The following is a 72,089-nucleotide window of genomic DNA, read 5'->3' on the forward strand; positions in this document are numbered from 1 at the left end:
GGAAGATGCGTTTCAGAAAAAACAACAGAAATGATTTAAAGAGCACAGAATACAAAGTCAATTTATATGTATCCGTTGGATATTTCGACAAAAGTGGAAAGAATCGAAGAGAAAGAGAGAGAGAAAGAAAACAAAAAAACGGAGACGATTAAGCAAAGTTCAACTTGAAAAGAGAACGACGGATAGCAAGAGCAGGCCGGCCAGAAAAGTAAGTTTAAAGAAGCCTCATATTTGCCTATATCACCGGTTTACAGAGACACTTTATTCGCTTTCGATATCACCAATGTTCGAGAAGAAGTTAATATTTTTAACATTTTGTTTCGTGGCCGTGTTTTTTCATTGGCACCCATGGCACGGCCGGCCGCTCTCATGTGTTTGTAAACACAAGTTTAAAAGCTCTGAAATAATTCTACCAAACACTAAAAGACTAATTTCCTTTATTCTTCTTTTCTTAACGTTTATTTAGAGACTAGAATTATTACTATAGGAGCCGAATTGACACAGTTTTGATTTCCAATAAACATATAAACATTTTCCCCCGGGCCGCTAACTTGCTCTCGCAAAAAATATTTAATGTCATGTTTAGTATTGTTTACCTGTAATTCGACGGCCCTTTACAAATCATTTGTAAACGAAAATGCTTTCTCCCAGGCAACCGTGACAATCGATAATTTTTTTTATGTTATGTGTTTCAAGTTTTACACAGATAGTTTAATTGTTTCGATATTTGTAGAGAAATTATTTTAGTTTGAACGTTTTGTTTTGGAGCCGTGTACATGCAATGCGTTTGCGCCATGCGTTTGATATTTTGGGTCAAAAACCAAGGTTTAAGATTAAGGTTTCTGTAAAAGCCATAATTATTTTAGTAGGAGCAATATTGACTGAGTTATGATTTTTCAGACATTTTTATCCAAGCGCCAAATATGTCAGGGAACCCTGTTGAGCAACGACGACGGCAGCGACAACGCTGCAAATGAACAATGAACAAAAGCAATCTCTCTGCACGTGTATTTTAAATATTTGACATTTCTTTCCCGTCCTCCGCAAAACAACAACGTGAAATGACCTAATTCAAGGTTTTGTGGAGAACATGAGCAAACGACAGAGAATTTTTCTTTCTCTCTCTCTCTCTCTCTCTGTTAACTTGAACGCAACTCTTACCAATTTAGGCAACTCGCTAGCCATTTACAAGTCTAATGCGTTTCCCAGCAACAATCAATAATGTTTCCTTAACTTACTTAACTTACGTGTTTTAAGCTTTACAAATATACTTCAATAGTTTCGATAGGACAATTATTCGTGGATAAACCAATTTTTAAAAATTTTGTTTCGGGGTAGTTTTGTTCGCACCGCCCGGCTCTCGCACAAATGTAAACACACACAACTCTTATTTAAGCTCTTAAAGATTTCTATCTAGCAACAAAGAGTGATTTCCTTGTGTTTTCCTTTACTTAACGTTTATTTAGATTTCAGTAGGAGCAACATTGATTATAAATCTTAAATAATCTTTGGGGGGCACGAAATTGCTCTTGAACTATGCTCACGAAATTCATCACAAGGATGAAGTGATGATGGGAAGACGACCATCGATACCGTGAGAGCAAAATGCCGTCTGTCTCGATCAATTAGCATCCTGCAATTTTGCCCTCAGTGTTATAAACATTTTAATTGTTATTGTTGGTAAGCAGTTTGCTGTCTATGCACAGAAAAAGAAATATAACTCCAGAAAAGATGAGGAATTTTGTAAGGTTGTTACGTTCATATGATAAGCGGACTTATATAAATTCCATTAAAAAAGTAATGGTGGAGCTATGCTTTTAGACTTGCCTAAATTTATATATTACGTCTTTGCAGGAAGCGCTTCTTGTACAGTTCTGTTTCTTAGCCTTCGGTACTAATCGCAATGAAAACAGCGCACCCTGACTAAAGGCATCTAAATTTGTATTTGAAACCCCAAAGTCACGGTGCTGTCCCATAACCAATTTCTTGTTCAAGAAGAATTGCTCCTTTCATATGTGTGTACTTGACATGACAAATAAAAAGAACATTCAACTAAAAAAAATAGAACGTTTTGTGGCATTATTTAAGTATGCCAAAGATAACAACAGAGACCGGTTCCTTCTTTCTTTCGTTTTAAAGTTTACCTAATATTGAAAGGCAAAAACTCGGTAGGCTTAAGGCTGTCTGGTTAACGATGATCCAAAACTCCGAGATCATTTATTCACGCATTCATACAGCATAATTTGTTTACTCGTCTATTCAGTTGTTCAGTTGTGTTTTTGGTTTGTCTTCAGTTCAGTTTAAAAGCCGATCCTGGATTTGATAATAAATAAGAAGGCTTCCACACAAATTTGATTTTAATGTTTAGAAATTATCTAAGACATGTTTCGTACATTTCACGAACGCTTACATTGAATTTAGTACTTGCTCAAAACACCGGTCCCAATTATCGCAGTCACGTGTTCGCAAAACGACAGAGATCAATTGAACGGATGTTGGACAAATGTTTAACGGAGTGTTAAAACGGCTTCAACACCATTCATCATTTTCGAGAACAAAGAAAATTTTGTATTGATGTTGAATGAAAGTTTAAACCTATTTAAAATTTAAAATTTGATTCAACACGCTTGCAACATTGTTTACGCTTTCAACAATGTTGAACGACCTGTTCCAACGTCCCCAACATTTGGTTCAACAAAGTGTTTACCGCATGTTGAACCAAACGTTGAAACCGTTTAAACGAACCTTTAAGTCAATAAGGTGATGCAAACCATTTTCTTCAATGTGCTACCTCTCGATATCGCCAACAGTAAACGAAAGGGTTTAGCGATGAGTTGAGGAGAACAAAGAAAAGGGTGACATGAAAAGGTGCCTGAAAAGAGTCATTACTTTCTGATAACACTGCAGAGCATAAATGTAGAAGATAACGGGATATAAAGACAGCATAAACAAGCAAAGCGTTGAAATCGGACTTCTTTTCCCGAAGTAACTCCACAATTTAGCTTTGTATTTGATTGTGATGATGTCTTGCTACTTTGTGAATGGGATAATAGGCCTTCGTTGTGAAAAGAAGTCCAACTATTTCCATAATGACAATCACAATTCTTCTTCGGTTGGAAAGTAAAATATAAAGTGAAACAGCCACAATACTAATTAGCCATAAAGACACCATGGCTGTAATAACAGGTTTTAAAGTGACAAGTTCTCGATATCGCAGATACAAACAAATAGCCAAGAGTCTATCAACAGCAATGGCCATTATATTCAGGAACGATGCACAGGCGAGGAGAAATAAAGAGAAATAACATAAAGTTAAAACCGTTGGACAAAAGAAGTGAAAGTTATAGCTGCCATTAGAGGCCTTCCTTAACATTACCGCAATGTTAACACCAAATATTAACTGCGCAAAGATTCCCACACCAAGATCAGAGAAAGCGAGACTGAGATACAACTTCTTCAAATTTGCTGGTATTGATGAAGCTTTCCACAGGGAGCGAATGGCAAGAAGATTTCTGACGGTTGCCAGGAGGGAAAAGAACAAGTTTAAAACACAAAACGCTAGTATGACAGTTTCGTGAAAATACAGAAGCTTCCGGTATTCCTCCGACTTCTTAATACAGAAGTGCGCACCCATGGAGTATGTTTAACAGTTGAAATGAAAGACAACATAAGATCACCCGCGTTTTTCTTGCCAAGAAAATAAAAATCCGCATATAGTTGTTAAGTTATATTTCTTTTCTATGCAGATCACTGCTGCTTATTTAATTGAAATATTTTAATGGGTGTGTTTTTAATTACCATCCAACCTACACTGTGAACGGTGATTAGGCAGTCCCTAAAAGGTACTCATAATTCCCTGTTTATGCTGCAAGGAATTATGATATTGGCCATGGCATTGACTTGACTTCAATTCACAAAGTTGATTCACATGACAGTAATTTTCAAAGTAAGGTTATTAAAATGCGGATCTTGTTCAGTTAAACGCACACAGATTGTGTAAGCGGATGGTATTAACCTGTATTATTATATGGCTACAATAGTACGCGCGCTCTGATTGGCTGCTGAGCGGGCAGGATATATATGTTATTGAACTAGCAAGAGGTCCGTATTGGGAAAATATTGGTCGAGTTCCTTTTTTTGCAAGTTCGGCTCGGTCCATAAACTTGCAAAAAAAGGACGAGACCAATATTTTCCCAATACATACCGATGAAATTGAAGCTTTTGTAGTCAAAATTGCATTTCAATCGTCTCCGTAGTCACTTAAAGTGGCTCGGCGCGGATAATAAGGAGATTTCCAAGAGTTGCCACAGGCGAGAACGTCAAATTAAAAACACAAATCTTCAACACCAAACTTCCGTGCAGGTGAATAAGTTGTGTAAGTTCCCCTATTTTGAGACCGCAAAACTGAGCGGCCATGGCGAGCTGTAATATTCAGGTCTATTAGCTGATATTGAAAGGCCCTCTCTGGCCACCCGTTTAAAGTTTAATAATTAATGGCAAACACAAATGATTTTCAAAACATGTTATCGTACGATGCTCCTTATATCTATGCTCCAAGCCGCATCAAGGTCTTTGCTGTTTGTTAAATGTTCTAAAAAAGTGCTAACCGTCTATAAAAGTAATTAAGTTGGTGGCCTTTTTTCGTTGCGAATGTTTCATTTTCATTTCCTGTTTTCTTGATATTTGACTCTTGAATTGTAAAAGTGCCTTGAATTTGAATTTGAATTTGAATAAAAATTTTAATTCGAATAACAGCTTTCTCAAATACACAACGACGAATATTTTCAGCGGTATAAACGCAACGTTTTACGGTTAATTTTATAAAGAGATTCAACAAAACCTATAAAGAAAAAAACGAAAATTCAAAAGAAGCCTCTTTTTTTACTTAGTTTGCCTGCTTTCAACCTAGAATCACATTAAACTTTAAGAATGTTATTTTCCAATTTCGGCCTCCTGTCGCTTTATATTCATACAGTAAAGTGTTTTCCTCAAGGCTAATAAATAAGTTCATTAACTCCTCCTTTGATTTCACCTGCTTCTCTCATATCTTTTGCAAGATAGTATCCGCCCTAGCTTGGCGCAGAAAATTATTCCTGTAAAACGGTTTAATCAAAAGTCAGAGAAGTAATTTTGAAAGTGCCTTATGCCCCGTTCACACCAAATATAGTTAACTACAATGAGTCATTTCCCTAAAAGAAGCTGCTCACTGGTGTTTTTCGACTTCAGTTCTAGTGCAATGAAGCGTAATTGAGAGATTACTTAAACACTATGTAAAATTTAGTCTTTCAGTTTTCTGTCTTACTTTCATTTTGTCAAACCTGGTTTAACTAGACATGTTAAGTTTGTGTGAATGAGGCATAAGACTCGGCGCTCAAACTATAACTATCATAGGTAAGGATATATGCTACTGCTACTTGCCCTATAGCATATCACGCATATCCTCATATAGGTGGCTAACAACGTGGTAACTATTATAATCATTTTCAATTCAATTTGGGTTACATATAAATCCCAAAAGGTTATGTCCACCAGTAAAGTTAAATGCAAATATCAACCAAATTCAAATAAACATGTGTTATGCCAAAAAGAACGGGTTCATGTAGCAAGTATGAAGATAATGTAAAAGTGATACTGCTGAAATATTTGTTCACCACTGATCATGTCTAACAGGAAATTGCGTAGAGATTTCACCTCAAGAAATATATTTGTGGCTTTTTTTTTTTTTTTTTTTTTGCGTTTATCAGTTGGGAAGCACGGACATTTGGGAACTTAAGCAGCAAAGACGGCAACGCCAACGGAAACATCACTCGAAAATATAAGTATAAGTTAGCGTTACTTGTACTTCGCGATTATTCTAATTCGTCCAACTTGCACAATGTGCGCAATGAATCCAAGAATTAAATTAATAGGAACGGCGTTCAAGTAAGGAAGGAGAATGAAAAGTTCACCGTCGTTTACTCACGTTTGCCACAAAACCTTGAATTTGGTCATCTCACGTTGTTTTGTGACGATGGCAAAGAAATGAACCAAACATATAATGAACCTGCAGAGAGATTGATTTTGCTCATCAGACCTATTGTTTCAGTAGCATTCTAGTTGCCATCACCGCCGTCGTTGCTTAAGTTCCCTCATGAAAAGAGAAGAATCCTCCATGGAGAATTAATTTTTAGATATCATTTTTAAATAATGAAAACTATTCATGCAGAGTTTTCAGTGTGAATAATTTCTTTACTGTTCCCCGAATCTCACGATACCGCCAAAAGTAAACAAGGGGATTTAATTAAGAATTAAGAACCAAAAAGCCTGAAATGTGATTAGCAACCAAGAACGAAATTCTGAAACTATCACCAGTTAATAATATTATACAACATAAATTTGGGAGAAAACAAGCCAGAAAAACAACATAGATAATTAATGCACTAAGGGTTGACTTTTTCTCTCGAGCTGCTTTCTTCCTTTGATCGTTTTGTGGATGAAATTCACTTTGTGTTTGTTTCCGGTGACGTCTTACAGTCTTGTAAATACGAACATATGCCACAGCTGTTAAGAAAAGTCCAATTATTTCAACGATTGCAACAAGCATGCTATTGCGGCTTGGAAGTAGAAAGAATATTAAAGTGGCCACACAACTTGTAAACCATAGAGACGCCAACGCCACATAAACACGTCCGGAGGTAACAATTTGCTGATATCGGAGGTGGAGAGAAATTGCCAGAACTCTATCAAGAGCGATGGCCGTTATTGTCAAGAACGATACACAAGTTAACAAATATATAGCAGCATAGCAAACAGTTAATACTGTAGGGCAGAGAAATTCAAAGTTGTAGTTTGCATTCGCTGCCATATTTAACATCAGTGAAACGATAACTCCAAACATTAGCAGCGCAATCAATCCCACACCAAGATCAGAGAAAGCGAGACTGAGATACAACTTCTTCAAATTTGCTGGTATTGATGAAGCTTTCCACAGGGAGCGAATGGCAAGAAGATTTCTGACGGTTGCCAGGAGGGAAAAGAACAAGTTTAAAACACAAAACGCCAGTATGTCAGTTTCGTGAAAATACAGAAACTTCCGGTATTCCTCCGACTTCTTAATACAGAAGTGCGCACCCATGGAGTATGTTTAACAGTTGAAATGAAAGACAACATAAGATTACCCGCGTTTTTCTTGCCAAGAAAATAAAAATCCGCATATAGTTGTTAAGTTATATTTCTTTTCTATGCAGATCACTGCTGCTTATTTAATTGAAATATTTTAATGGGTGTGTTTTTAATTACCATCCAACCTGCTCTGTGAATGGCGATTAGAAAGTCCCTAAAAGGTACTCATAGTTCCCTGTCTATGCTGCAAGGAATTATGATATTGGCCATGGCATTGACTTGACTTCAATACTAGGTTGATTCACATGACATTAATTTTCAAAGTTAGGTTATTAAAATGCGGATCTTGTTCAGTTAAACGCACACAGACTGTGTAAGCGGATGGTATTAACCTGTATTATTATATGGCTACAATAGTACGCGCGCTCTGATTGGCTGCTGAGCGGGCAAGATTTTCTTTTAATGACCGGGCATTATGGAAATTTCTCTCGGCTCGACGGCTCTTTTGAGTTGTGAGTAAGAGCTACGAGCGCGTGGGCGAAAACAACAAAAAAACTGATGGACAATGTACAACTATATTTTCTATAACTGAAAGAAAAACTAGCATACAGATACTTCTTTAATATGAGCGACGAAGAGAGCCATAGCGAGAGCTAGTTTTATTATCAAAGGACGAAGAACAGGCCAAAAGTGAGCAAAAGAACATGAGCAAAGTTATCACTCACGCAGACGAAAATTTCGGTAACAGTCAAGAGGAATTACAAAAGTTTGTTCAAAAACAGAAAAGTGAAAACACTGTGAAAAAAACCTTAAGTGATATGAAGTGTTTTTACCGTTTTCTTGGCGAGATAAACAAGACAAATGTTCAGATTTTTGGACTTACCAGCGAAAGAACTTGACCACATCCTGGGAAAATTCTTTAAAGACGTAAAAAAAAACCAATGGCGAGGAATACGAGCCAAGTTCTTTCACGGGACTGCAGAGAAGTATCCAGAGATTTCTGTCTGATTCTGTTATGTTATTGAGGGCGACGACGAAGATCAATATTCATCGCGAGTGTCACTAAAATCACTGCAACGTCTCCCCAGGTGTTCAAAATTCAATCACAAACTAGGCCCATCTTTTCTATAGCTTCTAAAATTTTTAAGGGTCAAACACTTGTAAACACAGGTCAGTGTGTTTTTTTTAAATTTACGTGGTTAAATTTGCCCTAGACCTTGACGTAATAAAAACAAAAATTGCCTCATTGTCAACGAAACTGTGTCTTGTGGTTTCGATCGCATCCCCAGGTTCCTTTCGGCTCAGTGAACACGACCTCGAATGACCTCTTGCGCGCGCAAGCGGATGAGGAAAATTACTTCCGGTGTTTTTATTGTATTCTTTTTTAAGAAAAGCGCTAAAAAGGCCATATAATAAATAACTTATTAACCTCGTACGTTCGGTCATTACAGGGAAATCTCAGACCTTGGCCTTGATGTATTGACCTCGCTATCGCTCGGTCAATACATCAAGGCCTCGGTCTGAGATTTCCCTGTAATGACCTCTCTCTCGGTTAATAAGTGGTATTTGATTCCTAGGGCCTTGACTGATTTATTTCATGAGTTTTGGTCTTTTTAGACCTATTAATTTTTTTTTTTTTCGTTTTACATTTACTATACACGTATTTAAGTTTTCTTTCACTTCCGCTTTATACACACGTTAATATATGTGTAGGTGCACAGATGAATTTTGCGATGTTTAATACACAGATAAGAAACGCGTACAAACTAAAAGGAAAATAAACCTATAAACACGGTGTAACTACATAACGACAATAAACTGATGACCAAGACAACTTACTTGTGTTTGTCCGGTAATAAGAAACGTCAAAACGGTAGATACGCCATAAGAACAAACCTAGCTCATGAACACACACGTTTTCGTTTGATCTTTGAGCACATGCTCACTGCACCTGGCCGTAAGGCCTTATGGGAAAAAAGGAACGCGCGCGCTACTCGCGCGACGGAACTGCGCTAACATCCCCGGCCCTTTAAGGAACGATACCGACGTTGCTTAACATAACATAATATAGATTAAGGTCCTTCAAATGTTCAATTAACTTGAAATTGTAACAGTTCGTTATAACAATGTTCTCTCTATGGTTCAGCACTCAGCTCAGCACTTCTTCTCAGCATTCGTCCTCGGTACTCGTTTGATCTTCGTTTGACAGCAGGAGGACAAGCTTGTTAACGGGACGGCGTAGTTCTGAAGTTTGGGTCTTCAACAGGACACTTCGCACCAGTCCCTCTTTGTCTGGTTCCGTCTTGATAACACGGCCCATGGCCCACGCGTTTCTTGGTGAATGTTCGTCTTTGATGAGAACAGCATCGCCAACGGTCAGATTTTGCACTGGTCGGTCCCATTTTCGCCGTTCTTGCAAGGTCACAATATATTCTCGTTTCCAGCGCGACCAAAACAGGTTGGCGAGATATTGGACTCTGCGCCAGCGTTTTCTCATATACACATCGTTTCGTTGGAACTTTCCAGGCGGGGGAAGTATGATGCTCGTCTTCATCGTCAGAAGTTGACTTGGTGATAAAGGGTTGAGATCATCTGGATCGCTGGAAGCAAGTATTAAAGGTCTGGAATTTACAATGGCTTCGACCTCGCAGAGCAGTGTTCTAAACGATTCATCATCCAAACGGATGCCATGCTCATGTAGTAGGACGGTGAGTACTTTCTTGGTGGTCCGGATCTGACGTTCCCAGACGCCGCCCATGTGGCTTGCCGATGGGGGATTGAAGATCCAATCGGTGCCTTCTTGGCGTAACTTATTCCTGACTTGATCGTTGTCTACTTCCTCGATTGCTTCTCGTAATTCCGCGTTGGCGCCGACAAAATTTGTTCCATTGTCACTTCGGATCTCCCGAACTGGTCCACGGCGGGCAATGAAACGTGTTAGGGCTTGAATGAAAGAGTCCGTTTCGAGTGAATTTGCTGTCTCGATGTGTATCGCTCTGCTTACTAAACAGGTAAACAGACAACCATAGCGTTTCAGTTCCTTGCGTCCTTCTTTGATCAGATATGGGCCGAAGAAGTCGACGCGCGTGAACGTGAACGGTGGGGCTGGTGTTAGGCGATCCTTAGGCAATTCGGCCATCTTTTGCTCGGTTACGGGAGCACGGTTCCGACGACAGGTAACACATTTCGTAATTTGATGGCGGACAGCAGCATTGGCGCCAAGTACCCAGTACTTTTCTCTCAATTTAGCTAGCGTGTGACCACGCCCAGCATGTCCCAGGTGCTCATGGATTTGTCGAATGATGAGTGTGGTGACATGATTCTTACGATGTAATATGACAGGGTGTTTCGCTTCCTCTGAGAGATCTGCTTGGCTAAGGCGACCGCCGACACAAAGAACGCCTTCCCTGACGAACGGATCTAAATGGTACAGGGAACCAATCTTCTTAAACTCCACTTTCTTTTGTTTCTCCTGGCCCCGTGAATCTGGCTCGCCGTCACTATTTGCCCGGTGAAGGATGTCTAGCTCTTTGCTGAATACTTGGGACTGTACAAACTGGATGATGGCAATTTCGGCTTCGTTTAACTCTTGCACTGAGAGAGGCACGTTGCAATGATCTACGTGTTTCGTTTCGGCTTTCCGTTGCTTCACACTCTCTGGACGTTGCATTGCAACTAGGTCAGCCTGGGTAACTTCTGTCTTCCTCCGATCTTGCCTTCTTCTCAGTAACGTTGCTTTAATGCGTAGAAATACAGCCACTGACAGTTTCAGGCGATACCAGTCTGAATGGTATTCAATTAGCTTGTTTACGCTAGTGGTCGAGTCTTCGGTTACCACTGTTCCGGCAACGACCACCTTCTTAATCTCTGGATCATCCTCAGGGATCTCGCCGATGAGAAAAGGCTGTTGCGGCCATTCCGATACTGGTTTCCATAGGAACTCTGGTCCTTACATCCAGCGCGAATGCTGTAGGTGCGGTGTTTCTTTCATTCCTCTGGAGGCATCATCAGCAGGATTGTTAAGAGTGTCCACATATCTCCACTGATGAGGACTGGTAAAGTCTCTGATCAACTGGACACGGTTGGAGACAAAGACTTGAAATCTCTTCTGTTCGTTTCCGATGTATCGGAGCACTGTAGTCGAATCCGTATGATAGAAGGTGACATCAGGCTTGGTCTCCAATTCTTCTATCAACATTTGTCCTACGCGGACAGAGACGGTAGCTGCGGTGAGCTCTAATCGGGGAACTGTTACTGTCTTGATTGGTGCGAGGCGGGCCTTGCCCATCAAGAAGGCACAATGGATACGGTTTGCATCATCTTGAAGGCGAAGGTAGCCGGAGCATCCATAGCCTACGGTACTAGCATCGGAGAACAGGTGAAGCTGCCCTGAGACAATCGGTCCAAACTCCCGTGGTTTCAGACAAAGATCAACATGAAACAATTCGAGCGTTGGGAGTTCGTTCTGCCACTTGATCCATTGGTTCCGATATTCTTCTGGAATATCATCGTCCCATCCAAGACTTTTGCTGCGACATAACTCTTGTAAGATCTGTTTAGCTACCAGTGTAAATGGGGCGATAAAGCCTAGAGGATCATAGATCGATGACACGGTTGACAGAATTCCCCGTCTTGTTATCGGTTTGTTGTTAAGGATTATTCGAAATCCAAAACTGTCCGACTGTACACACCATTGTACCCCGAGGGCACGTTCGATAGGGAGATTGTCACGATGGAGGTCCAGAGCCTTAGTTTCCTTTGACCTCTCTTCTTCTGGAATCTGCTCCAAAACACCACGGCGATTGCATGTAAACTTCGTAAGGTGGAATCCACCCTTCTGACACGCTCTGCTGAGATCCTTGATCAACTTTCCAGCAGTGTTCTCGGTGTCCACGGACCGTAAACAGTCATCGACATAGAAATTCTTTCTCAAAGTGTTAGCAACAATGGTGCCATATTCTTCCTCGTTATCACTAGCAGTCTTCTTCAATGCAAAATTGGCAATGCTCGGTGAGGATACTGCGCCGAAGAAGTGCACCACCATCCTATATTCCTCCAATGGAGCGTCTAGGTCACCATTCGGCCACCATAAGAAACGGAGGAAATCGCACTTTTCAGGCGGTACTCTAACCTGATGGAACATAGCCTCCACATCTCCTAAGAAGGCGACGGGGTCTTCACGAAACCTGATTAATACTCCTACCAAGGAATTCGTGAGGTCAGGACCTTGGAGTAACTGGTCATTAAGGGACACTCCATTGAAACTCGCACTGCAATCAAATACTACGCGTATTCTGTCCGGTTTTTTCGGATGATAAATCCCATGGTGGGGAAGATACCATACTTTGCCGGGCCTTGCTGCGCCTGACTCGTTTGGGACCTTTTGGGCGTAGCCTTTGGCGATAACATCGTTGACAAATTTAGTGTAGTCAGTATGGTACTTTGCATCTCGAAGCATCTTCTTCTTCTGCCAGTTAGCTCTTTTGATTGCTTGTTCTTTGTTGTTGGGCATGGTGATGTCCTGTGCTCGGAAGGGGAGCGGGATCTCATAATGTCCGTTAACGTTGCGGACGCCTTTTTCTGCCATGTCCAAAAACTTCCTGTCTTCTTGTGAGTATCCACGCTCGTCTGGGACTTTGCTTACAGTGTGATCGTTAAAGTCCATTTCAAACATACTCAGCAACGACTTGGGCGCGATGATCTCCTTGTTAAATTCGACTTCCCGCACAGTGATGCGATTCACGGTAATCGTACTGCAACTTTGATCAGTTTCAACTTGCAAGAGGCCACTGACGGTCCAGCCGTGATGGAGGCGGAGGGCAAAAGGGCCGTCACCATGACTGGGTATCACTTCTAATGGTTCCAGGGCAACTGGACAATTGCTGCCGATCAATAAACCTATTTCAAGGTCGGGCCGATGTGCAGGGATTTTCTGAGCAACCTCTGAAAGATGTTCCCAGCGACTTAGGAGTTCAGGTGTTGGAATTTGATGATGGCCTGCTGGAATCTCATCACTCGTGAAGGTACGGGGCAACTCAATGGGATTATTGTCATCTAAGTCTGTGACAACAAGGTCAGCTAGAACGGTGGTTTCAACTCGGCTATGACCGTGCATTGTTCCAAGTTGAAGAACTGTCTCAACGCCTTCTTCACCTATCAGTCTCCTAATGTTTTCGGTTACAAAACAGCCACTGCTACCACCGTCATAGAATGCATAGGTGGTGACTGACTCAGCGTTGCCTTTCTTCCTTATTTTGATGGGGAGAATAGCATGTAAGACAACAGTTTCCTTGTTGATAGTCGCATTGCACACAGTCTCAGATATATCAACACATCCGTTCTCCACCACGGCGGTGGGCTTGACGTTGGAATTGTCGGTCTCACTGTTTCCATCTTTCTTATTTGGTTTGAAATCATCCATGTGGAGTGCCGTGGGGTGTCGTTTTCCACATTTCTGACAGGTTCGTTTTTTCAAACAGTTCCTTGACACGTGATTGGTACCATAACAAGCATAACAGAGCTTCCTGTCTCCGAGGAATGACCTTTTCTCTTCTATTGTCCGCTTTCGGAAGTCATCACAGTCGTCCAAGTCATGAGGCTTGTTGCATAATAGACAGCTTCCTGTGTTAGAGTCACAACATTTAGTGTTCCTCAATGATACTGATGCAGGAGGTGTGTTAACATTTGTTGCGAAACTGCTGCTCCTCTGATTACGTAGTTGTGTTCTCTTGGTACTATCTCTGATACTACTAGCTTTGTGCTTCTGTTCACTCTTGTTCAGGGCTTGGCTGCCATAAATGGGATCGTTAGCTGATTCAGCGGCTGATTCAACAAATTCTGCGATGTCCTTGAAATCAGCTATCCTTCCTTTCTCCTTTAATTTGACAACTCGGTCACGCCACCTTGACTGTAGGTGAGGCGGAAGCTTTCGGGCAATTGTCTGCATGTTAGTGGGGTGATTCAGCTCCGTCATATGAGACACATTCATCATGGCGTTCTTGCATTTCGTCAGAAAGAATGAGAACCGTTTTAAAGTTAGAGCATCGTCTCTTTGAATCGGTGACCAGCGGAGGGCTTTGCTCACATAAGCCATCGATACCTTAAATGGATCGCCATACTCTTTCGCAAGCAATCTTCTTGCCTCCTTGTATCCTTCACTAGGGTTCATGTGCAACGTTCCGCTGATAAGTTCCTTTGGTTCACCGTCCAAATGCTGTATTAGGTAATACAGCCTATCCGCTGCGCTTACTGTTTTTGACTCAATTCGGGTAGTAAATGCCATGATGAACGTTTGATATTCGATCGGGTCTCCCTTGAACTTTGACACTTCAGGCTGTGGCAATGTCATTGCTGCGGCTAATTGTTGATGTGTAGCTATCAAGACTTCCTGGAAAGAACGGTCCTGAATCTCCGATGTAGAAGGTGCATTGAGATCTGAGGTGGTACTGTTATCTGGAGGCCGGTACTTCGCAATTGAGTCACTTGGGTGAAACTCAGGAGTGAGCGGATCCAGTTTAGGTACAACTGCTTTCGGTGTGATCGGATCTGGTTTGGGTACAACTGCTTTCGGTGTGATTGGATCCGGTTTGGGTACAACTGCCTTCGGTGTGATTGAATCCGGTTTGGGTACAGCTGCTTTTGGTGTGATTGGATCCAGTTTAGAAACAGGTGCATTCGGTGTGCTAGTCTTAGGCTGAATTCGTTCAGACAATGTGTTCGTTGCTTCTTTACTTTCTACATTGTCTGGGTTCTCTTCTAGTTCTAAATCAGCATACACCCTTTCTCTTGCTTTTGCCTTAACTATTTCAGTTTCGAGCCTTAGTGCTTCATCCGCTGCACGGAGGGCTTGTTTCCTTTCTAACATTGTTTTCTCAGCCAGCAGTTCAGCTACTCTTACTTTCTCTTTTTCTCGTGCAGATGTTCTCGATGACTTTGATTGACTAGTGCCCTTCGATGATTTGGATGATACAGATACCTTGTCTGAAAGATGGTCAAGCTGATCTGTCAAGCGTTGTTCAACAAGGCTAATCCAATCAATGACTTGTCTCCTGAATTCCAAGACAGAATTCTCCTTAGCTTCGTGCCGAGAGCTTTCGGTAAACTGTTCATCTTCTGAACTTAACTCTTGATAATGGCGCTCGTATGCCTCTTGGTATTGATTAAACAACGTGTTAAGTAGGATGAGTTCAGATTTCACAAGATGCAAATTATTCTCATCTCCCATTAGATCTGTTAATATGCTCCTTTTCTTGGAAACAGCTGAAATTGCAGATGTTTGATTCTTCTTGAGAAGCCTGAGATACTCTTCCTGTCCCTTTTCGGTTCGCTTTCGTTCTCGCTTGTCCGGAAGTTCATCCGAATTTTCCGCAGAGCCTACGTTCGCGGTGGACTGGGCCCGACTCAACTCATCGGCCATACTCGATTTGTTTACGAATCCACAAAGCAAGATGTACAGCCACAAATTCGCGTACATTCACGGTCTGTTCCTCCAATATCAGCCAGATAAATCCATAGTACGGTGAAACGTAGAATTTTTGAAACGAATGTAGGTGCACAGATGAATTTTGCGATGTTTAATACACAGATAAGAAACGCGTACAAACTTTCGTTGCGTTGAATGGACGGTATACGGTATACGGTAAACACGGTTTCAAAAACTACAAAATAAAAGGAAAATAAACCTATAAACACGGTGTAACTACATAACGACAATAAACTGATGACCAAGACAACTTACTTGTGTTTGTCCGGTAATAAGAAACGTCAAAACGGTAGATACGCCATAAGAACAAACCTAGCTCATGAACACACACGTTTTCGTTTGATCTTTGAGCACATGCTCACTGCACCTGGCCGTAAGGCCTTATGGGAAAAAAGGAACGCGCGCGCTACTCGCGCGACGGAACTGCGCTAACAATATGTATTTAGCTAAGTTAAAACCGGAATTCCTTAGTTTCGTTTTAATAGCATTTATCTAAGTCTCGGCTTATTGTATAAGCGTAATAACCTTACAAATTCCTCAATCCATCTATTCTGGAGTTATATGTACTTTAGTGCATAAGAAGCAAACTGCTTACAAACTGTTTACATGTCAGCGGAATATGTTTGAAACACTGAGCTGTTCTTCTCGAGAACACGGTGCTGAATTTCGATGACGTTAGAGACTCTTAAATAGCCGTGGATGAAAATTCAGTAAGCTCTCCACGAATATTTGCCTAATGGGAACGATTAATGTATTCGTGTAAAGCTTTAAATGCATAGAATAAGGAAAAATTATCGATTGAAAAATTATCGAAAGAAAGCATTTAATTTGTAAGCGGCTTTCGAGTTGCCTACCGCTGATGTTTTTCAGGCGGTGCAATTTGGCCGCCCGGATAAAATATTTGAAAATTCATTACTCTGTAAATATTCCTCCTGCAGAAATATTTATAGTGTTTAAATAAACGTTGGCAAAAAGAAGAATACAGACAAAATAATGTTTGCTTTTGGTCCGAAATATTTGAGCGTTTAAATTACATTTAATTGCTTCCGCAGGAAGACATTCTTTGAGTCCCGGCGTAATAGTACGTACTTACAAAAAAAACTTTTAAACGTTCTCTGGTTAAAAATTGAAAAGATATGAGCTTTCGACAATCGTCTAGTTGTCTTCAACAGATAAAATATAAAAAGAATATGAAATAAGGACTAATAAATACAAAAATTTACAATGCAGGTGATAAGTGAGAAAAATATTATTTTGTTTTACTAACTGGGGTTAGTAAAACAAATCGAATCTCTGTTTTGACTCATCCGTCCAAAAACCTAAAGAAATGCTTATTATGAGGACTTTTACCGTTGTCACTAGAATTAAGCATCAAGCAACTATAAACCGTTACGGTGTTATAATAATAGCGTATCGCTTTAAAGTTGCTTGATTGAATTTTCTACAAAACAAGGCTCAACGCCGGGATTCTGTTCTTACAATCACCTCTCCAAGAGAAGCCGCAAGGACTGAACGGCCGTGTTAGTTAGATACACAGATAGATATTATAAAGACGAACAAATTATACAGCGACCTGGAATAGTGTACAGACCAGTCCCCAATTGTTCAAACTAGCGGATAACTTTATCCACTGGATAGGTCGCTATCCGGCAGATGAAATGTGTGCAAGATTTTCCCGATAGCCCTATAATTTGTGGATAGAGTAGAAGCATTTGTCACATTTAAGTGTGGGATTGTGTGGAAAACTTGCCAAAAGCGTTGGTTGGAGTACATTTGCTCCGCTGGATAGTGACTTATCCAGTGGATAAAGTTATCCACTCTTTGAACAACTGGCGCCAGGACCCGGTTGTTCAAAGAGCGGATAGATAGCGAGTTATCCGCTGCATAAAGTTATCCGATCTTTGAACAACTGGGGCCACGATTACTGAGCGCCACAACAATATCCTGTACAGTTTTTTACGTGCAACAGTTATCAGGCATTGCAACCTGATAAAGATGTTTTGCGAGATTCCTGCACTGTCTTTCGGAGTTGAACGTTTTAGTGATGGAGAAAAACTTAAACTGATGAATACACGCATGATTTACACGTTGGGCTGTCTGACTAAGCGGTTCCACATTTGAAACAGATGCCTTTAAAGTGGAATCACTGTCTCGAAAGGGTTATTATTTGAATGGCGGTTCCTGCAATGAAGCCTGAAGCAAACGTCAGGTTCCTTGTCCTGACTGAATAAACTTGTAGAAAATTAAATTGTACGCCAAGATTGTCATCATTAGCATCACTACTACTCTTGTGTGTCACATGAAGTCATTGTGCGACAGCGAATGGATGGCAACAGTAACAAAATTAATGACACCACTCATCATGATTTCATTTTTTAAGCAAGTGATACAACAAGGTGCTTTAATTTATATTAATTTATACAAATCATATTGAATCGTTTAACATCAGTAACACTAGTCGACTTGCGTGGAGTGTTAAGTCAAGTAATTTCTGCATGCTGGAGTTACTGTTATTTGAAGGAGTTATAATTTTAAAAGGAGTCTGCTTTTGTTTTGGAGTTATACTACCTCCCTTTTTAAGTACGAATAGTTTTATTAACGCATTTCCCACGACTGAGGTTAATTCAAATTGATCCCAAAAAGGGAGTTAATTATAAACTTCCTCAAAAAATTACAGCTTTTGTACTTTTTTTTTGTACTTTCCTGTAAGCATTACTGCAAACGTACGTACGTGTTTTCCAATATATTATCTTATTTTCAGATCTTCGTATATTGCATTAAATGTAAACATCAGTCCCCGTCCGCAGCCTTAAGGCTTAATAGAAAATTCTAATTGACCCAGAAAAAGGGGCTTACGAAAAACTTACAATGACAATGGCAGTTTTTCTACTTTAAGTAATCCTGTAAGTATTACTATGAGCGCACGCACGCGCTTCCTTATAAATTGTGATCGTATTTTCAGATCTTCGTGTATTGCAATGAATGTAAACAATACGTGGCCTCGCATGCCCCCGTTCATGCTGAAAAGGTAAAACGTGCTTGAAAGCTTTTTTAGTTAAAGACGGTTTAAAATCATTCCTTAAAAGAAGTTGCTCACTGGTGTTTTTCGACTGCAGTTTTTTTTTTTACTTTTTTAACACTACGTAAAATTTAGTCTTTTAGTTTTCTGTCACTTATTTTCATTTTGTCAAACCTGCAGTTTAACTAGACATGTTTAGTTGGTGTGAATGAGGCATTCGACTCAGCGCTCTAACTATAACGATCATAGGTGAGGATATATGCTACTGCTACTTGCCTTAGGTGGCTGGCCACGTGGTAACTTTTATTATCAATATCGATTTTAATTTGGATTACACATAGATCCAAAAAGGCTATGTCCATAACATCAGTAAAGTTAAGTACAAATATCAACCAAATTAAAACAAACAAGTGTTTATGCCAAAAAGAACGTGTTCATGTAGCAAGCATCAGGATAATAAGCGCATGACGACAATAAAAATGATATCGCTACAACATTTTTTTACCACTGATGATGTCTATGAGGAAATTGCGTAGAGATTCCACCTCGAACCATTGGCTTTTCTCTCAAGTTTACCAGTTGGGAAGTACGGGCATTGGGAAACTAAAACAATGACGACGGCAACGCGTACTACTTTGCGATTATTCCAATTCGTGCAACTTGTACAATGTGCGCCAGTATATTAGGGAACTAAATTGATAGGAACGGTGTTCAAGTAAGGAAGGAAAATGAAAAATTCACCGTCATGGTCTCACCTTCTCCACAAAACCCTGAATTTGGTCATTTCACGTTGCTCTTTTGTGATAATGGCACAGAAATGTACCCAAACATATAACGAACGTGCAAAGCGATTGTTTTTGCTCATCAAACCTATTGTTACAGTGTGGCGTTCTCTTTGCCGTCGCCGTCGTTGTTGCTTAAGTTCCCTAATTAGAGACCTTTAGATTCTAATACGAGTACGACTACGAGTTTCTCCAATAAACAAAGAGTGCGCGCGCGTGAAGCAGTGTCATTTTGGCGGGAAAACGAGATAGCTGTCGTCATTTTGCTACGAGTTTTTGTAAGAATCTCGTAGTGGCGAAAACGAGTCCTCAAAACGTAGGTGATCTCGTCTTTTTGGAAACACGAAAGGGCTTAACTATCATCATTCAAGCCAACTGCGTCAAGTTCGTCGTTCGTAAAGAGTGAAATGAAACTTTCTGTGATATACCTGTTCTTAGTACTTCGCTAAAACTCGAAGTCAAATCTCGTAGTCGTACTTGTACTGGTTCTAGAATCTAAAGGTCTCTAATAACAGAGAGGAATCCTCCATGGAGAACTACTTTTTAAGTATGATTCAATTATTCATGCAGAATTTTCAGTGATGAATAATTTTTTTACCGTTGTTTTCACGATTTCCCGAATCTCACGATAACGCCAAAAGTAAACAAGGGGATTTAATGAAGAATTCAGAAACACCAAAAAACCTGAAATGTGATTAGCTACCAAGAAAGAAACTCTAAAACTATCACCAGTTACTAACATTATACAACATAAATTTGGGAGAAAACAAGCCAGAAAAACAACATAGATAATTAATGCACTAAGTGTTGACTTTTTCTCTCTAGCTGCTTTCTTCCTTTGATCGTTTTTTGGACGAAATTCACTTTGGATTTGTTTCTGATGACGTCTTACAGTCTTGTAAATACGAACATATGCCACAGCTGCTAAGAAAAGTCCAATTATTTCAACGATTGCAACGAGCATGCTATTACGGTTTGGAAGTAGAAAGAATATAAACGCAGCCACACAACTTGTAAACCATAGAGACGCCAACGCCACATAAACACGTCTTGAGGTAACAATTTGCTGATATCGGAGGTGGAGAGAAATCGCCAGAACTCTATCAAAAGCGATGGCCGTTATTGTCAAGAACGACGCACAAGTTAACAGATATATAGCAGCATAGCAAACCGTTAATACTGTAGGGCAGAGAAATTCAAAGTTGTAGTTTCCATCCGCTGCCATATCTAACATCAATGAAACGATAACACCAAACATTAGCTGCGCGAATAATCCCACACCAAGATCAGAGAAAGCGAGACTCAGATACAACTTCTTCAAATTTGCTGGTATTGATGAAGCTTTCAACATGGCGCGAATAACAAGAAGATTTCCGACGGTTGCCAGGAGGCAAAAAAACAAGTTTAAAACACAAAACGCCAGTATGACAGTTTCGTGAAAATACAGAAGCTTCCGGTATTCCTCCGACTTCTTATTACAGAAGTTCACACCCATGGAATATGTGGCCTTTACGTCCTCTTCAAAATTTTCCATTAACAGTTGGAATGAAAGACAACAACAGTTTGGTTTTAAGTGAAAAACAGTCGTAAGATCCCCCGCTTTCTTTTTGTCAAGAAAATAAAATTCTGCATGTAATGTTTGTTAATATTTCGTTTTTTATGCAGATCCCTGCTGTTTATTTAATTTTAAAATTTAATTGTGTGAGTTTTTAATTAACATCCAACCAACACTTTAAACTGCAAGTTATCTTATTCCCAAACGCGTGTTCGTAATAAAATATTGTAATTTTCAACGTGATTCCTATCACTTCCATCACTTTTTTAATCGGCATTTTTCTTAAGAAACTTAACAAATTGCGTCCTGTGCTGTGGGGGAATATGATTTTGGCCATGGCATTGACCCGGGGGCATTGACTTGACTTCAATTCTCAACGTTAATCAGTTCACATGACAGTGATTTCCATAGTTAGGTTATTAAAATGCGGATTTTCTTCATCGGATTTTCTGTATTTTGATTGGTTAAACGCAAACAGATTGTGTAAGAGTTGGTATTAACCTGAATGGATCCCGCGGGTCTTGGCTGATCTATTCATGATATTATTCATGAGCTACTTTCATACAGTTACGTTTACAAGAGGAGAAAAACTGTATATTTGTTTTGTTTTGCTTTTTTCCTCAGATCTTTGGAATCCAACCATAAACGATGGAGTTGATTTTTACGAAGACCTTTCCACTGCTGTTGCGAATGATCGTGACTTAAGAAACTCATTTAGATAACACATTTTCTTTCTACGTAGTGGTTGCTACGCAGAGGCTGAAAAGTGATAGTTGTATTTTGAGCTGAAAGGTGTGATGTTGGAACGGTTTAGCTGTTGACTGTTCAGCACAGTGCCTTGATCTTGTTCATGTTCCAGGAAAAAACTGAGGCCAGACGATTTTGAAAAGAGAAAAAGAAACAAGTCATTGAACTGCGGAACCGAACTCCAGATAAGTTATTACGAAGCGCATAGGGCGGAGGCGAGCGGAATACGAGGCACGTTGTCTATTCCAAACAAACTTCGGGCTGTACAGGAATCATTAGGGCATACAGAAGAAATTGCAGTACGCAGCGATATATTTAACGTTGGCAAATTCAACGGAAGAAACGTCTTTCATCGGATTTTATCTTTATTTTTTGTTTTCCGAATGAATCAGGAACCCAGATAAGCAAAGGAATTGGTGCTGATGTTATTGCCTTTGTTAAAGTTTCAAATCAATACTGTTCCATTTTTGTATAAAAAGGGAATATTTCACTCAATGCAACAACATGAAACTCATAAAAATTCTCCCTGGCGTTATATTGGAAAGAACTCTCGTTTATAACTATTTGACGTGCTGTTCCCCATAGCGTAATTAACGTCTACTTAGCGGCGCATCCCAATCTTCATATCATTCAGTTCGGAATGCGATGACTCAATACCAGACCTGAGACTTCTAAAGAGAGTTTATGCGGTTTTCTACGCTACCAGAGATACAATGTGGCACAGGAGTTATTCATGACGCGTGAGCCGAGCAAAAATATGCTCGTGATACGGGAAAACCCGCTTACCCCGGGAGGGGAAGGCGAATGGGTTGGGTATAGTCCCTTTGTACAATCTTTAAAGGTATGAGTGGCCCAAAGGGTATGAACTTTAGCTGCCCCATCTGAAAACAGGTATGTTAATTACTCTCTTAAACTAATGTTGAATAGTTGCAGAATATTTCTTGAGGGGATAGACATTGTTTAAAAAAAAACGTTCATTAAATTGATGTCAAAGTTTTTGTGCTCTTTTCATAAAGAATTAGTGATTTGTCCTACAGTGAATTGATACTAGCATGAGTAAAGTATAAATAGCAAAAAATTTGGAAGTCATGCTCTGAAGCTTTCATTCAACTGACTAAACTTCAGGATTTCATCCAGAAACTCAGACAACCTTGTTTTACAGCATAGTAAACACGACCACAGGAAAGCGGTCCTGCTCATCAGCCGCCTCAACATAGGATTTCATCCACGGACCCAAAAGTCCGGACCACGTTGTATATCAACATAAAAAGCTCACACGAAAGTACTGCTGAGTACCCTTACTTTTAAATTGTCGCACTCTAGAAATTAATATTTGCTACGTCTGTTTTCGTGTGTTATTTTGTTTTTGTATTTTTTCAGGCCTGTAATTGGCGAGTCTCTCATTTCCGGGAATTAGTGAAGATATTGAAATGATACGAAAATAAATAAACGGATAACATTCTATACGAATATTAAAAAGATATGCATGCCTTTGCACCCCTTCTCTATTAAGCTCTCCAATATAATAAGCCTCCCGTTTGAAGGTGAGGATTTTTAACTAGCCTCCTGCCTCTTCTCCATTAAGCCCCCCTCCTATTTCTATGCTAGAAAAACATAAAAGACATACTTCAAAACCTCAGGTGTACCAATGGTCAAATATCAGTCAATTTTTCTGTATAGAGGACAGTTGGTCTTCACTTCTGAGGAGTGTTCTTGCGCCAAGCTAAAAATGACTTTGTGATTCACGAACCATTTTTGCTGTTTCAGTCAGTTGTGAGGTTTACGATTATGGAAAAGCTAGTTCAAGTTTTGTTCAAAACCATGTTTGAAGTAAGCCTCCGCTATCAAGCAGCCCATCTCTCACAGTTTAGGATGTCATCCATAGACTCAAATCCTAGCAGTATGCAGGATGTTTGTCCCATGAACCTAGTTTCATGGCCTTAATTAGCTCCCACGAGTCTCCTGTAGCTCAGTGGTAGAGCATCCGAACTAGTAATCGGAAGGTGTTAGGTTCGACTCCTGAGGAGCACTCGGATGTCTTTTTTCCGAGTATGCCTGTGTCACTTTCTAGAATAATACATCATTCTCAAGAACTACCTTGTGCAGCATAATTAACAGCACCACAGGAAAGTACTGCTCAGTTGCTTTCATTTAAATGCATGGTTATATTTTAGGATTTCAGACACAGACTTTAAAGTTAGAATCACGTTGTACAGCATAACTAGAAATACGTGACTCGCAAAACCTCGAGAAGCCAGCGCTGGGTGGAAAGCACTCTTTACTTGTATTGAAGCATCAAATGAGGAGATTAAAAGGTTTCTTAACAAAGCAACTATTTTGATGAGCATGGTCTTTTCGTAGTTTCACAGGCCCGTTTGCGGTTGAAATCTTATGACACGACAAAATGTATAACGGGCGTGCAGCGCTGTCGTGTTCGATGAACTTATTTCCCACGGAAAATTATTTTACCGCGGCCACAAAACGTGTAATTTCTTCAATGCAATCTTTCACAAAAAAGATTTCTGGAAGAAAGGGAAAGGATTCTGCAGGGATATTTTCATCCAGTGAATATTCAGGAACATTGCAGTTAAAACCAATGCCACGTTTTTCTCTTTAGGTACATTCAGGTGCCGAAAAGGATTGGGTCAATTTGGAACTCCACAAGTACTGCTGAACAGTAACAGACAAATTCAGAATCGAATGATTTGAAAGGTGAGCTCATAAGCTTCTCTGGCATACGATAATTGTATATAGCCTCTCTATCGATTACCAGTAAATCTAAAACTAACTAATAATGTGTATAGGTTTCTCTCATTTGAGCTTCAGTAATATACTAGCAGTCACGTACAAATTGGTCTTAAACTGAACATGGAGCGAAACTTCACGGAGGATACTTTTTTATATTAATCTGTTTAAGGGTGTTGGTATTTTGGTTAGAAAAAGGCATGGATTCTGACCATGTTATAAAGGGTATTCTCTTTCTGTCTCCGGTATTTCTTTTGTCGCGTTTCTCCCCGGATGTTTTATTTCCTCATGCACCGTGTCTGCTCAATGATACAATCGAACGTTCTTAACAGCTTTATATCACGGACCTATGAGAAAGGCAATGAGAGTCCTATGACATGTACAATTTTCATAATCTTTTTTCTTTAAAGCCCGGTATCACAAGACCACTACCAATTAGAAAAAGACTTCCTAAAGATGAAGATTCATTGAAAGGTGAGCTGACAAACTTACCCTCACATGGTGATCAGCGTCGTATTTCTGTTTACAGCGTAGCAATACATATTAGAACAAACAAATCATCCAAATTTACTGATTTCGCGGTAGGAGGTCTACCTTGTTTTCATGGATAGTTAGTTATTTGCGTCCAAGAAGGTTTTGTTAATGACCCATTTTGGTCTGATATATGTTTCATCCTCTCGTCGTTTATCCCAGATAGATGGTAACATTTTTTTCTACACTAAGTAGAAGGCCTTTCTTAGAAAAAGTTCAATTTGTTTTAAATGAAGTTAGCACCTTAAAGTGGGGAAGATTTAAAGGAGCAAGTTTGCAATAGGGCGAGATGAAGTTTCAATTTTCGCTTTCAGTTAAACTATGGGCCGGACATCCTCGACCAACAAAATTTAAGATTTACTTGTCCCCGGAAGAGAAACAAACAGTACATTATATCTTAATTGTTATTGTGCTGTGTTTGTAACTATGTTTACGTCAATGGGAACTGCTAAACGATAATGTGAAAAATATTGTGTTGTCATGCTGTCAAAGTCTGTGAAATTATTTTTATTTTTGTACAGTTTAAAACCATCCAACCATATTTTCCTTCGCTGCTCATAGTTGGGTCCGTCAGTCGCCAGGCGATGGAGAGACGAGAACTGTGGAACAAGGAAGAGGATTGGGCTTAGTACAGAGGACGGAGGACTTTCGAAATCCCTTGACGCAAGGTTTATTTCTTAAAAAATTGTAGCATATAGACTTTAAATTCAGGGCACAGTTGTTCAAAGCTGATTAATGCTACCTAAGATATGGTTTCATTTGCCAAAACTGTATCTATCTCAGAGTTTTTCAATGCTAAATTGTTCACCATTAGAATGAAAAGGAAAATAAAATGAGCAAAAGATTTCAATTATGAATTTGAACTCCGGTCACTTATCCTTGAGAAACGGAATTGTGCTTCAAACAACTGGACCCAGGAGTATATTAACTTTCAAAATTTATAAGAAGGTCTGTCATGGCAACGTATCAGCGTACGTTTCGCTATCAGAAAATTGCCGACGTTTAGTGTTTACAGTTAAGGTGCAGAGGTTGAACCAAGCAAAAGATCAGCATTATTTAGCAACAAAATTGAAAACAACAGAACGAAGAAACAAACAAATAGTATCACCGAAAAGTACTGTTCGAGAAGCTAGTTCCAGTGATCACATATATAAAGAGGTTTGATCATGACTTCTTGTACATCATCGTCGTAAACAGCACCACTGCGAAGTACTGCTGAGTAGCTTCCATTTCAATAGTCACACGTTAGGATATCATATATCTGAGCCGATTTTCCAAAAGGTGGCTACAGAAATTGAGCACATTTTGAGACTTTCTAGGCTGAAGGAATATGCTAGTCATTAACGATACTTTAGTTACGGTTCATCACAAGAAAGTAAGGTCAGAAAATACTATGCAAGAGAAAAGAGGGGCTTTTCTTTGGAATTAGACATGACATTGACATCTGAGTGAAATGAAACATGACCTGTGATCCGACTAAATAAGTATGACATTTGGCAGTAATTAACGGCACCAACGCATCTTAAATATCACCCAAAACCCGGTCTTTAAGCGCTCAAGTCTAGCTTTCTACAACAGAATCGGCTTAATCACTTAATCGGAGCAAGACAACGTTTTAAATGGATTTTCCGTCTTCATTCTAGATTCATGACACAATGCGAATCACGCCATACGAACACCTGGGAATTATTTCACACTCGAGACCGGAAATCCGACCCAAAATCGCACTTCTCGATTTATCGATCACCAGCCTAACAACGCTACAGTTATAACGGCGAAAAATAATCGAATAGCTTTTCAAACGCACGCTTTTTGAAGAGAAAATCCTTGCCATTTCTTGCTCGTGTTTTGGCCATATTACGTTAAGTCCCACATTTCGAGAAATTTGAACGGGGAACAACATACAGCGGTTTTCAACAAGAAAATAAAAGAAGTCTTTGGCTATGTTAAAAATTCCCGATAATTTCACGCTTCCCGACTAGAAATCATCCCTAATACCTACTTTCTACGGCCAAAGACTCTCACCTCCTCAACCAAAGCTCACAATGTGCAATCCTTAGTCCCCGCCCGAGTAACTGAAAATTACCCGTTTAGCTCAAAAGAGAACTAGCATAGGAAGCATATTAGACGAGGCAGGAACTGCACTCGTAAGACTTCTTCCCTCACGAGACTTAATGATGTCCTAGGGAAAACTTTGCTTCAGGAAGCCAAAAAAAACGCAAAGTCTAAGTCAGAGTCAGAGTCAGAGCAAGCCGAATTCAAAGCGAATTTCTTTAAGAATAACTACTTTTCTTATTGTAACTATTATTTTTTTTAGCTCATATTAGTATTTTATTTCCTTTATTTGTTTTTATTACTAGTCAAGATATGATTAACGTTTCATCAATCGTGTGTATATTTTTAATTTTTCTTTTTTTTTTCTTTTTTATTTGCAGAAAATGGAAGATTTCTTTAAGAGTAACTACTTTTCTTGTTGTAACTTTTATGTTTTTAGCTCATATTAGTATTTTATTTCCTTTATTTGTTTTTATTACCAGTCAAGATAGGATTAACGTTTCAGTCTTCAATCTGGTGTATATATTCAATTTTTCATTAGGTAATTGAGGCAGAAGATCTAAAAAAGTTATTTAACTTTCCTTTTCAATGGTCTAACTAGTACCAACATAACCTTAGTGAAGTGAAAAAGGCTCAAGCGTTTAATTAAGGACTGCGCTTGCTAGCACAGAGGTATTTTTGCCAGTATATGACTAGGCGAGAAAACCAGATCTTGGCAAAGGCTGTTAGAATCCAAAACAAAAATTAAGGGTGACCATGCATTTTTTCGAAATAATTGAGCAATTAAGAGCGAATGCCCACAAGAATCAAACAAAATCGGAAAATAGCGGCAAAAGTGTAAAACCTCAAAATCGCTCAAACTTTGGCTATCAGTAGCCCACTTAGTTATTTCTCGCAATGTAATTAATTTGTCAAATAACTTTTTGTTTTGGCGGAAAAATGACTATAATAAATGTCGGTGATTGCCACGAGAAATTTCGACTTGAAAATTAACGGTTTTTAAGCAAGCCGCTCGCCTTATAATATATTAACTGTGGAGCAAGAAGACATCCTCTTATTATCAGCTTATTTTACATCTCTTCCCAATTTGATTTCATTATTTCTATGAAGTTTGAAAAAAAAAACATGACATCGAGAGGGACCTGAGCGAAATCCCACTGTTACTCTATGGAAGTGACGAGCTAAATTTAAAAGATAATTCACTGTACTACCTTTATCACAAATGGGGTGAAATTTCAAGAGTAAAGTAAGGAAGAAATGGGCTCTTAATTGATGTAACGTTTGTTCTGGGGAAACTAAATTGTTGTCTATAACAGAGCGCTAAAAACCACTGAAATACAGTCAAATAAGAGATTGCGTGACAGATCGTGATAGAGGTTACAATTGTGTTTTACGGATATTTAAGCCCGAACTCGATATTAATGCTGTTCAAAAACAACAGCATTCTCTTTTGAGAATGTAATGGTTTTCTCGTACTATATGAAATTTCGTTCGTTCCTTGTGTAAACAAATTCATAACTCTCAAGAAAAATGCTATTATTGCCGACTTCTGAAATCATTGATTGGCAACAAAATTTCAGCTACAGTCGGACCTCTATTAAGCGGCCACCCTGGGGACTTTGAAAACTGGCCGCTTAATAGAGCTTGGCCGTTGAATAGAGGTATCGAATACAGCACTTTAATGACAAAATAATAATTCGGGACTTTGGAAAGTGGCCGCTTAATGGAGGGTGGCCACTTAATAGAGGTCCGACTGTAGTTGTGTATAAATGCCGTATTTCCTCGAACAATAGCCGGGGCGATTTTTTTCCACACCAAAAGAGCGTCCAACTGGGACAAACTTTCCCGTTGTATTAACAATTCGTTCGGATGCTACTTTGGAAATACCCCGATCCGCTTTTTCCATGTTTGGATAGGATTTGAGGTACACAGCACTTAACGCCTGTGATATGGGCAAACGGTGTCCAATTTCCGTGTTGAAGTCTCTTTCTCCTTGAAAACACCCACTCTAGCAAGTAGCGGTTCCCTCTCCGTGTTTACTCCAGAAAATGACCAGTAAGAGCAATGATCCGTGATATTCTTGAAGCAATTGCGTGAACTTATTATTTCAAGACTCCTTCTTTTATCTAACCTATCATACGAGCAGGCTGTTTCAGTTATACTCTGAAAAGAGCACGAAAACTGCGAAAACGCCATTGCAGTGCGGTGAGGGTAAGAGGCGGAATGAGTTTGCGGAATGGAATGTGGAATGACGTGCGGAATGGCATAATTATGCAAAATAAGAATTGCGGAATGACATAATTATGCGAGATACGATTTATGCATAATGACTCACAGAAATACATTAAACTGAAAAAGCGCGCCTTTTTTTGGGCGCCAATTTGCAAATACAGCCTTTTTGTAACCATTCAACCGAAGAATGCATCACAAAAACCCAAACGATGGTATCTTCGAATTCAAACTTTTTTCCTTCGATTCTCATCGCATAGCCGTTGATGCAACATAGCAGCTCGTGGACTTTTATCGTTCGCGAGTGAACACAAGATTTGTAATACATTTGCATTAAAGAGGTTTGTTTATTTACGTAACCTGGTTTCCATTCCACACGAGTCGTCCGCCATGACGGGAGATGTATACCACTCAATCGAAGGCTGGTTAAACTTGACATGTTTCAAGCTTTCACTGCGCCTCGCAGGAAAAAGGCGTAAGTAAAGAACCGCCTCTGTTTATTTTTGAAACGATTTATGTCAGTTGTCGAGGGTTTATCTGGTTATGACGAATGTGTTGTGGTTCGGTCATGCTCATTTCCGTTGTTTTACGTTTTATATTAATCAATTTATCATACACAGCCAAACACACACACACACACACGCAAAAAATAAATAAATAAATGAAAACGAAAATAAACATTTAACATACCGCAGAACTCTTTCCCCGTATTTTAACGTGTAGATTTCGGTTTTTTATTTTCGAAGGAAGGATCTTGATGTAACAAAATTTCCAACTCCAACATTTTATAAGAAACTATATCTAAGCAATTCGGGAAAGATTTCCGCACAGCCCCATACATTATTTATCCATGCACAACTGTCACACTAACCCACTTCCAAAAACGACGAGCGTGAAAACAGAGTGTGAGTCGCAAAATGTATAGATAATTATGCCTGGGGCTGTGCAGATATCTTGACGCAACTCGTACTAAAAATACTGTAAGAGACTAATGTCACTGGAAGCCTCGGTAATTAATACCATACCGTAATTCTTATCTACTTTCTTTTCTTTTTCCTTTTTCTGTTTTTGTTTTAAAGAATCGATATAAGCTTGTATTGTACTGGTTATCCCATACCATGAAATCCCGGTTTTAAGTCCCCCTCCCCTGCTAATAAATCGCCTCGATTTTTTGGGCCATCTATTTGTAAACGAAAATTTTATTCCGTGATAAACCCCTACCACTCTTCCACTTATAGGCCCATCTTTGATCTTTATATAAACACGTACCACCCCTTCCCCCCTTGCCCCTAAAAAAGCTGTTGACATTTCCTTTTTACGTATCCCCACCAGTAACCGGAATTTTACGGTATTATGGTCTGTGCCTCATTACAAGAGCCTGTGAAGTTTTCCTAGACTCAACCTATTGTTGACTTTTTTGGTTTTCCTTGTTTTATCTGATTGGTGAGTATCACAGGTCTCGCAGAGGTAAACCCATAAATGGTTGGATTGCTCAGTAGCTCAACAACAGTAACTCAAGTAGCTCTACAAACACGTAATGTAACCACACTTACACCCCAGGGGAAGGGGGGACTCTTACATAAAACTGAAGGGACAAGCCGTCAAAAATGTTGAACAGAATGTTCTAAATTGTACCAGACTCTCTTGGCATAGGTGTGGCCCCAATGTAGTTTCCTTAAGGGTTACCAAAACAAAATATTGAAATAATCAAGCAGTTTCCTCATAGCACAGAACAAAAAAGCTTTCCTTTGAGGTTTTGAAAGCAGAGATTCAGATTTCCACCGCAATGGTACAAAACTGCACATTTTCAACCCCTGTCAGGGACAAGCATTTTTACATCGCCCTAAAATTGACCTCCCATTTCCCCTTGGGGTGTAGAGCAATAATAACTAACTGTTCACATGGAGTTAACGTTTGGCAACAACAACAACAAGCAAGAGAGGATCAAAAGTATGAATTCTCCATACATGTTCCGATACATACCCAGCTGTTCACTATTTATGACTTTTTTTAGGTCAACCATACAACCAGAGTTTTTTTTGGTTTTTTGTTTACGTACACATAATTTTTTTAAAAATTAATTTTTATGATCCTTGATGACTGACCTAAAAATAAACCAAGGGGAATCATCATCATTCCAATAAGTCATGAAAGACCATTAGAGGATTAACCCCACACATATACTTGATCCTCTCTTATGACAACCAAAACTATATCCACCATAACTTTAGCTGGTAATTCTAGTTGTCATAGCAGTTTCCATGTCCACATGTATAACGCTTGTAATATTAAAACTCTACAAACAGTATCTTCATTTAACATAAAGTTTGAAGATACTTAAGCATAACATAAACAAGGCTGTTTTCACGCCAAAAAATGAGTTGTTCATTACATAATTAGGGACCGATCGTTTACTACGTCCTAGGGGGGGGGGGGGTGTTTTTTGAGGGGGGTAATTTTCTTAAACTAGCTCTTTTTTTGGGGGGGGGGTAATTTTGTACCTTGTACGAAAAGTGAGGGGGGTAAAATTTTAAGGGTACCAACTGAATGTATTTCGCAATCATTCTTCTTCGTTGGTAAAATTGACTAGATACTTCTCCATATCGCTACTATTCTTCAGAGCAACAAAGATCTTGCACGTAATAGGTTGAGTAGTGACATAGACAGGCAAACCGTGTATTTCATCAAGCAGTTTATCTCTGGGCATCTCTCAGTTTATTCTCTGGGCAAAAAAATTGACCAAAAGACGAATAGAGATGGTAGGCTTCTTCAAAATCTATATATCCACATCCTTGATCCACATCCATACATCAAATGCTCCTGTACTGCTCTCAAACCCCGAGCTGCTTTGACCATCTGTGTACCTTCTTTTGACGACTGTGAAGAATAGACTCCAGCAATAACAAAACATTGCTATTATCAAGACATTGAAGAGATATTCTAAGGTACGTTCCCTTACTTGAATTTCGCCTAACTTCTGATTGTTTCTCTTGCCAGTTCAGATTCAGAGAGCTAGCGACTTCCGCATGTAACCAGGCGTTGTCACCAGGGGCCCGTTTCTCGAAAGACCCGGTAACTTACTGGGCCCGATAAGTAATTTTGGTGACAAATGTTTCTTAACAGAAGTCAATTTTTGTCAGCTTTGAATACTAAATTTTAAAATCATGTTATTCTATGAAAACATTGGCCAAGTACCATGTCTGTTATCGTTCTGTAATTGGCGAAAATGGGCCCAGTAAGTTACTGGGCTTTTGAGAAACAGGCCCCAGGAATTTCTCAACAATTCAACCGCCAGGCCAACCTTAGGGGGGGGGGGGTAAAATTTTCAAACTTTCATTGCAGTGGGGGGTAAAACTTTTGTTTGAAAGATTTTTTGGGGGGTAAAGTTTTCATACACTCGATTTTTTAGAAAACCACCGCCCCCCCTTCTAGGACGTAATAAACGATCGGTCCCTTAGTTATGTAATGTAATTTGAAAACAACTCAACAAACTTATCGTTTTCAAAGTGATGTTGTAATGTTCTTGCTTACAGTTTGTAAAATGTCAAAAAAAAAATGATTTAATTTGGAATCTTGCCAGTATACAACAAAGATGCATTATCATTTAATTAGGACAAAATTTAAAAGCAAATTCTAAACACTGATCGATTTTAGTTTTTATTTGTCTGAGACAGTTCAAGTATCAGACAAAATGGTCAGTAAAATAAGAAGAAAAAAAAAAGCCGAAAAACCAGTATATAATACTAACATATTCTTTAAGGCTTTTCCCCACTATAAGCTAGCATAAATTATGTTGATGGTTGAAAAACCTACTTAGATACCCACTTCAAAGATCAGAATAAACAATGTTTGGGGTAACATGTTTTATACTTTGAAAATAAAATACAATGTGACTGGATTGTTCAGCCATTGTTATGGATGATAGTTGTTACAGTGGTGAAGAAGCTTTCTCCATCTTAGGAATATTTTGGGATGTTATCAGTATGATTTATTTGCAAGTTCTTCTAACTGTAAAGTATACACGCTGAAGGTGATTCCGTCACTTATAAGTCAGAGGGACATGCACTATTCATGGTTAAAAATGGGCATGGGTGTTATTTCAACACGTTGTAACAGTTATTGCAGTTCCCCTCCCCCTACCTCTCTCTTCTCCAAAGTGGACTGAATTTCATGTTTCCTCTCTAAAACCGAGATTTTATGGTTTTGGATAACCAGTACAATACAAGAAAGTAGGCTTCAAGTGACATTAGTCTCTTACAGTATTTTTAGTACGAGTTGCGTCAAGATATCTGCACAGCCTCATGCATAATTATCTATACATTTGGCACACACTGTTTTCACGCTCGTCGTTTTTGGAAGTGGGTTAGTGTGACAGTTGTGCATGGATAAATAATGTATGGGGCTGTGCGGAAATCTTTCCCGAATTGCTTAGATATAGTTTCTTATAAAATGTTGGAGTTGGAAATTTTGTTACATCAAGATCCTTCCTTCGAAAATAAAAAACCGAAATCTACACGTCAAAATACGGGGAAAGAGTTCTGCGGTATGTTAAATGTTTATTTTCGTTTTCATTTATTTATTTATTTTTTGCGTGTGTGTGTGTGTGTGTTTGGCTGTGTATGATAAATTGATTAATATAAAACGTAAATCAACGGAAATGAGCATGACCGAACCACAACACATTCGTCATAACCAGATAAATCCTCGACAACTGACATAAATCGTTTCAAAAATAAACAGAGGCGGTTCTTTACTTACGCCTTTTTCCTGCGAGGCGCTGTGAAAGCTTGAAACATGTCAAGTTTAACCAGCCTTCGATTGAGTGGTATACATCTCCCGTCATGGCGGACGACTCGTGTGGAATGGAAACCAGGTTACGTAAATAAACAAACCTCTTTAATGCAAATGTATTACAAATCTTGTGTTCACTCGCGAACGATAAAAGTCCACGAGCTGCTATGTTGCATCAACGGCTATGCGATGAGAATCGAAGGAAAAAAGTTTGAATTCGAAGATACCATCGTTTGGGTTTTTGTGATGCATTCTTCGGTTGAATGGTTACAAAAAGGCTGTATTTGCAAATTGGCGCCCAAAAAAAGGCGCGCTTTTTCAGTTTAATGTATTTCTGTGAGTCATTATGCATAAATCGTATCTCGCATAATTATGTCATTCCGCAATTCTTATTTTGCATAATTATGCCATTCCGCACGTCATTCCACATTCCATTCCGCAAACTCATTCCGTCTTTTACCCTCACCGATTGCAGTGCTGCACAATACAAGAAAACTATACAAAGCGCGTCACTCTGAGTAAGAAAGTTCCGTGGGAAAATTCCAAACCTTTTGCGTGGAACTCGTTTATAATTGGCTATCAGTATAGCAACACGCTCAAATAGTTAATAATTTCAAGAGTCAACAAAATAATTCTTTCCAAGGGTCCGGACGCACTGGACTGACAAAATTTGTTTGGCCCTTCCAAAAATCTCGACAAAATTTGTCTCTGCAAAATTTTCAATTTGTCAAGCGTGGGCGCACTGAGACTCAGCAAAATATTTGTAAACCACAAGTGTCAATCACAGGGAAATAAACACCATCGATTGCGCGCTGTGCGTGGGAAAGGTTACTTCAGATCTCAGGAGTCATGGGCTTATGGTGATCTTTAACCGCTTCGATCGAATATGTTGCCTCAGCATATTATTGCTTGTATTCTAGTTTTTTTTCTTCCTTGAATTCGTTCAACTCCCAGCAGAGGCATTTGCTACTTGTACCATACCAGTGGAGGCTTCACCTTGTTCGACTGCAACTGGTTCAGTGATTTGTCCTTAGGAGCCGGCGAAAGCCTCATTCTTATTATTGGAACCAACCTAGGCCTTTGCAATTCTTGGTTTGAAATTCATTTTCATAGGCGTAATATCCCCGAAGAATTCTTTTAGTGATAATAATAGAAATGACAGGCCTGCAAGACTCACTGCGTTATGTTGTGTACATTTTTATGAACGCTGCCTTATATTTTTGCAATTTTTTATATATTATCTGAAATGCTCCCACTAAAAACAGAGATCAAATTTTCTTGATTGACATTTTCCTTCAAATCATGGCGTGTAAATTAACAAATCTGTCAGATTTCACGCCTGACAAAAATTTGTCCTGCTCCGAGGCAGGACGACGGCGTCTCTGAAGTTTGGTAAGCCTTGACAAAATTTGGTAGATCTAAAAATCACCGGGCGCACTTGTCTCAGGGAATTGGTGACAGATTTTTTCGCAAAATTAACAAAAATTTGCCCAGTGCGTCCGGGCCCTTGCAAGTCTAATATTAAACAGAAACTAGGGACTTTAAATTTTGAAGTCTCTGTTTTGCCAGCTTTCTATAATTTGTGATCATCCGCATTCGGTTTTTTTCTTTTTAAACTAGTAAAGAAACTCGTAATCATCCAAGTAAAGAGACAAGTATGTGCACTACTGGCTACGTGAAAATTGGCGAGGGAGCGAGGGAAAGCTTGAATGATCAAACAAAATGATGAATAATAAAAATCAGCAACAATAACAAGGTCATTAATGTATTTTCATCCGGTTAGGTCTGAATGTTTCCCGAAGTACGTTTGTTATATCTGTCACGGTGCGTCACGCAATCTTGGTTTGATTTTGCGATTTTCTCAGATTTTGAGCGGTCTTCCACAGAGCACGATTCAGTTTCCCCGGAAAATTTTTTATTTTAGTTGAAAGCCCATTTCCTCCTTAATTTACTCTTACATTTTCATTTGATTTGTGATAAAGGTAGTAGGATAAATTATGTTTTCAATTTAGCAAGCGATTTCTATAGAGTAACGGGTCCCTTTTTTTCTGGTCGGTCTCAGTGTTACAAGCTCCATCGATCTTGATGGGAATTAAAAGTTAAAACCTGAAAAGGTTGTAGAACAAGCTGATAACAAATAGATGTCTTCTAGCTTTATCAGTAGGGCAAGTGGGTTGCTTCAAATTGACTGATTTTTCAACCCGAATTTTCTCGTGTCTGGCTATGAAATCAATCTTCGTCATTTTCTGCCGAATCAAATAGTTATTTCACAAATGAACCACACAGCAATGAATAACTTAATATGGACTACTAATAGCCAAATTTTCAGCTATTTTCAAAATTTGAAAGTTTGCCGCACAATGTTCGATTTTTGTGTACATGCGCTCTTAAGCAGCAATAAATCTAAAAAGCTCTTAAATATATGGCTTTTTTTCAAATTGAAGCGTTTTTTCTCCCTAACTTTATGGATTCCAAAAACCCTTGCTTACACTTGTTTTTTTTTTTTCCTCATAGTAATAAACTGTACAAAATATCAATACCTTTGTATTCCTAAAGTGAAAATATTCCGAGCCTAAAATTTAACATCAATCTAAGATGAAATAACTTCTAGTTATGTAACATTGTCTTGTCATGCGATTGATTTGGTTTAGTTACTACTAAAACAGTAATACAATAAGAGAAACTAGACTTTATCGGTAAATTTGACTTTTTCCCAGTGATTTTTAGCCTTACATTCTAAATAGTATGTCAGGATGAAAAGGGTAAAACAGACTTGAGCAAAAGCAATTCCCTCTAAATGAAGCACAAAACCTAGCAATCTGAAAGCCAAAAGACGAGACTCGGGAGCCGGACCAAGGGATAGTCACATTTGTCCTTATTTGTTATAGCTGACTTGTCACGGTATGGGGCTTTGAGCCAATCACAATGGCTGGCAAACAATGGGTAATTTATGCATTAAGTTCGGCACACCAGAGGAGCGGCGTCTGATTCAGGTACCGCTCCAATGTCGCTTAGCGATCTTTGCCGTACCAAACTGATTCATGCGATCAGACGCCGCTCTTGTGATTTAATTCATCAATTAGGTTCGGCACATGAATGGAGCGGCGTCTGGATCAGGCCTTAGGACGCATCTTAACTTATTTGATTGTGATCTTGATAGTGTAAATAAGTTTAAGTATTTAGGGATTATGCTGGCCTCAGACTTCACATGGTCTGATCATGTAGAGTATGTAATTTCTAAAGTTAATCAGCGACTAGGTCTTTTACGTAGGATTAAACATTTGTTACCTTTCACCGCTCGCCTGCTATTCTATAACAGTCTTGTTCTTCCAGTTTTTGATTATGGCGATCTTGTGTGGGGCGACAAGAACAACATGACTCTTTTGAACGACCTACAGGTTTTGCAGAACAAGGCCGCAAAAATTATTCTAGACAGGCCACTTTATTCGTCAGCTACTGATGCCCTGGTAACTTTAAAGTGGCTGAACCTAGAACAACGTAGAGCTTACCATCGTTGTATATATATTTACAAGTACATTAATGGACTTATGGACCACTCTATGAATTTACTAACAAACAGTGACATTCACAATTATAATACAAGGAACAAAGACATGCTCAGACTACCCCGTGTTACCAGAAATTGGGGAAAGCAGAGAGTTTGCCATCACTCTCTAAAAGACTGGAATGAATTAGAGAGAGAGAGAGACCAGAAATGCACCGAATATTGCTACTTTTAAGCGAAACATGTTTGCCAGGTTTTTTAATTAACCCTATCGGTAAGAATTTTTGTAGTTTTAGCTTTTTTGCTTTTATCATTTTTTATTTTTTTATCAAGTTGAAGTTTTTAACCCCATCGACATCTTTGTAGTTTCAGCTTTTAGTTTGAATTGCTGTTTTTATCATTTTGTAATTTTGCCTTATATATTATATTTTTTAGCCTTTTGTATATTTAATCTGTATAGGACCTTTCTGAAAACCACGTTTAGTGAACGGAAGCTTCCTAATAAAAGATTATCATCATTATTATTATTATTATTATTATTATTATTATTATTATTATTATTATTATTATTATTATTATTATTATTGGAAGACCTCGTCAATCTGGCCTAAGACCTCCATACATAAATGCTTTTCATTTTATGAAGGATTATCGGCAAGGCAAAATTTCTTTACAAAAGTCTTCACCGTTTCTCGAATCTCACGATACCTCCAACAGTAAACAAGAGGATTTAATGAAGAATTAAGAAGAACCAAGAAGCCTGAAATGTGATCAGCCACCAAGAAAGAAACTCTAAATCTATCAACTGTCAATAATATTCTACAACATAAATTTGGGAGAAAACAAGCTAGGAAAACAACATAGACCGTCAAGGCATTAATTGATGACTTCCTTTTACGGACGTTCCCCATTGCTTGATTTCTTTGGCGGTAAGATTGGCTGTGTGGTTGAATCTGATGGTGTCTCACAGTCTTGTAAATAAGAGCATATGCTACGGTTGTGAACAGAAGTCCACCAATTTCAAAAACTGCAACTAGCATGCTATTGCCGTTAGGAAGCACAAAGAATATTGAGGCGGCCGCACAACTTGTACACCATAAAAACACCAAGACTAATATAACACGTTTAGAAGTGACGAGTGCTTGATATCGCAGATGAAGATAAATTGCCAGAAGTCTATCAACAGTAATGGCCATTATTGTCAAGAACGAGGCACAAGTTAGCAGATATAAAACAGTATAACAAACAGCTAATATTGTTGGACAGAGGAAATCCAAGTTATGGTTTTCATTTGCTGCAATCTTTAACATCATCGCGACGATAACACCTAACATTAGCTGCGCAATCAATCCCACAGCGAGATCAGAGAAAGCAAGACTCAGGAACAAGTTCTTCAAATTAGCGGGAATCGATGAGGCTTTCCACAGGGCGCGAATAACAAGAAGATTTCCGACAGTTGCAAAGAAACAAAAACACAAGTTCAAAACACAAAACGCCATCAAGAAAGTTTCATGCAGATGTAAAAGATTCTGGTAATCCTCCAACTTATTATCACAGAAGAGCACCGCCATGGTAGATGCTTACTGACACGTACCTTGTAGGCAGATGGAGGAAGAGGAACCACTTTGCAACCTGAGAGAAAGGCTTTTATTTATCCATATGCTTACCCACTACAAAGTGTTTAACAAGCTGGCTTTTAATTGGTTTACAAGCTATTTGTAGCCCTGCACTGTTTGTTTAATGTGATTACGAATCGCACTCAATCTTTTAATATGAAAATGCTGAATTGACAACGAACCTAATGTTTTGAATGGTAGTTCACGTCATTCTCAGCTTTGTTTACTTAAAAAGACATTTTGTTTAGTTTCTTTATTTATACTCACTCTTTCACTTGTCCGATATTGCAACTGGACCATTGACATTTACTTGACAGCCTACCAAAATCCACCGCACGTCCTATTTTTCAGTCTTACAATTCAGTTGTATTCTTTTTTTTTTTTTGCATCGTGTCACGTACGTCCAATACTTTCGTGGGAAGATCACCCGGTGATGCCTTTGTTAGTATAAGAGGATCGATGTCTCCTCCATTCAATCCCGTAATAAATTTATTGTAAGCTTTGTCGCCGGCTTTTGGGGCCGTTTTATTTCTAGATCCAAAAATATCATGATCAGAATTGAGCACGTATTTTCCACAAAAAAAAAATATATACCATAAGGCACTCTAAGCCCAAGATGTGTTCATTATTTGCTTTGCGGTTTTTTCCATTTTAATTTTTTTTCTATTGTGGTCTTTTGTAATACCTGAATGAATTTAATTAACAAATGAACAAAACCATCGTGCTTGTCCGGTATTGAAAGTGGGCCATGACAATTTCTAGACAGCCTGCCAAAACCCAACGCGCGAAATATTTACTATATAGTTTTATTTTATATCGAGTTCCTTGCACTATGTCACGTACGTGTAATACTTTCGCCTTCGGTATTCTTACAGTACATAACGTTTATTGCCTTCATGCTCTAAAATTCACCCACCTCTAGAATAAAGGATTATTACCCAATATTGTTTGTGACATATTTCAATACGCAAGTCGTATACATAGTTAGAACACAAGATATGCAACTCAACAAAATCTGTACAAACCACGCGTTAGAACGAATACTGGTAAACAGATGATTTTCTTTGTGGCAATTGATCTTTGGAAAAATATCCCACAACACTAAATTAACTGCATTTGTAACTACACCGCGGTAACTGTTCCTTTGTTAGCTTCTGTACCGATAACCTTACGAGAAACTTGGCTGAACAATTTTTTAAAATACTTTTAGCTGACCTTAACCGTACACTAGTATAGTCTTCCGGGAAGAGATCTAACGCATCGAAGAGGAAAGGGGTGGCAAACGAACAGAGGGGACCGCTAGGGGACCAGCAGTCAGGTACTTCTACATCAACGACCTCGAGCTCTAGTGTTTCTGTATCTACCCACCCAAGGTTTAGTTCTTCAACACCCACTGATGATATTCTTGCTGCCTCTGCTCGGCCATATTAGGATCACTTTCTTAAACGATCGTCTTCAGCATCTGCAGGGCACATAAGTGAGAGTCTGCTATTTTTGTGGCTCAAGTAATTAGGATCCCGACAGCAGTTCCAACGCCTAGGATTTCTGTGTGGCAAATACCTTAAAATCCATTTCGTGAGAAGCCCTCCACCCCAACTCCCCCAAAGGATATGTTCTTCTGTGAAACGGGCATTTTCAAGCAGTTAATATTGTAGGAAGGGTATGTGAGGTACTACACTATATACTACACTATATACACTTAGTGGATAAAATTGAACAGTGGCCCTTTCTTTAGCTTTTCAGTAATGTAGGCTACTTGATAATTATTCACCGAAATAGAGGTGAATAGCACATACTACCCTAAGTTTGATGAGCCAATCAGAGAGCGCGTAAAGCAAAGTTCACTCATGTGGTATACATGAATACTTATGTGGAATTATCGGGTAGAAAGTCTTTAACAGTACGAAACGCTGACCAGCAAAACCCAATTTCTCAGAAAAAGGAATTCGTTTTGGTGGCTTCCATTAATTTCTGTCGTGTTGTCATAACTCAAGAGGCGAAAAAAAACACGTGTCACTGTCTTCGCTTCGCTGGATAGCCTGAGCTCTCATAGTGATTTTCATATTTTACCGTATTTCGTTTCGTTTCGGTGTTTCCTTTTGTTTCGGTCGTTTCATTTCGGTGGTTTCGTGTCGCTTCGTTTCGCCGTTTTGGATTTTAGTTCATGCCTACAAAAGCAAGGATAAAACGGTAAAAAAATTAAGTTGCAAGGAATTATTTCCTTCATCAAACTATCATGGAAGAAACGAAATAAAGCTGATATTTTGTATAATGCAAATGAGGCAAAAGCAATTTGCAAAATTTAACCCTTTTCTCCTGGGTAGGTTTCTTAACATTGTGTTGTTTTTTTGTGTGTATTATATCCGCAAATTTATTCAATGTATAGCCACCAAAAGCAGCTGAAAAACGGCAGCTATTCTGTGACTGGTAACAAAAAACACAAATGTACCTTAAAGGTCTTAAAATGTAGGTGCTATACGTACATCAAAGATTGCAGCCAACCTGTGAGATCATCGTGAAATGATCGGCATATGTCTGTAAACTGAGGAGATATGAAGTACATTTGCGTTCCTAAACACCATATCGTAGTTCAGGAAGTACATTTATGTCGGCATAATCAACACAAGAATAAAGACAGTTTAATACATAAATGTAAGTGATTAAAAGCCAACGGCAAACAGCGTCATTTTATTTTCTTTGAAATTTAAAACTTGGATGTTTTGTCGATTGACAGTCGCCTATGCTCCAAATTTCACATCAATGTTCTCTCTTGGCTAAGCTTAGTAATTTTCCGGCCTTTCTTTTCCTGTAGAAAGTCTCTTCAATTGCCGCTAATTTATAATAAAGTTAACAATTGGTTCATGCGTCAGTGTGCGTTCATCGAGATATATAGCACGTGGGAAGTTTGGAGAGCACGAACGATACGTGAGAGTTGCTCGAGGCGTAGGTGAAAGCAACTCTAGCCCCTTGAGTGCTCCTCAAACTTCCCGTGTGCTTCATATCTCCATGAATGTACAGCTGACACATAAACCAATTGTTTTTTTTTTTGTTGTTGTTGTTTTTTTTACAATTTCAACACGTTAGTTTAAATGTTGTATAAAGAGAAATTCCCCGTGCTACGCTTTTTCGGGAGTTAAAAATGAAAATAAAAAGGTAGGCAGATCATCTTCATCAGCTGGTTCACTTGTTGCCATGTTTAGTTTCACTTTTTGCTGAATTTTTTCCCGTTTCTGAATGCAAAATGCGAAACTCGATCACTCGCGGAGAAATCCTTTTTTCTCGAGGCATTTGTTTGCTGACGTTATCAGCGTGCACAATAGGAATATGAAGCGCGCACGTGCAATTGAATTTCATTACGCGAATTTACTAGCTATGTTATAATTAAAATGCGTCAGCGTGAGTTCATCAAGATATAAAGTACGTGGGAAGTTTGGAGAGCTCAAAAGATGCGTAAGAGCCCCTTTAGCTTCTTGAGTGCTCTCCAAACTTCCCGCGTGCTTCATACCTCGATGAACGCACAACTGACGCATGAATCAATTCATTTAAAACATGTTCAACGCAGTAGTTTAAATGTTGTATAAGGAAAAATTTGTTTGCTGACGTTATCAGCTTGCACAGTGGGAATATGAAGCACGAACGCGAAATTGAAATCGATTACCGGAATTTACTAGCTATGTTATAAATATTGTTGTTGCTGAGTCTCCGCTATCGCCGATTTTGCTGTAAGAGTTTCGACACAGATCATCTTTGGCGTTTTCATCGCTGTGGTGCTAAAGATGGCCGCCAATAGAAACTGTACCTTTGACTATCTTTCACTTACTGCTTTTAATTTCGTATTCGTTCTTCTAGGTTGCGCATTGTTCCTTAATCTAACCATCATCGCTGTCGATAGACTCCTTGCTCTTTCTCTCCATTTGCGATACCAAGAACGTGTCATTCTAAAAACGAATTGTGTTAGCTTTGGTATAGAATTGTTATAGCATTGTTACAGCCTTAAGCCGTGGTGCTGCACTCACATTCATTTCACTTCCTAACCTCAACAACATGCAAGCCGTCATTATTGATCCTAACCTCAACAACATGCAAGCCGTCATTATTGAATTTAAACATCTGTGGATTACATTTGTACCTTCCACATCGTAAGATTCAGATACAGAATCAGATACAGAACCCAACATGAGGTTCGTGTTCTGTGGACGAGTCCAATCCGCTTTTGATGTTTTGTTCGTCTTTGCTACTTTTAGCTTGTCATCTTCTAAGTTTCTGTTCAGATATGTTTTCTAGTAACTAAAAGTGAGCAAATCTCGTTTATGGTCGCTGAAAAAGGTTGAGATTAAATGAATTAACGAATCGAAGTAACAAACCGCGAATAAATGAATAAAAATACCACGTGTTAATGCATCCGTCATGAGAGGCACTTTTCTGTAGCAACGTCATGTTTTAAGAATAAACGCAACAAACCAAAGTACTGGTTATGTAAGAGTTCCTCGCACCACGCACCAATTTACGTCCCTAACAGCTTTCGATCAGACGTTTTAGTCAATAAATATTTATAGCGGAGCTCCATTGATAAGAGATTTTGGTAAACCCATGCATGCGAAAAATTTTGGTTATGACGTCACTGTCCGACCGTCCGTACGAACGTCCGCCTCTCTATGTAAGCCACCGTGAAATGTCACACTCAACCTGTGCGGCAGCCTGCGTTTTTTCGGCGGGAAGCGGGATGGCTTACTTCTTTTAGAAAAACAAACGATTTTAAGGACACTTATTTCTTGCATGCGTTGAATATGTTGTCAAACTACATATGTCGAGAAAGCAGGCGACTAATAAGCAAATTTGAAACCCGAAAGTGACGAACAAACAGGCGAAATGTCAGTTGAAAACAAACATGTGGTGAGCTGGGTGAGTAAGCAACTCCAGGTCGCATGGGAATTAAATTAAATTTTGCAGGCAACTGTCGGTAATTTTTTTCATATTTGACATACTTCAAATTATACACATATACTTAAATCGTTGCCATACGACAAATATTGGTGGATAAACTAATTTTGAACATTTACAGAGCTATTCACAGAGTTATGTTTTGTGTTGGACTTGCGTAATTCGTTCGCAGCGCTCATTTGTAAAAACGCAGTAAATGTTTAAATACTTCGGACCACAACCAAAAATTATTTTTCCTGTACTCTCCTTTTGTTAACGTTTACTTATAGACTAGAATTATTTCTGTAGGAGAAACATTTACAGAGTTAGGTGTTGTATTGAACATTTTGTGTTGGACTTCCCTCAGTCATTCGCCATTCTCAGTGCATAAGTTTTGTAAACACGCCCTAATTTTAAGCGCTCGCTGAAATATTTCGGACCACAAACAAACATTTTTCCTGTATTCTCCGTTTGTTAGCGTTTACTAAGAGACTACAATTATTTCTGTAAGAGAAATGTTCACAGAGTTGTAAATTGTGTTAAGCATTTTGTGCTGGGCTTCTCTAATTCATTCGCCACTCGCAGCGCACAAGTTTTGTAAACACGCTCTAATTTTAAATTAAAGCACTCACTGAAATATTTCGGGCCACAACTAAACATTATTTTTCCTGTATTCTCCGTTTGTTAACATTTACTTAGAGACTAGAATTATTTCTGTGGAAGAAATATTCACAGAGTTATGAATTGTTTTGAATATTTTGTGTTGGACTTGTGTAATTCATTCGCCATTATCAGCGCATAAGTTTTGTAAACACGCTCTAATTTTAAGCGCTCACTGAAATATTTCGGACCACAAACAAACATTATTTTTCCTGTATTCTCCGCTTGTTAACGTTTACTTGGAGAGTAGAATTATTTCTGTAGGAGAAATATTCACCGAGTTATAAATTGTTTTGAACATTTTGTGCTGGGCTTCTCTAATTCATTCGCAATTCACAGCGCATAAGTTTTGTAAACACGCTCTAATTTTAAGCGCTCGCTGAAATCTATCGAGCCACAACCTTAACCAAACATAATTTTTCCTGTATTCTTTTCTTAAATTTTAGTTAGGAACTAGAATTATTCCTTTAGGAGAAATATTCCTAGAGTTTTTTGTTCTCGACTTGCGTAATTCATTCGTAGCGCATATTTGTAAACAGTACGCCCTAATTTTAAAGTAAACGTTCAAATATATCGAGCAATAACCAAACATTATTTTTCCTTTATTTCTTCTCTTGTAACATTTATTATGAGACTATGAATATTTCTGTACGAGGAATATTTACAGAGTAATAATTTTTGAAATAAACATTTTATTTTTATCCGAGTGTCCAGATTGCACGCGTGGAAAACATTACGTTGTAGCCAAATTTTCTTTATTGTACGCATTTAAAACTTTACACAAGTGCATTAATAGTTCCCACAGGAGAAATATTTGAGAGAAAGCGTTATTTTTTCATCCTCAAGTGTTTTATGCCCTCGAACGTCATCGGAATTCAGCAATGTGATCTCGCACGATCAACAAGAACAGCTTGTGGTTCAAAACATTTTCCGCTGAAGCGTAAAAAGTTGTCTTTATATGCACTTAAGATATATATATACATGTATAACTCAAGACAGGATGAAAAATTTGTAACCTTATTACGTTCAAACAATAAGCAGAGTAGCATGTATATAAATGCTATTACAGTCAACCCAGGTCACGCGTGAACGATATTTTTGAAATTTGAACGGAGTTTTGAAATTTACATGTCAGTTTTGAAAATCGCCAACGAGATTTCAGAGTTCCCGATAAATTTCCCTAGCTTATTAACGATATAAAGCTATGAATTTTTCTTTACATTGCAAAATTGAATGTTTCAAGAATAACAATTGTTTCCCAACTATTTTGAATCTTTTTTTCAAGTTAATGCGTCTTTTTCGGAACGATTTCTAGAGAAATGTCCAACATTCCATTCACACGTCACACATTACAAAGACAAATTCGAATGTTCATTTCATTCTTGGAAATACTGTTCTCGCGTGACCTGGATTGACTGTAAAAAGGAATTGTGGAGCTCCGCTTTTAGGCTTGGCTAAATATAGATATTAACGTCATGGTCGATATTCCATAAGTACAAAACCTGAAAGGGGTACGCTAATTGCAGCGGCAATATCTGCAAGCACAATAACAAAATAATCAACGCTTTATTTGCTGTCAAACTATTTCATCGGTACTGCTTTCATCTTATTATAAGGGAGGTATACCTCTCTCATTATTTCTCTTTGTCGATTAGTTTTCGCACACTTTCATCAATTCGCCAAGAATAATTAAATGACAAAAGCATAAACCTCACGCGAAAGGAAGACATTAGCAAGGGGAAGCTATCTAATAATCCGTTACTTGTTTCGCCAAAACACAGGAATATACGTTTGGTGTCATGCAGTGCTCAGAAGTCAGCATTCGTGTATCCGACTTTGCCCGACAAAATTGACAAAAAATTATCGAGGAAAGATTTCCCTGCGAGTCTCTTTTTTTCGGTATGCAAATTTACAAAACTACCACGGTGCGTAGCTTTTAACTTCCCTTGACGTTTGACGTTCACAAGTTTGTTATACAGGGTACACGGATTTACGGTAACTTAAGATAAATAAGTGTTTTCAAGGTTTTTCTTCTGATTCCAATTCGATTGTTTGAGTTCACTGAACATTCTTTCCTTTCGACAAGAAAAAAGCCAGCTAGGAAATGACTACTGATGGAAAAAGTATATACGAACTCAATTATTTACAATTGCCTTCGGCTAAAAAGTAAAAGAAAACCTCATGGTCGGGTAACTCCTTACCATCTTGTAAATAATTTCCGTCATGATTTATGTAAATTATTCAGATGTAAGCCATTTGCTGGTTAGTAGGCGGATGTTTGTCTGCACTTAGACAAAGTGTGTAAGACTTAAGGGGGCAGATTGCCCAAAATTAGGCTTCAAAGCACCTGCACCTTTTCTAACTAGTGAAAACAACGCAGTATGTCACCAAAAATATGATCATTTTAAGTGTTTAATCCTTTTTAACTATTAAACAAACCGTGCTAGCGCAGCTGGCAACTTCCTTTGTTTCATTAATATGCAGAAAGTTGACAGTCCTGACAACTAAAAGGAACAGACAAACAAGTGCAGGCAGCATTCATTTGTCTCAATTCAGTGCAATAGCTCCTAATAGCAAATCTTTTATCATATGTAACAAAAAAATTCCAGCATTAATAACAGAAGTGGTTAGAAAATCATAGTCTCCGGATCAACTTTGAAGTGTGACTGAACTCTTCTATGATTACATCAACGTTCAATCGAAAGACATCCATTTCACGGTGAACAAGATCGCAATGTCTGCTCAGGTTTGTACCGACAGGTTACAGAGGCTAACACAAGTGATTCACCATTACAGGAATTTAATGCTCACTATTTGTTTCTCAAATTTCATTTCCTCCCTCTTGGCGATTCTGGGAAATCTTCTTGTTATCCACGCCCTTTGGAAAGCCGCATCGATACCTGCTAATTTAAAGAAGATGTTCCTGAGTCTCGCTTTCTCCGATCTTGCGGTGGGATTGTTTGCGCAACTTATATACGGTATTATCATTGCGGTAATGTTGAAGATGGCAGCTAATACAAACGATCACTTTGACTATCTCTGCCCAACAATTATAACTATTTCTTATTGTTCTGGCCATCTTCTCACTTACGCATCGTTCCTGAATATAACCGTCATTACAGTCGATAGACTTCTCGCCGTTTCTCTTCATCTGCGATATCGAGAACTTGTCACTTCAAAGCGTGTTATTATAAGCTTGGTGTCGTTGTGGTTAATAAGTGGAGTTGCTACCGCATTATACATCTTACTTCCTAAACTCAATAGCGTAGTAACAGTGATCTTACAAGCCACTGGCTTCCCCTTGACAGCTGTAGCATATATTCACATTTACCAAGTTGTAAAATATCACCAAAAACAAATAGCAAGACAACTTCAACTACAATACGATCAAGCAGTGGACCTACTCCGAGAGAAGAAGTCTGCCATGAATGCTTTGTATGTCTTCGTTGTTTTTGTTGTCTGTTACGTTCCTAATTTGTGCGCTGCAATGTTGTTGATAGTTAACAATGCTCGAACTTCTTTTTTGGCAGCTTATCACGTCACAGCTTTCATCGTTCTTCTTAATTCGTCGTTAAACCCCATTGTTTACTGTTGGCGGTATCGGGAAATTCGTGAAATTATGAAAAACACGGTTAAAAAAGTATTTCGGTTTCACAGCGCTGCAGAGACTGGGTAATGACGATTATCTCGCATTAAACAAGCACAGGCTGAGTTCTTTTTGATTGAATGCGTGATGAGTTGTTCTGTGTCGTGTTGTATTCATCCTAGAGGTTCGATAAGGTAAATAAAAGATTAATTTCTTAGTCAAGAAAGAAATGTTTCTAAGATAACGAGTGACGGTTGAAGAGCATGGCGTTTCCGGCTAAGACCCCCATGTCATCATTATCAAATGCAAATGTGCTTTAGAGCTTGAACGTGATAAACTTACAAGTTATAATACTACTGAGTTGTAAAAATGTAGATAAACACTCAGAACACATTAAATGGTACAAAAACTAAACAATATTGGTTTCTTTTGTCATCACTTCTATACTGAATAGTGGAAGTGGGAATAACCAGTCAACGCGAAATACGTGGCATTTTGGTTCACTTCTCTTCAAGGAATTGAATATGAAAAAAGTTGAAATAAATTTTGTGGATTTCTGTTATATAAGAATGGTGGGTGGTCCAATCCGTATTTGGAGGGAAAATAAAATGCGAAGTTGTAACACGTGTTACTTACTTGAGCGTCCTCTGAACTAAATGTGCTTCAAATTCTCATCAGTCATCACTCTTAGTGATCCCCATACTTTTGAATTGTGATGAGTGCACGTAAAACCACTTTAAGCTAAAATTAGGGTTCTTTTTTTAAACGGGTTTAACTATTGGTATATGTTAACGTATTATGTCAAGAAAACGGCCAGAACCTGCTTACCAGTGGTTAGGCTTTCCTTTGATACCACTATTGCAGTTTCAACTAATAAAAAGTGGTAGTAGGGTCTATCAAATAAGAAGTGCTGGAAATCGTTGTGAGCCACCCAAACTGATCTTTACTAGTAGTATCAATAATCTAAAAGAACTAAAGAGGCACATCCTGTTTTGTGACAATTTGCTGATCATAACAGATGTTGATGGACGCCCTCGCTGCGTAGGGTGTCTCTTCAAGGTAAATTCAGGATATTTTTGCCATGTTTAGTAGCATGCACTCTGACTGATAAACAGAGGACTTCCCCTTATTAACTGGTTTCTTACAAGAAGACAGATTAAACTAGACTTGCCCAAAGTCGTCTTTTTATGCGCGCCGAAAAGAGAGACAAACGAGCGACGAAGTCGCGAGGAGACGACTTGTCCCGCCTACATGGACTCGAATTTAATTTGCATATTGTTGGCGGGAAAATACTGCTGTGACGTCATGGATCGCGTCGTACGTAAAATACACAGTTCTCGAATGACTGGATAATTCACGATGGATGAGGATAACCCGACCCCAACTAAAACTATTTCTCGGGTCAATATCTCCCCTAAAACGAAGAGAGGGGTTTGCATTCTGTGTGTCGAGGCCGTTTCAAACCCGGATTATAGTCGCAAGCTTTTTTCTGGCTCGAACAAGTTACAAGAGTGCGTCAATTTAGAGATTCTAGTTGGCGTGAAGCTAAACAGGGGCAACAGTGTGACAGAAATTATTTGTAGAAAATGTGCCCGAACGAACGAAAATGTGGTTAAAACTGCGTCTTTTTGCTGGTAACCTTTCGATAAATTATGAGTTTAGGCAAGACCCACAAGGCAACGGAAGAAAAGCCAGGTTCTTTTTTCCTTTCTATGGACTATCATACTCCTCTAGTCGCTCCTTTGCGCTAACAATCTTCAATCCCACCGACGATATAGCAGTATACTACTGTAAACGTCGCCAGATCCAGTAGATTCTGATAAGGGTCGAGGTTGAGTGCAACCTGGTAGGGCTTCGTTTCGCTAAGGCGTAGCTGAATACAAAGAGCATATATCACAGCTGACCATCGCCTAAAAGCCTAGGATACATCTCTAAAAGAGCTACCTAAAATGAAGACCCCGCGGTCCATGACGGTCGTGAAACATTCTCTTGTACCTAAACAAAATATTGACAAGCTCGGTGCGGTAAATTACTTTGTGAACCCGATGTCTCGATCTACCATTGTGATTGCTATCATGATACGGCTCTTTAACGTTAGCCGTCAGGCACCGTCTTTCTTTGCGGATGTAATTTCGAAGTTAACTTCTGAGAAATTAAAAACAGTACAGGGCCTTAGCTAGCATGAGGCAAGACGAGGTACTTGCCTCCGGCTAACTTTTATCCCGAAATAAAAAAACTTAACCCTCAATAAAGTAAGCGAATTTAGGGGAAAATCCACTGATGCCAGAGGGCAATTTTTTTCAAAATTAAAACTGAGTTCAAATCCGACTGGTAGGTAAACAAGTTGAAATGGTGGGTTCGCAGACATCCAAACGCAGCCCTCATAAAGTTCATAACCGATTTACTTCGTCAAGCATCTGAAGCAACAACCAAACGTTCTGGTCGAAAAAGGTGGAAGGCCTACAGGGCTCCATCTCCGCTGTGTTGGCCGCTTTTCAGTTCTCTGCTCCTTTTGACCAATTTAGTTTCGTGTATACACTTATAGCGTTCTTACAATGAATTGAGAGGAACTGATACTGACTGAGCAGAGCCCTGTGTTTAACCGTCGATTGTTTCAAATTCTTAAAAGTCTTAAGGTCAGTTATTAAAAGACAGTTTAGACGGTGTTTAACAAAACCACGTTCTAAGCCATTTTCAATTTTGCCAACAGTCATATCTAAACATTGTCTGCTGCTGACGGTAACAAGAAGGCTTGCATCCCAGACTAGAAAACTCTTTATCTACGTAAAATAAACAACTTATAAACTAATTTGGAGGCCCACTGACTGTCTTAAGCCGCGGCCTTACTTAGACTCTGTTTAAATATGCGGCCCTTAAAGTCTTAAAGACTTAAAGTACTAAACCTAGATAGCTTGAGCTAATTCAGGTATACGCAGGAACACGTCTGTTGTAATTCGCATGTGTGAATAAAAATTGAATTGAACTGAATTGAATAGTCTCCGTAGGTGATCAGAAGCCTGCTGTCTTTACCTGCCGGCTTTACCGATATCACGAAAGTCGTCAAATTGTGGAGTGTTAACTTTTTGCCCAACGAGGCTTGTCTTCAGTACTTAGGTAATGAGGTGAACGTATCAACCAAATGTATTGCGTCGTTAATAAAAGATTAGCCTTCCCATTTTTTTTTCTTTTTTATTATCGCGTTCGATCTTAAGTTTCCGATTCATATAGGAGTGTATACGTAAATCGCAGCGCTTAACGTCGCGTGTAGCTTGCAATTGATCGGCCTGTATCAATGAGGCGGCAAATTGTCGGTTGTAAATCGGTCCGCTTAAACAACATTAGGTAGAACGCAAGGACAATAAAGAATGGATAAATTATTCTTAAATGACTAGATGAATAAATGAATGTGGGCAAGCATGAATAAACGATCTCCATATAGTGTTGGTTCATCACTGTATGAAGGTTGTAAAAACAACTAAACAACACAAAGATGATGCGCTTCCGCCTTTCTCCCTCCGAGATATCGGTAGCCTTCGATTGTTGCAAAATGGTCAAAATATTATATGATGAAAAAAGCAAACAGGAAAAGTTCTTAGTTTTATTCTTCCTTTGAGACAAAACTACAGTACAGTTAAGATTGCCATGCTCCTTCATCGCTCAAAATAATGAATTGAATGTCAAAGGAAGGTTTATTGCCTCTATCGTGTACACAAGTTATAAACCGCACATTTTGCTTTTATTCTAATTTATATAACCAGATATTTTGAGAATTTTGTTTTTTCAGTTCAGTAGAGTTGGTTTTAATGGAGTCCCACGTATAAGCTAAGTAAATAATAATAGTAAAAACACACTTTCACTGACACTACACACACAACTACTTCCACAATTTGTTAGTTAAAAAGAGTGAAAAGTCATTGCCGTCTGCAGAAGTTCAGCAGCAGCTACCTTCTGAAACGAATTCTCGTTTTAGATTGAGATTCCGGCAATAAAAGATCTTACTTGGGCCAAATAAACAATGCTAAGAAAATAAAAACTTTTCAGAGACATTTGCAAACACACTACTTAATTAATCTTAAAGTTTACGTTTACATAGAAGGCGAAAAATCATCTACGGGAGAACTATTGCTAGATTTTGCAGGTATTATTTCCGTCTACATTTTATGTTAATTCGAAAATTACTCTAATGGTTAGTGGCAGATGTTTTTATTTTTTCCAATATCTAAGCTACTACGCAAAGGCAAGGAAAGGTATGGTAGAAAATTGGAAAAAGATTTTAAGGTACACCATGTGTGTGTTTCTAGTTAATAAAAACAACGTATGTTAAAAATTTCGTCGCATATTTAAGAATTTTAAGCGTTTATTTTCTTTGAGCCTAATTTGTAAAATGTCGACACTCGTGACACCTACAAAAATATCGTATTTGTTTTCTTATTCATGAACTGTGAAGAAGCTATACTGATCCTCTTTTTCTAGAAGACATATATATAAAAATGCTTTTGCGATATATTGACTTTGAGTCAATATACTGGAAAATGATCACGATGACAGTTTTGGGTATTTTCCGCAGATCTGGAACATTCTCGTGACCCATTTTATGAACAGACGCTTAATTTTGATAGAGAGGTTACTGACAAACAATCAGGCTGATATTTATCAGTAAAAGCTTTCTCAAATGACTGCTCATTATTCTATCCTGAAGCCAAAATTTAATAGCAATAGTCTAAAATTCATCAAACGACTGATGAAAAGACTTCTTGTACCTACTTTTCAAAGGAAATAGAGATAAAGCTATTAATTTGCAGAACTGTAGCTTAAGCGTCAACCATTGTTTACCATAACAACCTGCAGGATATTGTTGTACGAGTCGCAATTCGAATGGGTAAAAGGGCCGCAAAACGAAACCTAAAAATACCTAATAACCGAACCATTGATGCATCTGCTAGCGATAAACCGGACGTTCAATGAAAAGTACGATTTTATTGCGCTATTAATCATGCCACTTTTGATGTACGGCTAATACTGGCCCGATTATCGCTCTCTCGAATGTCCATCAGACGACTAATCGATTAGAGAAACCCAGTTCACCATGGCTGACAAGGTTTGCACTCACAGGTTGGAGCACCTAGTCCATGTTATTTTACAGTACAGAGTTTTCATGCTCACTCTTTGTGTTTTGAACATAACTAATTCATTCGTGGCTAGCCTTGGAAATCTTCTCGTTGTTCGCGCCCTGTGGAAATCATGCTCGATGCCCTCTAATCTGAAGAAGTTTTTCCTGAGTCTCGCTTTGTCAGACCTTGCCGTGGGATTGTTTGCGCAACTTATGTATGGCGTTATTATCGCGGTGCTGTTAACGATTACGGCCAATGAAAACTATGACTTAGACCATCTCTGCCCAACAGTTATAACTATTTCCTTTTATTCTGCCCATCTCCTCGTTTCCGCATCGTTTCTGAATATAACCGCCATTGCAGTCGATAGACTTCTCGCCGTTTCTCTTCATCTGCGATATCGAGAACTTGTCACTTCAAAACGTGTTATTGCAACCTTGGTGTCTATATGGTTAACAAGTGCAATTACTACTTCAACGTACATTTCACTTCCAAAGCTCAATAGTGTAGTAACAGCAGTTATAGAATGGGCTGGACTTCTCTTGACAGCTGTAGCATATATTCGCATTTACCAAGTTGCAAGATATCACCACAATCAAATCGAAAGCCAACTTCAACTACAATATGATCAAGCAATGGACCTACTCCGAGAAAAGAAGTCCACCATTAATGCTTTCTTTGTCTATGTTGTTTTCATTATCTGTTATCTCCCGAATTTGTGCGCTTCAATGTTGTTGTCAGTTGATAGTGATCGAGCGTCTTTCTTGGTAGCTTATCACGTCACAGCTTTCCTCGTTCTCCTAAATTCGTCGATAAACCCTCTTGTTTACTGTTGGCGATATCGAGAAATTCGCGAAATAGTGAAGAGCACACTGAAGAAAATATTTCACATCACCGAGGCTGGAGAATGATGAATAACTCGGTAACTCGCCTTGCGCAAGAAAATATTTTGTCGTTGTTGTTGTTGTTTTTGTTGTTCTTCTTGTTGTTTAATTCCCGAAACGTCGTTTTGTGTGGCCGGTTTAAAAGTTAGTTAGCTTGTAGTCGGTTCACAAGTTCAACTAAAAGAGAGTAATGGAAAGGTACTATTACCTGACTGCATGGCCTTTCACTAAATGAAATCAAGATATATCAAAATAAATCAATTCACAGAGGACGTAAAATAAACGACCAACCACAAAATTAAATAAATTTGTGGCTTACATTTCTTCAGGAAACAGTGCAAAATGTTTTTAAAAAATAAGCCAGGTTAATTTGCATTGCTATTATTTTCCTCAGATTAAACCGGCTATTTCTGCCACAAAAGGATAGTAGATTGTTTATTCCTTAGTTTGGGGAGGACGGGAGTTAAAATACAAATTTAGCCGTCTTTCAACTAGGGTATGCTTCCTTGAGCTCCTTGTGAGCCACATGACACTAAACTACTTACAACCGTGATAAGATTTTACAAAGTTTGTACTTTTCTAAATAAAATTAAACCACCCGATTCGCATTTCTGATGCTCGTGTTACCTTGCGTAGGAGAGAAATACGAATCCTCCAAAAACGACTGCGTGGGAGGCTAGAGGTTGAGAGGACAACTTTAATGTGTGGCACTCACCCGAGATTGACTGACAAGAAATTCAAAGTATCAAGGAGCCTCTGCTCCTACAAACTGTCTAGGACGTGGACAGGTGCAGTGGAAATCTGTCTTATAGTATGGTTTCGAAACCTTAATCTCCATAATTTATTTCAAACAGCTTGCAAAGACTTTGGGTGACAACTGAATACAATAATATACATGTACCAGAATACTGAGTGCTCAAATATGTTGAAAGTAGGTGGTTGTCACAAATAAGGCTTTCACTTAGATGAATATGTTCCTTGGGACGAGGCCTTTCTGTTTGACGACATTGATGATATTTTGCGTGCTCTTGAGTTTATGCTCAACGATGTTCTTGACCAACATATGCCATAGAAAAGCAAGCGATTGAACAAACTAACCCACCCTCCTTGAATGGATTATAAAATAATGCAATCTCAAGGGATAGAGGCAATTTGTTGAAAACGGCCCGTCGCTCGAATGACCATGCAATGAATATAGTGAAACAATCCCCGCCAGCGCATTCCGAGAAGATGGTAATCCTGAGGCTGAATAGGGATAATGCAAAATGCACTCTTAATATCTGCTTTGGCCAAAAAGCTAGCAACTCTAGACTGAGTGATCAGCCGAACAGCACCATCCACCCTTGCATAAGTAACACTGGTATGATCTGAGGAAATGCAGTCATTTACCAATGAACCTGAGGGGCAGGATAATTGATGTATCAGGCCAGGAGCCGAATTCCCCTCGTGTCCGTTTAGGGACTACCTCTAAGGGAGAGACTAGACACGAAATGATGAAGCGGAAGAGTAGAAAAGGGGCCGGCAATACTTAAGGCTTCTAAATCTTTCTCAATGTACTGATCGACTACCCCGAGATGCTGTTAGGCTGACAATAAAATGAGGGAAGGAGTGATATTGCCAGGACCATCATAGTGTATCGAAAGCCGTGTTGAAAATCTCAAATTAAAAACTCCCCATCTTTAGGGGAATAACCAGCTAGCAAAGGAGTTAACCTATTTAGACTGGCTGGGGTTGGCAGGGCGGAATTTGGCAGCGACAGAGGTGGAGCCAGGGGGTGCACTCGGGGATGAAAATTGCACTTGCTACTTGGTGCGCATTGCCGACTTTCATATCGTGGGGGACTGGGTAGAGTCTGTGTATTATGGGATATGGGACATAACACTCCCACCGACAGGAAGAGCACACCGAGATTTACAAAATCCTCAAGTGTAGTGGGATTTGGGCCAATATTGAACGAGATACAGCCATTAAAAAACTTTAAAAAATTTACTAAGAAATGTATGGATAGCCGGACGCAACGGACAATTTGTCCGGCGTCAGGAGCAATGGGCTCCTGCCGGCGTCCGTAATGTATTTCATAGTAAAAATTGGAGTTTTTGAATGGCTGTATCTCGTCTAATATTGGCTTGATTAACACCAAACTCGAGGATGTTGTAAAGTTCGGTGTGTTCTTTCTGGCTATGTGGGTGTTATGTCCCATATCCCATAATACACAGACTCATACCCAGTCCCCCACGATATGAAAGTCGGAAACGACACTTACTCCCAGCACAGTCCCCCCCTTGGTGGTTCTTCCGGCAGTGTCCACGTGTGATGGCTATCAATTAATCTCAATCAAATATACCCCTCCACTATTGTCCTTCCCTCACTTTAACCAAAAAACTGGTTACTGAATGCCAGTAAGGGATAACATAAAATTCTTATTGCCTGAATTGCCAAGAAAAGGAGGCTTTTGGGTGAAGAAAAAGCAACGCGAACGGCGCTAATGGGGTGCCATTTTACAGTGAATCGATTGCAGCGCTCTTTAGTTAAATGCTGGTTACGAGGTTAGGAAAATAGGGAACGAGACATACTCGTGACACCGTGTGGCTTTGAAATTCCACCGGCGTTTTACTAATTTTAAAAAAGTTACCCAACAACCTAATGCTTTGCGTCTTAATGATACGCATTTAGATACAAAATCCAACAAATTGGCAGAAATTTAGCTTTGCGCCAGAAAACAAACGTCTCCTGAGAAATTAATCTTAGCTTGATCGAAGGTTTACGGCGTATTTGATATGATAAATTAATATATGCAATTTATTTATTTGTTATTCGTTATTATTGCATTTTTTACTCCTTAAAAACATTAGAGAAGTGTACATCTTTTATGCGTGAAATATAAATAGAATTGTTGTACGTGCCACAAAAATGGCGATCGGTGACGGAAACAATTTTGTGTAACAAAGCACACAAAAATACGAGAATTCTCTGAACATTCGAAAGCGGGTAGAAGCAGGTTTCCAGAGGCTATACTGCTTTTCTTGAGTGAACCGTCGCTCCTTGTAAAACGGAACGGTTACTCTATGAAGCACAAATGCTGTTTAATTCACTGAAGGGAGCTTATCGCATGTAGATTGCAAAATCTTATCGAACGAAAATCCGCCACTATTTACCTTGACAGCAAGTGACAGATGTTTTTTTTTTTTTTGTAGGATGTTTTGTTTGAGAGGATCCTCAATTAACAGCGCCTCCTTCAATAATAGATTTTATCATAATTCCGGTCTTACTTTCTAATTTTCAATTTAAAAAGCATCGATCGGTCCGAAATTCCCTTCAAAAGTGATATACACGTTTTTGATTTTTTTTTTTTCTTAAGACATATGAAATAATTATTACCAACAAAACGAAATTTAACATACGTTTCGTGCCCCAATGGTTCCAAATTGCCGGCTAAACAAAGGCCCGCACTATATTAAAGTGATAGCTTCTCCCCCCTTTGCCACAGTCACCGCTTCAACGTCTCATAAGTGATCAGTATTCCAAGAAATGAAGTTTAGAAGAATAATCTGAGGTTAAAATAATATTTCGGAGTAACTACTGATTGAAATTCAGACGTAGTAACGTATGCTTTTTTTAGCAAATTCTCTTGCTTTACTCAAGATGCAAATTCGGATACGAATTTCAAATATATACTGTCAACAGCTTATGTTATTTTGCAGACTATGGGATGTTGACAACACAGTGTCTACAGTAAAATGACTGGCGGCTTGGCCACGTCAAGATTACTTTTATAATGTGGGCCGTGTTTAAGGGTTTTTCTATCATCTGTGGACTATTTGATTGAAATACTGAATAAGGTACATTAAACAATTAAAAACAGTGTCTTGTAAATGACAGAAACAAATGGCAAAAACCTTTAAACATAAACAAACTCCTAGATACAATTAACACGGCGATTACACGTGCGCGTGTGTGGCAGTAACGTATGTTAACGTAACCTTAAACGTATGTTATTACTTCTATGAATGTCTTAATCACCTTTTGCATCAAGCAAACCCATTTACCGAGTACGTTCTCAGTAATGTTATTTGATCTCCGCAAATCCAAAAAGTACCTAATGCACAACTTACTTTTGAATGTTCGAATACACCAATTATTGATAGTAGTTCCTTCAAAGATTAATCGACCAACCCGAACATTATAGTATGCCATGGCTGCCCAGTTCTGCACACGCAAATTGGAAGATTTATCACAGCTTGTTCACTTCAACGGAACTTTGATATCAACATTTTCCGTTTTAAACTTGATATTCTCTCTCGTGGCGACTCTTGGAAATGCTCTTGTGATTCACGCCCTGTGGAAAGCCTCAACCGTACCGAATAATTTAAAGATGTTGTTACTGAGTCTTACTTTCTCTGATCTTACTGTGGGTTTGATTGCGCAGCTCTTGTATGGAGTTATCGTGGCAGTAATGCTAAGGATGACAGCGAGCGAGAACAGTAACGTTTACTTACTCTGTCCAACAATCTTATCCGTATGCTATTTCTTCTTGTTTCTCTTGACTTGTGCATCGTGCCTGAATATCACCGCCATTGCCGTTGATCGACTCCTCGCTGTTTCTCTCCATAGGCGATATCAAGAACTTGTTACTTCAAAACGTATCATTACAGGCGTGGCGTCTTTTTGGTTAGCAAGTGCTGTCGCTGCTACAATTTACGTTACACTTTCTGACACTAGTATCATGGTAATTGCCATTATGGAAGTATTTGTACTTCTTTTGACAACGGCAGCATATATTCGTATTTATAAAACTGTACGGTATCATCAGAATCAAATTCATTGCCAACTTCAACTGCCGGCCGATAATCAAGCCAGGGAGTTACTCAGACAAAAGAAGTCCGCCTTTAATGTTTTGTTCGTCTATGCTGTCTTCGTTGCCTGTTATCTTCCACATTTTTGTTCTTCATTGTTACGGATGGCTGATAAATCTAAAATTTCTTTTTTAGTAGCCACTCATGTTACAACTAACTTTATTCTCCTCAATTCTTCGTTAAACCCTCTCGTTTACTGTTGGCGATATCGAGAAATTCGTGTCATTGTTAAAGGCACTGTGAAGAAAATATTTCGTATAACTGAAACATAAGAAAGAGAGACCTCTTATTTTTTCTTCAACGAACTTCTAATCACCTTAGTGGCAATTACTGAATCTTCTTTAAAAAACACTGAGCTGGGGGAGAACGCACAACATAGTTTCTTGTAATCGTTTGAATGCCTTCTATTTATTACTCCGTTTATGTTCAGCTTATGTAGAGCTAGACTTCGAAGCAACGCTTAACTGATGGAATGCATGAGCAGCCGGTACTCCTCTTTTTGCGAACAGAAGATGTAGTGAATAACTGATAAATGAATAAGTGAGTAACTAGTTGATTTTTTGAAAACATACTTAGTGTTAAGAAATTGTCTATCTTTCCCGGAACGTTCCAGGACATTCTACTGAACAATCTGGGATATTCTATGGAATATTCCAGAACATTTTAGAATTCTAAGTCATGGTTTACATAATTATCTGTAAATAGCATACGCTGATGTAATATTACTGCAAATAGATTTTTAGAAGGTTCTAGAACCTTGTCACATGACTATATAAGTAAGTGAGTTTAGCATTTTGGAGAGAGAGTTTTTTTCCTGAGAGTGTAAACAGTGTCATTAAGTACGTTTACACTACAATACAATACAATACAATACAATTCAATACAACCTTTAATGACACTCCCTGAAAAGGGCTTTTTAGTGACAACAATAATTAATCTACAACATTATTTAACCAAATTATCTATCCAAAAGGGTGCCAGAGCTGTGTGCAGATTCAAGTATAAAGGCTGAGTACCAGAGCTGTGTGCTAAAGTCTGTGTGACGAGTATCTGTGAGCTGTGAAGACTTCTTGTGTTGGAGAGTAATCTCCTTGTTGCTGTTACCGATAATCATGTGTTCAGTCTACAAACAACCCGGTCCCTTCAACGAATCTCGTAAATCTAAGATAACATACCATAATCCCTTGCAGCTTTCGCAAGTGTCGGGAGTGAGAGCGGTCAGTTTACAGTCTACGAAGATGAGCTAGGCCCACCAACTGTTTGACTGCTGACAGGGCGGCTGCTAGACTATTTTGGTCTCCTCAATCGGAAAACTTCCAGAGAAAACGAGATTTCTTGAAATGTAGTCCGAAATTCCAAAACGGAATTTCCAAACGGATAATGTATGTTCCATTTGCTCGATTGTGCTAGGCCTTTCGGTTTTAATCTGTATCTGGGGAAACGAGATGTGGAACCCACGGAAATTTCCATTCGGGGTTTTGATGCCACACATTTAATGCAATATGTCGACTAAACGGTATTTCCGAATAAATGGTAAACAACCATACTCAAAATAAGAGAGGGCACGATCAGCCACAACAAAAAGTAGAAGTGTTCAGACTATACCTTCTACTCAAAACTCTCACAAACACAAAACAAATGTTACTAGAAATACGTGACTCGCAAAACCTCGCGAAGCTGGGGCTGGGTGGAAAGCCCTCTTTACACGTATTGTAGCATCAAACGAGGAGATTAAAAGGCGCATAAGAATTTTTTTTTTTTATGAGCATAATGTTTTCGTAGTTCCACGGGCTAGTTTGCGGTTGAAAATCTATTTCTGTCGCGACGTAATGTACAACGGGCGTGCAGCGCTGTCGTGTTCGATGAATTTATTTCCCACGGAAAATTATTTACTACGGCCACAAAGCGTGTAATTTCTTTAATGCACTATTTCACAAAAAAAGATTTCTAAAAGAAAGGGAAAAGATTCTGGAGAGATAGTTCTGTATCCAGTGAATATTAATGAACATTGCAGTTGAAATTTGATCATGCACGCATATGTTTTTCGGTGTATGCAAATTTTGCTCCAGACAACGCCAGACAGTCTGACGTCATTGTGCGGACACCTTCAAAGATATAAACATATATCAACATAAATATATATATAAATATATTTTTCGCTCGAATTCGCGCGGCTTAGCTCCGCTCGGGCCGGCTCGGCCCGACAAATTTATTAACCTCGCTTCGCGAGGAACAATTCTACGCGACATTGAACCCACTTTTCCTTGTGGAGAAGTTTGGTTGCATGCTTCCTGCTTCTAGGCCTCTCTCCTTTAGGTAGCAATAACCGGTCGTTTCCATCGAGCGCTGGAAATTAGTTTTCGTTTTCGTTTCACTTCTGTTTGAAATGAACTTTTCCTATTAAAGAAATAAATAATACATCGTAAAAAATGTCCAAAGTAGGTGATATTAACTATTTTTTCAAACAATTGAAAGCAAGTTTAAAGAAAATGATAATCACGATTCGAGTGCGGCAGAGATGACAAGGATGTTTTATAAAACGGAAAAAAAGATAATGGTTCGATTAGGGGTTCAATCATCCCTTAGGGCTAAATTAACTTTAGGGCTGAAACACATCTTTTGGCTTAGGCAGTGGAAATGAAAACCAAGACAAGGAAAAAACGCAGGCATGCCAGATTCCAGCATTTACATAAATCCTCTTTCGTGCATGTACGCAAGAAAACGTACCTGTGTAAACCCTTCCGGTCCTACTACACACGTCACCCGGCGAGTTTGTTTACGCAGAATAACGTCAACGTTCTTTGACATGCAGGGTATCACGTTCAAATGGGCCAAATACAACGAAGGTTTTGATATCACATTTATTCATAAAGCGGTATAAACTGAAAGGTGAATCAAATGAGTTTCAAAATATATTGTAAAATGGTCTTGATAGTAGCAAGCAAGTCAAAAGTTTAAAGAAAACGACAAAACCTTTAAGTTTACAAAACATGTTTCGACAGAGACTTCTGTCATCTTCAGTTAGTTAATGTACAAAGCGTTGGAAGTTGCTTTTCATATTCAAAGAGAACAAACTTCCTTGAATCAACAATTACACCATGTAAATCTAAAATTATCCTTATAATTCTCACATTGTCACGTTTCATGTTCATTTTCTTCATAATTAGCATTTTTGTTTACTTATTATAAATTCAACTTACAACGCTTCTGAAGACGACAGAAGTCTCTGCCGAAACATGTTTTGTAAACGTAAAGGTTTTGTCGTTTTCATTAAATATTTTAAAATGTTTTTAAAGTGTCATCGGTCCTACCCGAACCAGAGACTACCAAAATCCCCACAATTATCCGAACCCACGTCTTTTCTCGAACAGTACAAGGAAGCGTATTCTAAGCTTAAAATAATTACCTTTTACAGGAAGTTTTTACGTCAACTTAATTTCGCAAAGTGACAGTATTTTTAGCGGACATCCTTTTTCTCGAAACTTAGCATTTTCCAACAGGAACATCCAATTTTAGCGATTCACAAGGGGGGTGCATTAAATGTTCTTTTAACATAAAATGTTCAAAAGATAAGGAAGTTTAATTGGAGGGGAGAAATGCTCAGGTCTGCATGTATTTGAGAAAAGGTAAAGAAAACCAGTTATCAGCAGCAACATAGTTGCGTAATGTTTCACTTTGTCACCTTTCATTCCATCTGCTGTTAGATTTTCTAATGGCCCAGAATTCCAGTTTCGGCTTCACATTAACTTACCCCCTACACTAGACTTTAGACTACAAAATAATAAAAATTTCTCATGTTTGGTTATATGTAGGAGTTTTGCACGTTTGCAGGTGATGAAATCTAAATAAAAAATAAATTCCTATTACGTTTGCTTATAATTGAGTTCGTGAACGATGTCGCAATTTCAGCAAACCCTAATATCTGAAATGCTTCGATTTATCAGGATACTGAACGTTTCTTTCGGTTAAGTAAAATCCAAATGTATATCGCTCGACAGCAAGGTTGTTGTATGGATACTCAAGATTCAGAAACAACGACATAAAAAAAAGGTGATTAATCTATTTATAAGCCTTGTCGGAGTCGTTTTACATCACAAAAACAAGCTGAGGGGAGGGAATTGATCGCAGTTCGAATTATCTTTATAATTTTTTTTTTTTTTTTTTTTTTGCCAAAACGCAATATAATTTAAAATGCTAATTCATACATGGCAAGTAGTGTTCGTCATATTAAAGGCAGCTGCGTTACTGGAGCTAGTCTCAACTATTCATCAAAGGGAAGATCCTAATTTTCAACTTCACCATGGTTGCCCAGTTTTGTAATCGTAGGTTGAATAGAGTAGCTCAACTTGTTACTGAACATTATGAAAGTTTCATGTTCACCTTTTCTGGATTAAACGTGGTGTTCTCTGTCGTGGCAACTGTTGGAAATCTTCTAGTTATTCACGCCCTGTGGAAAGCCTCATCGATACCCACTAATTTAAGGAAATTGTTCCTGAGTCTCGCTATTTCAGATCTTGCCGTGGGGTTGTTTCCGCAGTTTATGTTTGGTGTGACAATTGCGGTGATGTTAAAGATGGCAGCGAATGGAAACTGCAATTTCGACTTCCTCTGTCCAGAAATTTTAAATGTGGGTTACTTTTCTTTGTTTCTCCTCTCCTCTGCATCGCTTCTGAACATAACTGCCATTGCTTTGGATAGACATCTTGCTGTTTTTCTTCATCTGCGCTACCAAGAACTGGTCACTTCCAAACGTGTCAATGTTGCTTTGATGACTTTATGGTTAACAAGTGGTGTCGCTGCAACCATATTCATCTCACTTCCTAAAAACAATGGCATAGTAGCAGCCAGTGTCGAAATTGTTGGACTTCTATTGACAACCGTGGCATATTTTCGTATTTACAAAGTTGTAAGATATCATCGAAATCAAATACAAAGCCAAGCTGAGCAGTTAAATGTCCAAGCAATGGAGCTAGTCCGAGAAAAGAAGTCCGCTTTTAATGCCTTCATTGTTTATGTCATTTTCATAGTCAGTTATCTTCCAAACTTGTGCTCACAAATGTTTTTCTTAACTAAACGTTTGCAAATTTCTTTTTTATTGGCTGAGCACGTGACATTGTTCTTAGTTCTTCTCAATTCTTCATTAAACCCAGTTGTTTACTGTTGGCGATATCGCGAAATTCGTGAAATAATGCAAGGCTCCATTAAGAAAATATTTTGCGCCAATTAATCAAGTGGAACATGAAATGTGCCTTCTCCAGCCTTTGTAAACTGTTTATAAATATAAATCTAGGCAAGCCTAAAAGCGTAGCTCCACAATTACGTTTTAATGGCATTTATATAAGTCTGCTTATCATATGAACGTAACAACCTTACAGAATTCCTCATCCTTTCTGGAGTTATATTTCTTTTTAGTGCACAAGCAGCAAGCTGCTTGCCAAAAATAACAATTACAATGTTTATAACACTGACGACATAATTACAGGATGCCATTAATCCTTTCACTGAGGGAAAAATAACTGGATGCTTATTAATCGAGGCAGAGCGCATTTTACTCTCACGTACTTGATGGTCGTCGTCCTATCATCACTTCATCCTTGTGATGAATTCCCTTACAAGTGCATAGTTCAAAAGCAGTTTTGTGTCCCAAAAAATTATTTACAATTTATAACTCAGTCAATGTTGCTTCTACTGAAATCTAAATAAAGGTCAAGAAAGGAAGAACACAGGAAAATCACTCTTTTTTGCTTGGCAGAGATCTTTAAGAGCTCAATTAAAAGTTGTGTCTGTTTAAAACTGCATGAGAGCCGTGCGGTGCGAACGAAACTGCCCCGAAACAAAACGTTCAAAAATTAGTTTCTCCACGAATATTTGTCCTATCGAAACGATAGAAGTATATTGTAAAGCTTGAAACACGTTAAATAAGTCAAAATTATTGATTGTTGCTAGGAAACGCATTAGACTAGTAAACGGCTTGCAAGCTGCCTAAATTGGTAGGAGTTGCGTTCAAGTAAACACAGAGAGAGAAAGAAAAAATCATCGTCGTTTGCTTATGTTCTCCACAAAACCCTGAATTAGGTCATTTCACGTTTTTGTTTTGCGGAGGACAGCAAAGAAATCTACCAAAATTTAAATTAAATTTAAAATGCACGTGCGGATTGTTTTTGTTCAATGTTAATTTGCAGTGTTGTCGCTGCCGTCGTCAACACTGCGATCGGAAAAAATGTTTGAAAAATCCTAATTCAGTCAATATTGCTCCTACTAAAATATTTCAGGCCTTTACAAAAACTTTAAGACAGGAAAAATAACGCTTGGTTGTGGCCCGAAATATTAGAGCGTTTAAAACTTGTGCGTGTGTATACAGTCCAACAGTCCAATTGCATGGGAGCAGAGCGGCTTAAATCCTGTTAACTGCATTCCATGTACACGACTCCAAAACAGATCAGAATGAATGGTGGTATCGAAACGATTAAACTATCTGTGTAAAGCTTGAAACACGTAACATAAAGAAAAAATTATCGATTGTTGCCTGGAAGAAAGCATTTCGTTTACAAATGATTTGTAAACGGCCGTCGAATTACAGGTATTAAGACATGATAATATATTTTTTTTGCGAGAGCAAGTTAGTGGCCCGGAGAAAAATGTTTGGAAATTCAAAACCGTGTCAATTCTGCTCCTATAGTAATAATTCTAGTCTCTAAATAAACATTAAGAAAAGGAGAACGCGGGAAAATAGTCTTTGGTGTTTAATACAATTATTTCAGAGCTTTTAAACTTGTGTGTGTTTACAAAGACGTGAGAGCCGTGAAGTGCGAATGAAAAAAACACAGCCACGAAACAAAATGTTTAAAAAATTAATTTCTACACGAATATTGTTGTTGTTGTTGTTGTTGTTGTTGTTGTTGTTGTTGTTGTTGTTGTTGAATTAAAAGATTAAAGTATCTGTGTAAAGCTAGAAACATGTTACAGAAAGAAATATTATCGATTGTTGCCCAAAAGAAAGCATTCGTTTACAATTGATTTGTAAACGGTCGTCGAATTACAAGTACCGTAATTTCTCGATTAAACGCCGGCTTCAAATAAACGCCGGATCCCTGAGGCCAAATTTTAAATAAACGCGTTTAAACGCGATAACAAGATAATATTTTTTCTCCTAGAATATCGGTGGTATTGATAGTGATTAAAGTGTCTGTGTAAAGAAGAGTGATATAGGCAAATGTGGGCTTCTTTAAACTTACTTTTCGGGGCCAGCCTGCTCTTGCTATCCGTCGTTCTCTTTCGCGTTTAAGTGGCTTTATCGTCTCCTGTCATGTCTTTTTACTGTTTTTCTCTTACTCGTTACATCAAGATATTTTCCCGCGTATTTGCATTGCATAATTACAATAATGTATTTTTTACCCCCCACGAGGGGCGAAGGCTGGTAGATTCAGCCACGAAATTTTAAGTTGTTATTCTGCTATTTTGCTATCTTTATCGTAGCTGTTGAGATGTTTTCTTCGTTCTCGCTGCGGTGCACGAGAAATGTGTTTATTGTATAGGCTGAGTATTCCGTTCGACGAGTCGAACAACGTTTGAATGAGCCGATGAATTTAAAGGAGGAAATAACAACTGGAAATCGTTCTGTTCTCAGTTTATTTGCATTTCTTGGGTCGTCGATTACGCCACATCTCCGCTTTTTTGTTTTCTTTCTCTTTCTCTTCTTTTCACGTTTGTCCACATATCCAACGAATACATATAAATTGGCTTTGTATTTTGTGTTCTTTAGCATTTTTGTTGCTTTCCGTTAACGCAGATGGCCATGCAACTTCCCGCCGAACAAACACAGGCGCATTAGCATTGTGGGATTGCGTAGGGACGGACGATCGGACGGAAGTGACGTCAAAACCAAACCAAAATTTCTCGCATTCACGGGTTACCAAATTCTCTTAGCTATGGGGCTCCGCGTGCGGAGCTCCGCTATGAATATCCAATGGTATTAAAAGAAGTTGTGTTTCAGAGTAAGATTAGCAGTAGAATTTGGCGATGCTTAGCTTTAATTCATGTTAATTTGTGGTACCTGTTAACGAATTCTGTTGCAAAATGTTAATAACAAATGGTAAATTATAATATAATTTAGCGGGCCGTATTTCACTGTACGGCTTCCTTAATTCAACTAGTTTCCTTTCCCGTGCGCCCGATTAACCTGAGAGATATAATAAATATCCTACTAACATCGTTTTCTCGGTCCGTACTTAAATTAAGAATCCTCGTTTTTTCCCGTTTATTTATGGCCCGCACGCTTCACGCTTGGGCCATAAATCAATGGGAAAAAACTCGGTCCGTAACTTACAGTACGAACCTCGAACTCGGTTGGTAAGTGGTATGTATTTCCGCACTACAGATGTCATTTAATAGTAACTGCAGGTCTCTCATGCTCACAAAAAAAGCAAAGCAGCATGTCATACCTCTAAGGCCTTTATTCGATTCACCGATGATGATGATGATGATGATGATGATGATGATGATAATGATGATGACGATGATGGCGATAATTGCGATGATGATGATAATGATGATGATGATGATGATGATGATGATTTAAGGGCTTATACAGGCATATCTGGACGAGCAACGCTTGTGGAATGCTAGTCACGCAGATTTTCTCCCTCTCGACCCCTTCCGAAAAAGCTAGACAGTATTTTATATGCACGAGAGCCGATGAAGATAGGGACTACGACGCCAGAGCTTTAAAATATCATTGCTGACTGATTAACTTCGATTCCCCGGTCGTCTTTTGCCGTCTTCAGCTTGTGGACGGCCATTTCTTGCGTAACAGCGCAGTTTCTTTTGTTGCACCGCCAACGAAGACCGTAGACATCTCGATGGCGCAGGCAGATGGTCAGATTGTGTTTCGACTCATCCTCACAGAATATCAAATTCCATCAATGTAAAGACTTTTGTTCTTGGGCCATCGTAGCTTGATCAGAATTATCACCGCTGTTTGTATTCCATCAATGTAAGTTCAGTAAACTTAAGTTCATATGTTCAATCAACAACATATGGTAATCAATAACTTTACTAATTAACATGCGCGCGCGAGGATTAATTACATTTCACTGTCAGTTTTGTCGTCAGCAAACACCTTCCTGGCGTTGGGACTGGGATGACTAGATATGTCTTTTTGGCATTCACCCAAAGAAACGCAGGTTGCTGTAATAGCACGAACTCTGACCGGAACCGGACTCATCGTCTATCAAGGACGAAAATGGGCACGGAGCCATAAATGCAGCCGCAAATATATAGGCACTGCAAAATATGACATCGCGGAAGACGAAATACAGTTTCTAGTATCGAGCAAACCACTCCAAACCAAGAACCGGTGTTTACCTACGCGCGTTGTTATTTATAACCATTTTGCGTCATTGTTTACAATTAGCAACCATGATATGCAAACAATCTTGGTTATTTTCTGGTGCTCTTCTATCCGGATCGGACTGAGAAGGGTGGACTATTGCTTGCATTAATTGGGATGGTTCATTAAATGTCTATTTTGCAGGCATAGGAAAGGTAAGTGTTCATTCAAATATATTATAGCCGTGTAGCTGTTGAAGATAATATGGGCAGCCTTACACTAAAGTGAACGTATGATTTTCTCTACCGGCTCTGATATCTCAGTTCTGTTTATGGTATATAGTCTAGGACCTGCAAATCGAAAACACAGATACCTTGTTCGTAAGCTTTTAGAATTCTCGTCTTCGCTTGTCCAGCTCAATGTAGTGACTGTCACGACATTTTATTGACAGTGAGGATGAGATGCACCTTTGACAAACCTAGGATTTATAAAAACTGCAATTTTTGCACAACTTAATTGAACCAATGGTGTTTTTCACTCAAGTCGATTAGTAATTTAATGAAAAATTATCGTCTGTGGGGGGTTTCAGATGCACTTTGATATGAAATATTTATTGATTTTGTTTCGTATTCTTCACGTTGTTGACGCTGGTGTACCGAGGAAAGCTGAAACCTCAACTTTTCATTTTTTCGTTTGCGATCGGTGATCACCTACTTGGAATGAAATTAATTTTTACCCAAGCTGGATTTTTTTATATTTTGCAGTACATGTATAGAGCGTTCCTCGAGTATAATACTTGCTACAAATTTCGATGCACCAGGACACGATATTTGTCCGCAAAGTTTCCACAATTTCAAGTGTCAACAAAAATGCTGAAAATAGGAATCTTCGGACTTTGAAAACTGCATGTAAATAAGAATCTTCCAGCAATATTTCCATAAGACTGTATTTTCAGAAGGATGCTTAACTTAACTTCAAAAGATCGTTTCAATTTGCTAAGCCGTCTTTCTTCCCGAGCGATTTGAAAATGCACCAATTCTCGTCAAAATTTAACGCCGGCTGCGACGCGATCACGGCATTTCACATTATGCCGGAATTCTCGAAAACGAAAAATCTTTGGAAACTTTTATTGTTATTTTCGTAAATAGTTCTCTAAAGGGATTCTTCTGACAAAATATAAGGAAATCCGAAATTTCAGTTTTGACCGAGAGTTCTCGATATTCTCAGGCAGCCGCTCTTATGCATCATGTTCACGGCAAACGTGAGGTTCGCGTATATGTTTTCTTGAAAAAATGAGTACAAAATAATTCTGACTACTCAGCGAAACTGAAAACAGTGAGAATATGAACGATAAATATAGTCAGGTGGTCATCTCTGCCACCGAAACAAACGAATTAAATTATTCTCCTTGCGGTTTCAAGTCGCATATCATTGCTTACTACTGTTTTATCGACGCATTGCCGCATTTAACATGTCGCTAGACAACACCATAGGGTTTTAATTTCCTTGAATCACATGACTCACCACATTTCGCAACGACTGACAGCATTTCGCAAGGACTGGAAACGACTTCCTTTAAATTAACAACGCACTCCCAAACACTTTCTTACATATCAAAAAATATTACCTGCGACGTTTTTGAATATTACTACGCACCCATACCATGTAACAGTACGACAACTTAAACTTTGTCACGTTCGCGATCCATCGACAGATGCGGTAACTGGCTCAGACTTGCCCTACACTTAGCGCACGCGCACTAGAGCCCGATTGCACTTTTGACGGCTACGAAAAAAAACCTAGTTTAATACTTAGGTTCCACAGGACACCCAATTAATTAAACAAGAACTTACAAGCTCTATAACAAACAAACACCACAGTCAGTTACATTACACCTTTTTTATTTATCAAAAACATTGAGTTTGAATCAAGCCAACAGCAAGACCTTTATGACACCACTATCGCACCAAACGATCAAACAATCGAATAAGCTCAACATGAGATTATTTTTTTTAAAAAATTGAGGCATTGATTTTCAACCAAACCAAGGCAGCTGTAACATACGGTAGAAACCATAACCACAAACCATCATGGAATTTTATAGCTACGTGAACTTGCCTAATTTTCACGATCCCCAAGTTTTGCCTTCATTTTGAGAGACTCGTCAACGTGAAGCGTTGCCGCATCCTATCTCGCACGGTGATTCTCAGGGGTGAAGCAAAAATCCCCTGACACTCGCAATACTTAAAGGATCCGATCAAGCGGATTGCAGTTTTGGGATAAGTACATGAAAGTCTCTCAACCAAGAAATGAGCAAAATTTATTTTTGAAGTCCGAAAGGCCAGAACGTTTTAAAGGAGACTACCTCTCAAAAGTTACTTATTACGGTAAAAAGTAACTTTTGAGTGAATGAATGAATGAATGAATGAATGAATGAATGAATGAATGAATGAATGAATGAATGAATGAATGAATGAATGAATGAATGAATGAATGAATGAATGAATGAATGAATGAATGAATGAATGGATGGATGGATGGATGGATGGATGGATGGATGGATGGATGGATGGATGGATGGATGGATGGATGGATGGATGGATGGATGGATGGATGGATGGATGGATGGATGGATGGATGGATGGATGGATGGATGGATGGATGGATGGATGGATGGATGGATGAATGAATGAATGAATGAATGAAAAAAAGAGACTAGGATACCGGTTAGGGCCAAACAGATGATAGCTCTTGTTTGAAGATGGAATATTTCTTGCCTGTTTCATTCCAATTTTGCAAAGAAACAATTTCTTATCATTATTTCGAAGGTTATATTTATTTTCGTCTGAGGATTTGAAAAGCTTTTGCAGAAAGGTAGGCGCATGTTATCCTGAATTTTGTGCATCGTGAGAGCTTTGTGATTGAACGTCTATCACGTGGTATTAACCACTTTAGATTATGAAGGATGTCATCGGATCTGCGGTCATACCCCTGTCTAATAATAATTCTAGAGGATTAGTTTTGTAACTTTTAAATTCTATCAACGAAAGTTACCGGCAAATTATCCCATTCAATATCAATAGTCAAACCATACTTGAACTAGTATCATATGAAAGCTAAGATAAATGTAATGTGATGTTTTCCTTTATACTTGTCATCATTATAAAACCAAGGGTAAAAAAAAGCTGGATGGACGGATGGATGGATGGACGGACGGACGGACGGACGAACAAACGGATGGATGGATGGATATCTTTATTTAAACACGGCATTTTATCAAATTGTAATACTAGAAATATTAAAATTTGGTTTACATAAAATCGTATATAGCTTAGTTAAACTTTTACACTGGTTAAAAAATTACGAACTATTCGGACGATTTGTTGATGCCGATAGTGAAAATAACTTCGATCAGTTTACTCTTAAATCTATCCAGCGATATTTCTTCCTTAAGAGCATTTGGAAGATTGTTCCCAACTTTTGCACCCGTAAATGCAAAACAGTTTTTGAAATAGTTAGTTATATTTTAAGGGAGCTCTAGGTTCATCCTAGAAGAGCGTATTCCGTAATCGCTTAGTGAACTAGTGCG

The 72,089-nt window shown here is 38.7% G+C and overlaps 4 protein-coding genes and 1 long non-coding RNA gene across 5 annotated transcripts; 4 read left to right on the top strand and 1 right to left on the bottom strand.

The window, feature by feature from the left end:
• The first annotated feature begins 21,576 nt into the window (after nucleotides 1-21,576).
• On the top strand, nucleotides 21,577-27,799 carry LOC146489952 (uncharacterized). Its single transcript, XR_014866866.1, has 3 exons — nucleotides 21,577-24,398; nucleotides 24,842-24,905; nucleotides 25,484-27,799. It is a non-coding gene; the product is annotated as an uncharacterized LOC146489952 (long non-coding RNA).
• Nucleotides 27,800-36,315: 8,516 nt separating this feature from the next.
• On the bottom strand, nucleotides 36,316-40,396 carry LOC146489953 (melanocyte-stimulating hormone receptor-like). Its single transcript, XM_085117314.1, has one exon. It carries the CDS (start codon nucleotides 39,111-39,113, stop codon nucleotides 38,181-38,183), a length of 933 nt encoding a protein of 310 aa, XP_084973440.1. The 5' UTR covers nucleotides 39,114-40,396; the 3' UTR covers nucleotides 36,316-38,180.
• Nucleotides 40,397-46,978: 6,582 nt separating this feature from the next.
• Nucleotides 46,979-48,735, top strand: LOC146489954 (melanocyte-stimulating hormone receptor-like). Its single transcript, XM_085117140.1, has one exon. It carries the CDS (start codon nucleotides 47,473-47,475, stop codon nucleotides 48,412-48,414), a length of 942 nt encoding a protein of 313 aa, XP_084973266.1. The 5' UTR covers nucleotides 46,979-47,472; the 3' UTR covers nucleotides 48,415-48,735.
• A 3,005-nt stretch (nucleotides 48,736-51,740) lies between these two features.
• LOC146489955 (melanocyte-stimulating hormone receptor-like) lies at nucleotides 51,741-54,921 on the top strand. The gene has a single exon (XM_085117237.1). The coding sequence runs from the start codon at nucleotides 53,411-53,413 to the stop codon at nucleotides 54,344-54,346; it is 936 nt and encodes a 311-aa protein (XP_084973363.1). The 5' UTR covers nucleotides 51,741-53,410; the 3' UTR covers nucleotides 54,347-54,921.
• Nucleotides 54,922-63,357: 8,436 nt separating this feature from the next.
• LOC146489956 (adenosine receptor A2a-like) lies at nucleotides 63,358-65,519 on the top strand. Its single transcript, XM_085117837.1, has one exon. The coding sequence runs from the start codon at nucleotides 63,473-63,475 to the stop codon at nucleotides 64,397-64,399; it is 927 nt and encodes a 308-aa protein (XP_084973963.1). The 5' UTR covers nucleotides 63,358-63,472; the 3' UTR covers nucleotides 64,400-65,519.
• Nucleotides 65,520-72,089: the final 6,570 nt, after the last annotated feature.

This window comes from Pavona decussata, unplaced genomic scaffold (genome assembly GCF_977016875.1).
Source record: "Pavona decussata unplaced genomic scaffold, jaPavDecu1.1 SCAFFOLD_2, whole genome shotgun sequence".
NCBI classification, from domain to species: domain Eukaryota; kingdom Metazoa; phylum Cnidaria; class Anthozoa; order Scleractinia; family Agariciidae; genus Pavona; species Pavona decussata.

What these genes read in the sequence shown, in the direction of transcription:
- LOC146489953 (XM_085117314.1), bottom strand. Translation starts at nt 39,113, where the DNA reads ATGGCGGTGCTCTTCTGTGATAATAAGTTGGAGGATTACCAGAATCTT.
- LOC146489956 (XM_085117837.1), top strand. Translation starts at nt 63,473, where the DNA reads ATGGTTGCCCAGTTTTGTAATCGTAGGTTGAATAGAGTAGCTCAACTT.
- LOC146489954 (XM_085117140.1), top strand. Translation starts at nt 47,473, where the DNA reads ATGTCTGCTCAGGTTTGTACCGACAGGTTACAGAGGCTAACACAAGTG.
- LOC146489955 (XM_085117237.1), top strand. Translation starts at nt 53,411, where the DNA reads ATGGCTGACAAGGTTTGCACTCACAGGTTGGAGCACCTAGTCCATGTT.